General features: G+C 38.8%; 1 protein-coding gene across 1 annotated transcript; it reads left to right on the plus strand.

Annotated features, from left to right (window-relative positions):
- Positions 1-17792: 17792 nt before the first annotated feature.
- On the plus strand, positions 17793-19469 carry LOC110699800. The gene is made up of 2 exons (XM_021877316.1): positions 17793-19148; positions 19242-19469. Exons 1-2 carry the CDS (start codon positions 17793-17795, stop codon positions 19467-19469), a joined length of 1584 nt encoding a protein of 527 aa, XP_021733008.1.
- Positions 19470-69769: the final 50300 nt, after the last annotated feature.

Raw genomic sequence — 69769 nt, forward strand, 5'->3', positions numbered from 1 at the left:
GACTACGCATCGAACGGGTTTCCTCCTACTAACCTCCCCCAAATAAATTGCGGTTAACTGACACGGGAGCTAACCGTGCCAGCGACAAAACCACTCAAAGGTGGCGGAATTCCTGCACACAATAATAAAAAAAAAGGAATGTACAGCGTCCTGTACTCCATTAGAAGTTATGGTTAAATATAAAACCCCATAACTCCCCCCGTTGTTCATACTCAAGGTATATATGTTCCAAGAGTTTTGGTGTGTAATCTCTTTCACTTTACGTTATTTACCTTTTATTGGACTTGGTGATGACTCTCAAAGCATCAGAAAACAATCAACAATAATTATTCAATCAACCAAACATACCAAATTAATTCTTGAACACTTAGTGACCACATATTATTTAATGTTGAACCCTTTTTAATTCTACCTCAGTGTCAAAGACACCTTAAACGCATAATCCGCCAAAAATCCTATCCCTCGGTGTTATAAACACCTTAAGTGCACAAAGGCACCAACATACAATTTATTCCTTGTGTACATAGACACTTATATAGCTCCTTCCTCATGCTTAAAGCATCAATAAAAATTATTTGACCATATTAAAATTCCTTTTCAATATTCCAAACATAATTAAACATGTAGTTTAATTAATCATGCCTTCTAACATGCCATTAATAAAAATGTGGTTCAAACGTAACATGCCCAAAATATAATTTTCCAATCCATAACCATCACAAATAATTCATGCTTCACAATTCAATCACAAACACCATAAATTCACAATTCCATACATACACCTTAGCATGATACTACTTGTAATTGATTGAAATCAAACCTAGCATGATTCTACATCATCAAAATATGCTAAGTACGCGTACATACCTTGAGTACGATTTTAAAATTGCCACGACTAGTAGAAATTGCTTACTTCAAAGTCTCCTACACATTAAACTCATAATAGAGTATTAATATCCACTCTAAACAAATTTCCAGCAATATATGCTATTTTAAAACCCCTCATAATTGAATTAAAGTAAGCTGAAATTATATTTAAAACACCATAATTAAATCCCAATTAATGGGTAATTAAAATTTCTTCAAGAAACATAATATTAAGTGTTCTACATAAAATTCCAGCACTTTATTATAATTAAAACTTGTTGTAATTAAGCTTTAAAACACTTAAAACAAAGGCCTACCCTATTATACATCAAATTACTTCAATAAATCATGAATCAAGAACCTAGGGTTTAAAAAATTGGGGCTTTTTAATTAAAAACCAAATCTGAAAATTAATTAACATAATTACAATAACCAAACATCAAAATTAAATCTCCAAACTCATAATTTACAGTTAGATTAAAGCCTAGATTAGATTTGGGTAATAAAGATTTGATTTTTTTAAAAACCTTTTTTTTTCGAAATATGCGGTTGCCGACAGCAGGCCGGCGCCTTTACCGGTGGTCGCCGCTGCTGCCGGATGGTGCTGGTGGTCGGCGGCCCACCGATGGTGGTGGCTGCTGATGGTGGTGGTGCGCAACAAGAAGGGGAAGGGAAGGAGAGAGAAAAAGAAAAAAAAGGAAGAAGAAAATAAAGAGAAAAGGGAGAGAAGTTTACCTTGAGTTTTCTCCACTCTGGGCAAAGTTGAATTGCCTCCTAAGAGGAATATTTATACCCCTTCTCTATCACCCCTTTTACCCTAAACTTTCATCCTTTAGTTTTTCTTAATCCCTTACCTACTAAAACTTGTTGAAAATCATAACTTCTTAAAATAAAACCCCGACTTCTATTAAATAATTAATTAAACAAACTTTCCTTTAGTTAAATATTCCTAACTTACATGGGATAAATAATTAAAACATCATAATTAAAATTCTAAAATTATTTAAATACCATTATAAAATATATATTTTAAATAAAATATGTATAAAAATACGGGGTATTACACCAAAGTCCGGAAAATTATTGCACGAATAAAGGGTTTTGGAATCACTTAAAATTCAATCGAGATCATTTAATCATTAAATAAAGTGTTTTAAAGTTACCTAATGAATGTGTTTATGGTACTTTAATTTTAATTAAACATAATTACTAAACTTTACCTTATTTTGACAAAGATGAGTAGCCGTAACAATGATGACAGTAATTCTTTACCTCCAACAATGAAAGCAAGGCTTAACTTTCTCATCTTCAACGACTGGGAAAGCAAACTAAGAAGTGTTCTAAGGAATGAAAATCTCGAATTTTGTTTAGACTTACCAATCGAGGGCAGATTTAGTCCGGGCATGACTCTTAAGAAGCATTTGAGAAATGTTTCAGATTGTGAGAGAGTCGCGCATGTGATGTTGTCTTCTATTCCAGAGGATTAGGCTAGAAGATTCATGGACTATGAACCTTATCTCTTATTCAAGTGCTTACGTGATGTTTGCTATGGAATTCTGAATGCCCATGTTGATGGAGAAATGGATGGAAACGTCATGGAAATCATTAATATGGTTCCCAAGAATGACGACTCCTGGACTAGAAGTATTAGCTTTAAAATCTACAAGCTCAACGGCGAGATAATTTCGAGAAAACTCTTGTCAGGCCAGTTAGTACAGATTCATGTGGATACGATGGTTGAACTATTTAACCGCATGAGTATGTTAAGGAGACCATATTAAGATCATCAGGTTCATGATATAATTCTGCATTCTCTACATGATGGTTTTGACCTTGAGAAACTTTGTCAAGATGATGAGGATTCTACAGTCAAACTTATTGATTTACTCAAGAATCATGCAGAGGATTACCAGAAAAGAGAATAAGCACGGGAAATAATTTCCCGCAAGAGGAGTCAGCAGCTCTCTGAGTCAGCCTCTAAAGCGAGCTTTCCAGACAGCTTTAAGAATACATCTGCAGGGAATATTCAATCTCTGCATGAGAGCCATACAGGTGGTAATATCGTCCGCTCTGGCCCTCGGATGATTGGGAGCGCGTCGCTACGGTCCGTACTCCCCTCACTTTATGCAACCGACCCTCTTTTTACTAGCAGCTCCGACTGCTCAAGCTTGGTGAACAAACCTCAGCGTTTACCAAGGAAATAATCGAAGCCGCACAGCCGGCCAAGGTTAAAAATATAATGGTAGGTGCATATGATGGCACCACCAACCCCGAGGATCATCTCATCGCCTACTCAAACCTCATGCACATGCAAGGGTTGGAGGATGCTATGTGGTGTCGGTGCTTCCCGGCTACATTGAAGGGCATTGCCCAACAATGGTGGCAACTTGCCACCCGGCTGCATTGACAGTTTCAGGAATCTGGCTTTCCTTTTTGCTTCCAACTTCTCCATGAAAATCCCTGCCAAGAAAATCAGTCTTGATCTGAGCACCATCCGGTAGGGAGACAAGGAGGGGCTTTGCTTCCATGTCAGGCGATTCAACCTGGTAAGAATTCAAATCCAGGGGTTGTCTAATGAAGTAGCATATACAGACTTCTTTAAGGGTCTGAAGGATGGATCGACCTTTAAGTTCGACCTTGTCCGAAATAGGGTTTTTACCCTTCAAGAGGCGTTGATAAAGGTGGAAAGCTTCATTCAAGCTGCTGACCTTTGCTCGTCAAACCATCAGTCGGACTCTAAGAAGTTCGACAAACAAAAAGAGAGTCGGTCTGCTCAGCTGGCTCAGAAAGCTAAAGAGAGCAAAAAGAGAAAAGATTGGATGGTTGAGGAAGCTGATCATCCGTCCAAAAAGAAAAATAAAGAGTACAAACCGTATGTTTCGTGGTATGAATTCAATAAAGACTGTTACACCATCAATTCAGAGGTGAAGGATCGGCTAACCATCGAGAAGCCGAATCCTATGAAAAGTTTTGTCCAGTCGCGGAATAAAAATAAATTTTGTCACTTCTATCAGGAGGTGGGCCATGACACCAACGACTGTTATAGTCTTAAGCGAACATTGGACCGTCTGGCGGATCAGGGCTTGTTGAAACCCTATGTCCTAAACTCCAAAGTGACTTCTAAGATGAATCTCGGACAGTCGTCCAAAACTGTCCAATCTACTAGTAGCTCGGATACCGACAAGGATCCAGTCTACACCATAGCAGGTGGTTTCGCAAGTGGTGGCCCAACCATTGGTGGTGCCAAGGATCACCTTAAAAGGATGATCCATTCGGTTGATGATGGACATGCGTCCTCCACTGGAACATTCCCAGATGTCCTCATCACTGAAAAGGATCGGGGCAAAGTTCGCCGACCGCATGATGACCTAGTCTTCATCGCATGCAAGATCGCCACCCTGCTGGTTAACTGTATCCTCATTGACACAGGTAGATCCTCTGATATTATAAGCTACAAGTGTCTATTTCGGCTTAATTATGAGCGGGATAGTTTGCGGGACGTCTCCCATCCGTGAATTGGCTTTGGAGGGGGAGTTATGCACCTAGTCGGACAGATTGATATACCCATCCGGCTGGGAGAAAAGGGACAAGGGCAACATATGGTCGTCCGTTTTTTGGTGGTTAAAAATGTAACCGCCTACAACATCATTTTTGGCCGACCCACTCTTAATGAGTGCAAGGCCGTCATCATCCCTGCCCTCATGCTTCTGAAGTACGAGAAGGATGATGACAATGTTGGCTCCCTCAATGGGGACCAAAAGACAACCAGGGAGTGCTATCTCTCTGATGTCAAGCCAACTGCTTCATCAGCCGGTCAGCTAAAGGAGTCAATAGACCTTGACGACGTCGAGGATCCAGATTAACCCCCTCCGCAAGCTGAAAAGAAAAGAAAATAGAAAAGCTGGTTTTGGTGAAGACGGAGAAGAAATATCAATCACTGACCGGGGAACGGTTAGATGATCTACGTCCCTAGCCAACTGGAGAGCACATTGATATTCCTGTGGATGACAGTCGTCCAGAGCGAACTGTTAAGGTGGGGATGGTTGCTCTTGAAAGGTTAGGTGCAAGCTTGCACCACCTGCTGAAAGAATTCAAAGACATTTTTTCCTATGAAGTGGAAGAGATGCCAGGCATCAGCCCGGATCTCGCTGTCCACAAACTCGCCGAGGATCCAAAAAAGAAGCCTGTCTGGCAAAAGAAGAGAAATCACGGTGGGGAAAGAAGTCAGGCGGCAGCTGCCGAAGTTAAAAAGCTGCTGAACGCTAGGTTCATTCGGCCATGTTACTACCCTGAATGGGTGGCGAATGTCATGCTTGTAAAGAAATCGAATGGGACCTGGTGTATGTGTGTTGATTACACAGATCTCAACAAGGCGTGCCCGAAAGACAGTTATCCGCTTCCAAAGATCGACAGCCTTGTCGACTCTACATCCGGTCATGCCATGATGAGTTTTATGGATGCCTATTCTAGCTTCCATCAGATACCCCTCTATAAAAAAGATCAAGAGAAGACGGCCTTCGTCACTGATCAGGGGTTATTTTGCTATACTGTGATGCCGCTTGGGTTGAAAAATGCGTCTGCTAATTTCCAACGAATGATCAATACAGTTTTTATTAATCAGATTGTAAGGAATGTAGAGGTGTACATTGATGATATGATAGTCAAATCCAAACTCCAGACGGATCACCTTATTGATCTCCGAGAAACGTTCACCACACTCAAGCGGCACAAAGTGATGTTAAATCCCAAAAAATGTCTTGTTGGTGTTGAGTCTGGGAAGTTTCTGGAATTCCTGATTGATCAAAGGGGGATAGAGGCTAACCCCGAAAAAATACAGGCGGTCATTGACATGAAGTCACCCCGCACTATCAAGGAAGTTCATAAGCTCACTGGTTGCCTGGTGGCATTGGGAAGATTTCTCAGTCGGTCAGGTGATAAATGCTTATACTTCTTCCCAGTAATCAGGAAAAAGACTTGGTTTGAATAGGGAAGTGATGCTGAGGCGGCCTTTCAGAAATTGAAAGAACATTTACACTCCTTGGCTAGGCTTATTAGTCCTTTACCTAAGGAGACACTCTTCATGTATTTAGCTGTCTTAGATCATGCCCTCAGTGCCGTCCTCCTTGCTGAAAGGGATAGAATCAAGCTCCCGATCTATTTCATAAGCTATGTGTTGCGAAATGCTGAGCTCCGATACCCCATGGTTGAAAATTTTGGCCTTGCCCTTTACATGGCAGTCAAGAAGTTGAAACCATACTTCTTGGCTCATCCGGTGGTGGTCTATACTGACCAACCCCTTAAGCGGCCAATGACAACCCTGGACTCATCCGGTAGAATGCTTAAATGGGCTATTGAAATACAAAGCCTTGAAATCTCCTATAAACCAAGAAGGGCGGTGAAGGGTCAGGCATTCGCCGACTTTGGTTATCGAAATGACAAGGTCGGCTGCTCCGGATAACCTTGATCAGGTTTGGAGACTTCATGTAGACGAGAGCTCTACTATAAATAGTTGTGGTGCAGACATAATCTGTGAATCCCCGGAAGGGGACAAATATGATTATGCACTACAGTTCAAGTTTCAGGACTCAAACAATGAGGCGGAATATGAAGCCCTGCTCGCTGGTATCCGCATGTGTAAGGCGGAAGGGGCAACCAAAATTGATGCCAACACAGACTCTCAGTTGGTCATTTGCCAATACCATGGTGAGTTTGAAGCCACCCATCCAGCTATGATCAAGTATTTGGAGGATGTCAAGGATGAAGCAGGGACACTTGAGGAGTTCCATTTAACTCAAGTGCCCCGGTCCAAAAATAAACAGGCAGATGCTCTGTCAAAGTTGGCAGCTACTGCCTCTTGTGAAGCACCTCGGTCCGTCTTCTGGGAAATTATAGAAAATTGAAGCATAACGGATGATGAGCCCATTGGTGTTCTAGACCGTAGCTCTACTTGGAAGGATCCCATCCGGGCTTACTTAACGGACGGCTCACTCCTTGATTCACCTCAGGAAGTGGCCGTGCTGAAAAAGCGTGCGGCAAACGTCGAGATCAGAGAAGGAGAACTCTTCAAGGCGGGATTTTTGAAGCCCTTATTGAAGTGTATTACCCCGGAAAAAGGGAAAAAGGTTCTCAAAGATCTGCATGCGGGATACTGTGCTTCTCATTCAGGAGGTAGATCCCTAGCTGTCAGGGAAAGGCGGCATTATTTCTGGCCTACCTTGGAGTCGGACGCAATGGAAATGGTCAAAAAATATGACAAGTATCAGAGATTTGGCAAGCTAATCCATCGTCCGGCCACTGACCTGACGACAATCCACAGCCCAGTCCCGTTTTCTAAGTGGGGCATGGACATTCTAGGTCTGTATACGCCTACACCATGTGGAAAGCGCTATATCTTGGTGGTTGTGGATTATTTCACCAAGTGGGTGGAAGTAGAGGTGGTCAAAGGTATCAAAACAAAAGATGTCATCTCCTTCATCTGGAAGAACATTATCACCCGGTTTGGGGTACATATGTCTATGGTATTTGATAATGGACCTCAATTTGAGACACCTCAACTCAAGACTTTGTTGGGAGATCAAGGGATCTCAAGTTATTTTTCCTTATTCGGCCGACCCCAAGAAAACGGCCAGGTGGAAGCCTTCAACAAACTCATCTCAGATGGCATTAAAAAGAAAACTGAAAGAGCCGAAGGATTATGGGCTAAAGAGTTTATTCATGTCCTATGGGCCATCCGGACCACTGCCAAGGGGGCAACAGGCAAAACCCCATTTCTCATGGTATATGGTGTTGAAGTCGTCTTGCCCATCGAGCATTATGAGCCGACTCTCCGAGTCATGCTTTATGATGAAGAGGCCAACTAGGAGGCCATGCGCCTAGAATTGGACTCACTCCCAGAACGCAGGGGCAATGCTGCCCTACGTCATGAGGTTTACCGTCTGAGAATGACTCGTGCCTACAACAAGAAAGTGTACAAGCGCCCTTTGAAAGTTTGGGACTTTGTGTTACGCAAAATGGAGGCATCCGGTAGGGCGAATGAGCTGGGAAAGATGACCCCTAATTGGGAAGGCCCTTACCGGGTCTATGAAGAAATAAGAAATGGCACCTATCATCTGGAGACGGCAGGCGGCTACCCAGAACTTGGAATGTAGATAATCTTAAAAAGTACTACTTCTAAGTGTTGTAAATATTTGTAAACGGAAAGCCTATCAATGAAAAGCTGCTTCTTGTTTTCAAATTATTTAGTTTGTTCCTATGCACACATACGTCTTACTTTGTGAGCCGTATGTTTTTATAGATTGACCCCTTTTTATTTAACTAAAAATTTTCAGAATTATCGAATGTGAGGCCAATGGCCGGATAATAAGCTAAACATTTAAAGATTTAGTGGCTATACAACCGTCTTCCAAAATATTAAACACGAGGCCAATTGCCGGATGGTTACCCATTTTATAAATTCGCCTGCTCCAATGTAAAATATGGCGTCCGGCGACGCCCCTCCGGGTGTTATCGCCGCAGAGGGCATTCTATCGTCTGCTCTACAACATACAGGTGGCGACAATTGAACGACCTATTTAGTCAACTCATAGCTACCTGACCATGGTAATCTGAAGAATGAACAAGAATGCGGTGGACGGATGTTAGTCACATCAGTCGGCTGCCGACTGGAAATCTAGTTTAGATTACCTCGCGAAATTATACAAGTCCCCCCATCAGGGACGTACGGACATTGAGTATAATTAGATTATGGCCACCTACATAATCGGCTAATTGTAAAATTAACCTAAGTAGGGTGAAACTCACCCGAGGTTAGGTGATTACACAAGGCTCATGGAGCCGCCTGCTTATGTGATAAAAGAATAGCAGGCGGAAAACCACTTCCACCTTAACATTTAACTCATGCAGAAAGGTCTAGTGACCACCTGTAATGAAGTCCGGATGCTTGAGTTGCCGACTGCACGCTTGGCTTGGGGAAATCACCTTAGTGATTGATTGACTTGAAAATCAGTCATACCCCCATCCGACATCACACATTTTCAAGCCAATCAACCAAACTTAGACCCAAGCGCACAGCCGTCTAGGGGCAAAACCATTCGGTATACCAATTTAAATCTGTATACCATTTGGATCCTATTCAAATTCAAACATACAAAAACTAAAACACAAGTGCTAGAAACCAAACACAATCATTAAAAACTGACCTATTGGCCGGATGATTCATCATAAAAGCTGACCCCTCGGCCGGAAAAATTAAAAAAATTTGTTGTTAACCGGCTATACAGCCGGTGAAAAGAGAGAAATTGTTGGTTAACCTGACTCCTCAGTCGGTAAAGAAACAAGAGATACACGGCACGCAGGCCGAAAATGTATTTGAAATGGTCATCCTGCCGCAGAAACAACGTTTAAATTAAACAGCCTTAGGAGAGGACTCGGCTTCATTTTCATCCGCCACTTCTTCATTGGTCGGATAATCTCTTCTAGACTCCTTAACCTCGTCCTCATGCTGGACCCCCTATCCTCCATCATCACCCGGCTCCGCCTCAGCATCCAGTTCATCTGTAGCTTGCTCATAACGATAATCCCAAATGGAGTAGTCGTCATCGGGAAACATAGCCTTCCACGCCATCTTCATTTGAGTGACGCAGTCGGCCTCATTCTCCTCAATGAGCTGCTTTTTCTCTTCTTCTACCCTGGCGGACCATTTGGAGGCAAGCTGCTTTTCTTGGTTGGCGAGCTTGTTGCGAAGTTTTTCATTCTGGTGTTTGAGACTATCCGTCTCTTTGCCAACATCTTGAATCCCTTCAACCTTCTCTTTAGCCTTTTTCAGCTCCGCCTTAAGCTCAGTCACCCTCTTATGGGCCGCCTCCAAATCTTTCTTCACTTGCAAATTGGCAGTCGCCTGTGAGTATAGGATATCTTGAGTCAACAACTCAGTCTTATTTACATCAAACATGGCTTTGTCCATATTGGAAGCGGCCCTTAAGTTGGCGGCTCTTACCTCTTTCTATTTGTCAGCGAATGGCTTTTTAAGACCATTGACTCGCAGCATGGCCTGCATCCGGCAGAAAGCGAATGGTTAGCATACAGTCGGAAAAGGCAAAAGTCAGAAATTACTTGAAAAGCTACCTCAGCCAAATTTGTAAGGATAGCATCATAGTTGAGAGAGTCGACTCCTTTAATAGAGTCGCGCTGTTAAGAAGAGACGGCGGCAAGCATGTCCTTGGCATACCGTTTCACATCCGGCGTCTGGGGAGCATCTGCACAATCAATACTTGGTGAAAGGCAGGCATAAATCCGGCCAAAGGACCGACTAGTCTCAGACTTAGTTGACGAATGACTGTAAGACTTAACCCTACAAGGGTAGGGTAGGGGATTAAAGGCAGAGGTACCTGGGATGACGACCAGATCTTGAGCATTCTTGTCCCTCCACCTGCTTACATGACCGCCTGGAGAGTCAGTCGCCCCAGTTGGAGTTTTGGCCCTTGCCTTGGACTCTTCAGCCCTCTTTCAGAGCAGCCATCACAACAGGCGACTTGCCGTCGGGGTGGGACTCAAATTGGCTGGCTGTCGGCTTGTGAGTAATCGTCTTTCTCCTTTTAGTAGGAGTCGGGCCCTCATCCGGAGTCTACTTTGGGGGCCTAGTCCCAAGTGTTGGAAGCACAGGCGGCTTCACCGATCCTTCCTGAAAAAATTGACTTCGAAATAAGAAGTTTGGAAAAAGACCAACGACTAGAGGACGGATGTAGAAAAGCTTACATTCTCAATCTGTTCTGTCTAGAAAACTTGGTTTTTGTGCTTCATTATTTGGCGGTAAGTAGAGGCGCCGCCTCCTGGTTTCTTGCTTAGATCAAGCTGAGACATGGCTTCTTCTGTAAAAGGCCGAATGAAATATTAATATATATATATATATATATTTGATGAAAACGAAACGTTTGTCATGCAAAGATTCAGGTGGCTGCCCACCTCTTCCTTTTTCAGTGCTTAGGCCACAGGCGGCCAAAAAGAAGGGATCAGCTAGCCAACTGAATTCTAGAATATAGCTTTTAGGGATAATCGCTTTCTCGGTTCCCTCCTTGATTGTTTTGACATCAACTTTAAAAAGACCAGGCGTCAAAATTTGGTCCTAGCCTTCATCAAACACAGGCGGGAAAATAGCTTTTTGACCAAGGAGGTAGGGATTTTGGTTCCATGAATTATCCTTCCGGTTTCGGATGGTATCAGGGGAGGAGATGATGTAAAACTTATTTCTCCAATCCTTCCATTTGTTTTCCTTCCCCAAAGTCATCATGTATCCCTTGTTACATGACAAAGTGAACCATCCGGGGCCGGCTGATGCAGGAGCTTTGCTATGGTAATGCATATGGGCAAAGGCCTCAAAGCTAGGCTCAACATTTTGCATCATACAGGCGGCTACGAATCCTAAGATGTTAACCCAAGAATTAGGTGCTAACTGCCATATTCCCAGGCGGTACCCATCAAGGATTTGTTCAATAGCCGGATCCAGCGGAAACCTAAGGCCCGCTTGTATGGTGGCCGCATAGCACCCAAAGCATCTATCCCATAGCTTTGGTCAAGCGGCCAGACGACTAAATTGTCAAGAGCCGGAACTTTAATCTTATAACAAGCACCCATGACATAGGTGTCGCGAAAGTCATCCAAATTTTTTGCATGAGTCTCTAGGTAGACGCGGATATATGGGTAAAGTAAGGAGTAAATTTTTCTTGAAGAGAGGAGGAGGTTTCTTCCTGGCCTTGCTCTACAGAGTCGTCCTCTTCCCCAAAGCTTTTTCAGCATTCACAGGCATCTCTCCCTCACTTTTGAGGCCGCCTGAGTTAGCATCCGATTGGGACAAATCCTCTACAGAGCCGGATGCCTCTTCGCTGGAGGCATTCTCTTAATTACTCAGAATTGAGTCAGTCGGCGTCATTGGGGCGCCGGATGGGTAATAGATAACCTCGCTTCTAGGCACCCTGATAAGGCCCTCGTCCTCTTCATCACTAGGCGCCCGGGCTGTCCTTTTTGTTCTAGCCATAGTGTCCTGCATAGACACAGACGGATTCATTGGCAAGAGTTGTTTAGGATAGGCGGCACCCCTAGTTCTAGATTCAGCCGAACCAGGTGACCGGCTGACAGTTGGCCTAGGTCGTGCCGTATGTGTTTGTGATACCATTTTCAAAAACGAAAAGAAACAAACACAAACAAACTGAAAGGAAATTTAAAAAGAGTAGGCGGTGACCTGAAAGAGGTAGCGTTGAAGTTGAAGAAGCCGACTGGGTCGGGCAGAAGGCAGCAAGCGGCAGACGGAAAGTTTTTTCTCTGAGAAAAGCCTAAGATTCTCTCAAATTCTCTCAAAGACCTTTTTCGTAAATCAGCGAAAAGGAGAGGGGCAAAGTTTCTATTTATAGGGGGGTAACTTCAGGGGCATCCTGGTAAATCCCCTAAGAGAGTAACAGTAATTTCCGTTCTACTGCTGCTTGAGTGACACATGTCACAGATGCCTCTTGTCTTGCCACGTCACATTTGTGATGGGCAAATGTTTTGGGTAAAAAATTACCCCGCCACATGGTCCAATAGGGATGGGACACGTGTCCACCCATTAATGGCCTACATCGGGCCACTTGCAAAGTGACACGTGGAATCCATTGTCACCAAGAGGAATGACGGCTTTTAAGAGCCCAATTCCCAAAGAGCCGTTAAAAGGACGGGCAGCCCACCAAATCTAGGGCAAATGCCCTAGATTAGGGCACCTTTATCCAGAATGACCCTATAAATAAGGAGATTTCCCCATTTATGGGATAGACAGAATTGATTGCACACATTTACTAACATTCTCTTACATCAGAGAAATATTCTTTCTTGGAATCCTAGAAAGATCTCACCTTTATTTTCCGCATTTTTTACTCACTCCTACACGTTCTAACTTGATCGTCGGAGGCGGAACTCCAACCACCTAGAGTCTCCGTTATTTTGTAGGTACAGGCGCTCACCGACCAGTCTTTGAGTCGTAGCTCTCCCGAGGGACAACAACACCCAAAACAGTATGTGATACCAAGTTGTAGTGCTTAACATTGTGATGTTACGCAGGAACTGCAAACAAGTGAAGCTAGCAAGGAGATAGAGCTTGAAGGTGCACTAGAAGTATTTGAGTGGCCAGAGATAGCTTCATAGTTTTAAATTTTGATTAGTTTATCATGATTTTAGAACAATTTCCAATTTTGATGAGACAATAATTCAGTTTTGTTAGAATACTGATTTGGCTTACTTGGTTTGGACAAGTGTTGACCCATGACCAAGGTAATAAATTGCTTTCAGTTTGTTTTATGGTATTGATATAAGTAGATCACAAAAGTAAAATTTAGATGATTCAAATTACACTTAATCATAACAAGTAAGGTTAGGCCGCATTAACTATGTGCACATCCAAAGTTATGGATGGATTCTTATTCTTATATGATTATGAATCACTTGAGAATTAGAAGTCATGCTTGATAAGGTAGGATGACCAAGTTGTCTTTTAGTAGAAAGGGTAAAAGAAGCTAAAATGACCTTATGGAACTTATACATATGATGTATGTAGACCATTAAGTTTAAAATTAGCAAAGAGATTTAACTACTTCATTGCTTTTACTAACGATTTAAGTAAATATATCGATAATTGCTTAATGAAGTAAAGCTTGGAAACATTGAAATGTAAAAAATTCAAAATGAAATGTAAAATCAGTTTGAGATAAACAATTTAACACCACAATATGTTTGTTGTGATAAATATTTAACTCGAAAGGAATGATCATCTAAAGGAATTGTTGAATTAATTCACAATCCATAAACATTACTATTAAAGTGTATGTGTTAGAGCAAATGGTTGATAATTGAAGTAATTAGCAAGAACAATTAAGAAATTTAATGGTAAAAGAGACAAGAAATTGGAAGGTGGGAAAATCCTTCAAGCAATTACTTAAAGACTATAAAACCCACCCAAGAACAAGAAGAATGATTGTATTTATTATAATTAGTGGTTATAAAAGTAATATCTCAATAATTTCCACTCTAAAGCACAAGGGTTTCAAGAACAAGAACCCTAGCTCTAATTGTGTTTCACTCAATTTGGGGATGATAAACAAAATAACCTTTAATGGGTATTTATACCCCCGACGGATTTGGACAGGGTATCAGGTAGGCACGGACGTGCCAAATATGGCACGGACGTGCAAGCCCATATAACTCATTCCAGTATCTATTGCTCACATGGAGCTGCATCAGCACGGACGTGCCATATTTGGCACGGACGTGCATCCCCTTTTCGCGTCAGCACATACAGCTCGTAGTAAAACAGCTATAACTTCCTTGTTACTTATTAGAATTAATCTTATGACCAATCATTGGAAAGATCTTGAAACAAGATTTCACCTCCAACTTGAATCACCTCAAAACTCTAAGTAGTTTTAGAGATATGCCCATTATAAGTTGACCCATCCAATGATTCCTTGCTTAACAAAAGTAATTCATCCCCTTAGCTTATATGCCAAGCCTCGATTGATTATCGAGTCACATTCAAACAATTCTCCACCTTAACAAGATAATCAATCATGTCAAGTAAGCACAACAACCATCCGAAAAACAACGGATGTAACCAACATCTTCAACAAAGATGAAAACGCCTACAAAAGGTGTAACCACCCTTACAAGGGTGTCAAAAATAACATAGCTAATAACAACCAACCAAGTTTGAGCAATGCTCAAACTTTGCAACCGGCAAAGGCTTAGTTAACATATCTGTCGGATTCTCCGAAGTATGCACCTTCCCTAGTGCTACCTTGCCACTAGCAATAGTGTCTCGAATATAGTGATACTTCACATTGATGTGTTTTGTCCTCCTATGAAAAGAATTTTGATTTCTAGCCAAGAGTATAGCGCTTTAGCTATCAGTATACATCATAGGAACACATCTCTCCGACCTCAACTCTCCAACAAAGCCACCAAACCATTGGGCTTCTTTGAACCCCTCCGTTAAAGCCATGTATTCGGCTTCCGTTGTTGACAAGGCGGTCACTTCTTGCAATGCCGACCTCCAACTAATAGCCGAACCATCGAGGCAAAACACATACCCCGAAGTGGACTTCCGATCTTCAAAGTCACCACCATAATCGGAATCCACATAACTAATCAAGCTATCTTCATTCCGCCCATACTAAATACAAGTGCTAGAAGTACCCCGCAAATACCGAAGGATCCACTTGACGGCTTGCCAATGTGCCTTTCCGGGATTTTCCATGTACCTACTCACCACACTTACGGCTTGAGCAATGTCCGGTTGAGTACAAACTATTGCATACATAATGCTCCTAACCGCATTGGCGTAAGGGATGGATGACATGAACTCCTTGTCCTCCTTGGAATTTGGAGAATCCAAGGATGACAATTTGAAATGAGATACTAAAGGAACGGAAACAGGCTTAGCATCCTTCATATGAAATCTCTCCAAGACCTTTTCAATGTACTTTTCTTGGGATAAGTACAAACTCCGTCTCTCACGGTTTCTTATGATCTCCATGCCGAGAATTTTCTTTGCCGACCCCAAATCCTTCATTTCAAATTCCCCCTTTAACATTTATTTCACCTTTTTGACCTTAGACAGGTCTTTCGCCGCTACAAGCATATCATCAACATATAGAAAAAGATACAAAAAAATTTCATCACTCACCTTCTTCAAGTATACACAACTATCATAGTCACTTCGGGAGAAACCATGCCCCAACATACATTGATCAAACCGTTTGTACCATTGCCGAGGTGATTGTTTCAAACCATACAAGGACTTCTTTAACAAGCATACATGCTCCTCCTTACCCTCAACAACAAAACCATCCGGTTGCTGCATGTAGATTTCCTCCTCAAGCTCTCCAAGCAAGAATGCGGTTTTCACATCTAATTGCTCCAACTCCAAATCATGCATAGCAACAAGAGAAAGTAGTGAACAAATAGAAGTATGCCTTACCACTGGTGAGAAAATTTCATTGTAGTCGATTCCCAGAACTTGGCTAAAACCACGTGCTAGAACTCTTTCTTTGCACCTTGGCTCCTCAATCCCCGGAATTCCCTCTTTGTACTTGTAGACACATTTTCAATCAATAACTTTCTTGCCCCGTGGTTTCTCTACAAGCTTCCATGTTTGATTCTTGTGAAGAGATTCCATCTCTTCTTCCATGGCCAATTGCCATCTTTTGGAGTCAACACACTCCATTGATTTGGTATATGAAGATGGCTCAAGATCGACTACATCACTAGCAACATTCAATGCATAGGCCGCCATCTCCTCAAAACCAAACCGGACCGGAGGCTTTATAGGCCTCTTAGCCCGTCCATGTGCAAGGCTTGTTTTTTGCACTTGGTGGGAAGATTGTTCCTTCCTAGGTGTGGTGGCCTTCCAAGGGGAGGAAGTGAAAGGAACATCTCCTCCTTTTTGTGGTGTCTCTACACCACCATCATCATCAAGAACTTCATCAACCTTCTCATGAGTATCAACACCGTCATCATTCTCCACCTGCTTCTCGGGAAGCTCAAAAGAATAAGTATCACCCTTTTGAAGAAATACGGACTCATTAAAGGTAACATCTCGGCTAGTGATGATTCTTGATGTTCTAGGGTCCCAAAGTCTATAACCCTTGACCCCATCCGTGTATCCTAAGAAGATACACTTCTTCGCTCTAGGCTCAAACTTCCCGTCATTCACATATGCATAAGCCGGACAACCGAAGACTCTCAATCCGGAATAATCTCCTGGCGAACCCGACCACATCTCCTCCGTTGTCTTTAACCCAAGAGCGGTGTGTGGTGATCGCTTTTCCACATGAGCCGTCATTTTCACTGCTTCAGCCCAAAATCCCTTGCTTAGCCCCGCTTGGAACAACATACACCGAGCCTTTTCAAGCAAAGTCTTATTCATCCTTTCCGCCACTCCATTTTGTTGTGGTCTTCCAGTACAAGTGCGATGACAAGCAATGCTAAGTTTCTTGCAAAACTTGGTGAGTTCTTTCTCCACAAACTCAAACCCGTTATCCGTTCACGACCTCTTTATTTGCCTTCCGGTTTGTTTCTCAATCAAGGTTTTCCAATCTTGGAACTCCTCAAAGACTTGATCTTTGTTTTTCAAGAAGAAAACCCACACCTTTCGTGAATAATCATCAATAAAGGTGAGCAAATAGCGGTGACCACCCAAGGATGGCTTTTTAGAAGGATCCCACAAATCCGAGTGAATATAATCAAGTGTACCTAGGGATGGCAATGGATCTGTATCCGACCCGGATCTGTGGATCCATATCCGTTTCCACGGATATGGATATTTAAAATTTGGACCCAATGGATCCGGGTCGGATACGGATCCTACACTTAAAAATGGATCTGGATACAGGTCTTATCGAAATATCTGTATCCAGATCCGTTTACCTGTTTATTTTTTTTACATAAGATAATTTTTAAAGCCCAGCCCACATTTGTAAATGAGAATTTGAGTCTGTCTCTAAAAACCCCCAAACAACAACTCCAAGCACAACACACTCTCTCTCCTCTTTCTTTTTCTACCGCCGACCAAAAACTAGCGGATTCAGCCTATATTGCCGGCGACTGTGAGTCTGAGCCATCATCTCCGGGGAGCACAAGCTCGCAAGTCAGACTCACATTATGAAATCTAGTATACTCGATCACAAATTTATCTCTCCCAGGTGTATAGTTAAGGTGGATTTGAAGAAAGATTATGATTCAGTTGAGTGGGGATTCTTGATCACTGTCATGCAGAAGCTTGGTTTCCCTCAGAGTTTTGTTGATTGGATCTGGAATTATCTTACTTCTGTCTCTTACTCTATTCTTATTAATGGTTTTCCTGCCCCCCCCCCCCCTTTGAAGCTAAGAAAGGGTTAAGACAAGGTGACCCTATGTCTCCCTTTCTCTTTGCTATTGGTATGGAATACCTCTCCAGATGCCTTGATGAGCTTAGGTTATCTCCTGATTTTAACTTTCACCCTAGATGTGAAAAGTTAAACCTAACTCACATGATGTTTGCTGATGACTTATTGATGTTTTCTAGAGCTGATAGTGTTTCTGTTAAGCTTCTCTTCCAAGCCTTCTCAAAATTCTCAGGTGCCTCTGGGCTTTCTGCTAATCTTGATAAAAGTGAAGTCTATTTTGGAGGGGTCTCTATTGATGTACAGAAAGAGTTGAGGGAGCTTTTTGGTGTTTCTCAAGGTACCATTCCTTTTAGGTATCTTGGGGTCCCTCTCTCTTCCAAAAAGCTTACTAATGCTCAATGTAGGCCTTTGGTGGAGAGGGTCACTGCTAGAATACAAGGGTGGATGGCTAAACACTTGTCTTATGCCGGGAGGCTTCAATTGGTGAAGAGTGTGTTGTTTGGTATCCAGACTTATTGGGCTCAAATTTTTATTCTTCCGAAGAAAATTCTGAAAGAGATTGAGGCTAGGTTCAGGTGCTTTCTTTGGACTGGATCCTCTGCCCCTGCTAAGAAGTCTTTGGTTGCTTGGAATAATGTCTGTCTTCCTAAAGTTTGTGGTGGATGGAACTTGCTTTCTCTTCCTAAGTGGAATAAAGCAGCAGTCACTAAGTTACTTTGGGATATTGCTCACAAGGCTGATAATCTTTGGGTTAAGTGGGTCCATATCTACTATTTCAAGCATAAAGATTGTTGGACCACCCCTACCCCTGCTAGATGCTCTTGGTTCTTGAAGAAGATTTTGAGTTATAGAGATGTTGTGAATGATCAAGGGGGATGGGATGGTTTCATACAAGGAAACAAGTTGAAAATCAAGAAGCTTTATGCTGATATTAGGCCTCAAGTGCCTAAAGTTCCTTGGAAGAGAGTTACTTGCCATAACTTAGCAACTCCCAAAAGTATTTTTATCTTGTGGCTAGCTTTGTGGAATAGGCTTGTCACTAAGGATAGGTTGCTTCAATGGCACATCTCTTGTGATCCAAGGTGTTTCTTATGTCTGAATGGCAATGAAAGTGTTCAGCATTTATTTTTTGATTGTGAATTCTCTAGGAAGGTTTGGAGCAAGGTGTTGGGTATTTTACATGTTTCCAAGCATGTTCAACAGTTTAGTGATGAGGTCAATTGGATGAAGAAAATCTGCAAAAGTTCTAGATTGAAGAATAAAGTGATCCAGGTGGCCTTCACTGAAACAGTTTATGGTATTTGGATCCAAAGGAATGCAGTTCTCTTTACTGGTTGCTGGAAATCTGTTGATGCCCTAGTTAGGGATATTGTTTTTCATTCAGTTTGTAGAATCCCGGCGTGAAGCAAATATTTGATTGTTTAGGAGCTTGTCTCTGGCTTCTAGTGTTTCCGTTCTAGTTTCTTTTTCACTCAGATTATCTGTCTTGTTCTGGTTGCTCGTTTGGCTCTTTTTTTTTTGGTGTTGGGTTCTGATGGTGCTTTTATTTACTTGAAGTTGAGATTCCCGTTGCATCTTTATTGTATTGCTGTTCTTTTTCTACTGACTGTATCTCTCTGTTTTCTACTGGTTGCTGCTGTCTTCTTTGTTGTCTCTGCACTGCTGGTGCTGTGTTCTACTGGTTGTGCTGCTGTGCACTGCTGAGCATTGTTGTCTGCTTGATGTTGCTGCTGCTCTGCTGTTTGTGCTACTGCACTGCTGTTTGTTGCTGCTGTTTGTTGCTGCTGTTTGTTGCTGCAGTTTGTTGCTGCTGTCTGTTGCTGTTGTTTGTTGCTGCTGCACTGTTGTCTGTTGCTGCTGCACTGTTGTCTGTTGCTGCTGCACTGTTGTTTTGTTGTTGTTGCACTGCTGGTTGTTGCTGCTGCACTGCTGTTTGTTCTTCTGTGCACTGCTGTTTCTGCTGGCTGTGCACTGCTGGCTGCTGCCCTTTGCTCTGTGCCTTGTTGTCTGATGATGGTGCTAGTTTTGTTGCTTTTGTTGTTGCTTGTTTTTTTGTTTTTGTTGGTTTACTGGTCAGTTTGCAGGCATGTCTGCTTCTGATTGTTGTTTTTTGGTATTTTTTTGGGTGTTTGGCTTTGTTGTTTATTGCTGGTATTGTTGTCTGGTCCTGGTTTCCGGAAACCTTCCTAGAAGGTGGCCGGAAATCTGAGTCCAGTTGTTATAGGCCCTTCCTAGAACCCTTCCTAGAAGGTGGCTAGGTTTGGATCTAGAACTGGTTTTGGGGTTGGCCTGTTGTTTTCAGGTCTTGTGGTGTTCTGGTGGTAGTTATAACTTAGCTTTTGTAAGTTGTAACTTTCTCTCTTTGGTAATAAAATCTTATTTTCCAAAAAAAAAAAAAAAAAAAAAAAAAAAAAAAAAAAAAAAATCTAGTATACTCAAGTCCTTACTTTACGTTTTAGTTTTATTAAATTTTAATGTCATTTAATTATTGTTCAAACTAATTCATACTCATTATCTAGTCTTATTTCTGGTATACTCATAATCTAAATTAGTGGATCTCTTTCATTAATTTTCTGCTCACAAGTTTTCGATTTTACATTTTATTTTTTCGTATGAACCTTTATCTAAGTGTTTGTTATCTGATGGGTGGGATATAATAGTTTGTTTGTTTTTTATGGATGAGTATATATCGTATCTTAATCTTATTGTTTGTTACTTGAAAACTAGATATTTTGTTAAATAATAGGTACAATGTGTAGGATCCGTTTAAGATCCGTTTTGGACCCGGATCCGTAAGATCCAGGGGATATGGATATGGATCCCTCAAATTTGGACCCGACGGATCCGGAGCGGATCTGGATCCAGGGTATAAAAACGGATCTAGATATGGATCCGACCCGTTGCCATCCCTAAGTGTACTCTTGGTTCTATTTGTAACCGCCTTGAAGCTAACCCTTCTTTGTTTCCCGAACACACATGCTCACAAAATTCCATAGAACCCGTAGCTTGATTACCCAATAGACCCCTCTTGGAAAATTCCGATAAACCTCTTTCACTCATGTGCCCAAGCCTCATATGCCACAACTTCGTATTATTGGACTCGGACATTGACGAAGACACCGCTGATGCCGAACCCTCAACCATCGACCCGATTAACTCATAGAGTGAGCCAATCTTCTTGCCTTTCATCACAACTAGAGCCCCCAAAGCAACCTTAAGTTCACCCTTTTCAAGAGTGCACCAGCAACCATTGTTATCCAAAGAGCCCAATGAGATCAAGTTCTTAGTCATATCCGGAACATGACGCACATTTGATAGAGTGCGGACCATTCCATCAAACATCTTGATCCTTAACCATTCCAATCCCCGCAACCTTGAAAGCCGCACTATTGCCCATTAGCACCACTCCACCTTGAACACTATCATAAGTAGAGAACCAATGTCGATTGGGAGTGATATGATAAGAACAACCCGAATCAAGTATCCATTTGTCATTGGACCTTGAATTCGATTCAACCACAAGAAGAATTGAATCATCACTATCACTCTGAGCCACCGCCGCCGAATCGTCATGGTAAGATGTACTAGCTAAATCCTTATCATCTAAAGTAAAATCTATTTTATGCAAGTCCATAACTAAAGAATCAAACTCATCAAGATGAGATTTCAAGGATATACCTTCTTCAAGTTTGAGTTCATGTAGTTTTCTCTTCAACAAAAGTCGATTGGTTACCTATTTTGTCATATAGAGCGACTCAAGATTCAACCATAACCCCGCCGCCGTTGTTTCCTTCGCTACCTCCCTCAACACCTCATTAGAAACGCTCAATTAAATCAAGAAGAGAGCTTTCTTTTCTAACTTTTTGAACTCCTCCTCCAACATATCCGAAGGCTTCTTCTTAGTCCCAAGCATTGCCTCATCCAAGCCATTTTGAACCAAAATGGCATTCATCTTCAACTTCCATAACCCAAAGTTGATTGACCTGTCAAATTTCTCAATATCAAATTTTGAACCTCCGATGGCCAAAATACCTTCAATTTTAAATCAACCAAGAACAAGCCCTAATTTTTACCCAAGGATCTAACCTAGCTCTTGATACCAATTTGTTAGAGCAAATGGTTGATAATTGAAGTAATTAGCAAGAACAATTAAGAAATTTTATGGTAAAAGAGACAAGAAATTGGATGGTGGAAAAATTCTTCAAGCAATTACTTGAAGACTATAAAACCCACCAAAGAACAAGGAGAATTATTGTATTGATTATAATTAGTGTTTACAAGAGTAATCTCTCACTAATTTCCACTCTAAAGCACAAGGGTTTCAAGAACAAGAACCCTAGCTCTAATTATGTTTCACTCAATTTGGGGATGATAAACAAAATAACCCTTAATGGGTATTTATACCCCCGACAGATTTGGAAAGGCTATCAGGTAGGCACAGACATGCCCAGCACGGACGTGCCATATTTGGCACGGACGTGCATCTCCTATTCGCGTCAGCACAGTTAACTCGTAGTAAAACAGCTATAACTTCCTCGGTTCTTATTGGAATTAAGCTTATGACCTATCATTGGAAAGCTCTTGAAAAAATATTTCACCTCCAACTCTAATCACCTCAAAACTCCAAGTAGTTTGAGAGATATTTCCAGTTTAAGTTGACCCATCCAATGCTTCCTTGCTTAACACAAGTAATTCATCCCCTTAGCTTATATGCCAAGCCTCGATTGATTCTCGAGTCACATTCCAACATTATGTTTATGAAGAAGGAAATAAAATTTGCTTGCTATTGTTCGATCAAAGATTTAATGATTCATAGATATCGTTTTGAGGATATACATTACAACGACAATTGCGAATATACAAAACAGGAAACTTAACCAAAGCAGTAGAAAATATATCATAAGAGTTATGATTTGGAAATGTTCCAAAAGTTATCTTTTCTAAACAGGATTAAGGGTTATGAAAAATGTCATAATGCACCCTAAATCAGAAAATACTTCTTCATGGGTTTTCTCATGGAAACTAAGAGGTGTTATTCCTACAATCGTGTAGAAACAAAGTGTTTGTTGCTCGCGATAGGGTCTTTATAGAAAGAAATCTCTTCCTACAAATCCAAGTGGGAGTAAAGTTAGATCTTCGATGAGATTCGAGACGAGCAACAAGTGGATGTGGATAACACTGCATCAGAGACGAATGCACATGAAATCAGCTAATTTGATAAAAACATGTGTCGAAGCAAGCTAAATCAACTAGCGAGACTTCTATCGTCCTACGAGAATGAAAGGCTTCAAAGAGTTGAAGAGAATAATTCTATTATCGCTCATACATATTGTAGGTTACTTGGGATCAAAACAAACAGTTTGTTGAAATTTTAAGAAATGGTGGATTTTAAAATTTTCCTATTGGAATGGTTGGAATCCATGCCCTACAAGTAAGCTTTGGATAAGTGCCAACTCATGAAATGGCCTAAAGCCAAGAAATCCATAATGGACTCCATGTCTGTGAAGATGTGTTAGTACATGATAGTCTTACAAATAGGGTCAAACCTATTAGTTGGGTAAGCCTATCTATTCGGATTCTTCTAGTGATTTTTTATTTCGATTACGAAGTTTAGCATTGGAGATCAAAATCACCTTCATGGAATATTCTTGATGGAGGATATGTATATGATACAACCTAAGAATTTTGAAATCCAGAAATCCAAGAAAGTTTTGCATACTTCAAAAATTCATTTAATGGATTGAAGCAAACATCAGGGAGTTGGAACATTCGTTTCGATTAGGCAATCAAACAGTTTGATTTCCTTAAAGAGCGAAAAGGAATCTTGTAGAGACAAGAATTTTAGTGGGAGCAATTGGTCTTCTTGTTCATGTATGTAGATGACATACAGTTAATATTAAATGACATATCAATGCTAAAGTAAGTCAAGCAATGGTTAGAGGGTTGTTTCTATATAATAGATTTAGGAGATGCTGAGTACATATTGGGAATCAAGATCCATGAAGTGAATCTTGAAAAATGATTGGAATGAATCAAGAGACTTATAATGATAAGGACCTTGATAAGTTCATGAAGCAAGACTCTAATAGAGGATGTTTTCCCATGTTTCATGGTAGTACGCTCTGTAAAACTCAATGCCTTCAAAAGCTAATAGAGTTGAGTTATATTGATAGTGTACCTTATGCTTTTGCAAAAGGGTCCATAATATGTGCAATGATATGTACAAAGAAAAATGTAGCATATGACTTGTGCACGGGTAACAGGTTCCATGTAAATTCAGAACACATATTAAAAGTTGCAAAGTACAGATCCTTGAGTACTTGAGAAGAACTAAAGGAATATTTCTAGCTAATGGTGTTAAAAGTAAACAAGTTGTCAAAATTTATACGGATGCAAGTTTACCAAACAGGCATGATGACTGTAGATGTTGATCAAGATGCATATTCGTGTCTATATGAATAAGGACAGTAAGCTTGATAGGGTTCAAAGCAGAATACTATTGCATACTCATAGTCAAAATATATGCATGTAGCTATAGTAAGAGTAGTTAAGGAGAATGTTTAGATCAAACTGTCTTATGAATAGAGGACATCTTTGCCAAAACAAAGGAGTCAGGGTCATATCATAAATCCAAACAAATAGATATGAGATATCACCTCATTTATGAGATCAATGACAAGCAGGATGCCGTGATCTGCAAAGTTTTATTATGAGTGAGAAACTAATAAACCTCTTCCGTAGACTAAGGTATGAGAGTCATATTAAAGTCTTGGATTGAAGCAATTTAGGTAATTCAAGTTGTATTACATAAGGAATGCATTTATTTGCAGAATTATGTTTAAAACTGAAATTTCATTTCTCTTATTTAATTATGGTTTTGAATATTAAATAAAATGTCCAAAATAATTAGGAATTGATGGGCTTATCAGGTTGATGACCTGATGAATGAAACCCCACAGGCGAACAAAATTCATATATTGTTTAAGTTCCTAGTTCGAGATCATTAAAGTGGACATAAATGATTTCAATAAAAGGACTAGCAAGTAAGATTGATTGGATAGCGCAGTTTCATGGGCTATAGGGGAATAGTGATGCTCGGTCAATCACTTGGATATGCATGAATGATGCATGATCGAACAAATGACCTACTTTAAAGTTCAAGTATAGAGCTTCCGTATATATTAGTGAATTACTTTGACATAAGTGGAACATTGATTTCATTCAATGGATGTCATAACTATGGTACACTCAAACGTCAAGACGTAACTAGAGATTATAAAGGGTGTTTCCTGGTTATTTTAGAAGTTCAGTGGGAGGCTTGTTGCCACAAGATTGGATAGAGTCTACCTATTAAATTAGGAAATGTGTCATGGCTGTTTGAAGAGGGAGAATTCAGAAAATACGTGGCCGCGTTCAAATGCATTACACAAATCATTTAGTTTTGTAATTCTAACTCATATTTCAAGAAACGATTAGTAGATTAATATGATCTCGACATGTGATGCAATTATATTGTCAAATCGACACATATATTGACTTAGGAATTTAAATATTACACCCTTGTCTCAGACAAGTGGGAGATTGAAGGATTTATGTCTTCGTCGTGAGCAATTACTAGATATATAATTGGATCAAATTATGGAGACAATTAAGTTCGTACATTTGTATCGTCGTTTTTCCATAGTTAGAGGTACTAACGATCTTTAGACTAGTAAAATAGCCCAAATCCCAATTGGACGGATCCTATAAGGTCACATTAAGGGGCTAGCTCGAGCATTAGAGGACGAGGCCCATCACGGGCCTCATCACTCTAGGTGGCCGGCCATATGGAGGATTAGAAGGGGTTTTGGGCTGCGTGCCCTAGTCTGATTATAATGAGATTTAAATAGACTAGGTGCCTAGGGTTTGCAAGCAATCAATTGACTGATCATTTTGATCAAACCCTAATTAGAAAACACGCAACCCAACCCCTCTAAAAGTCCTCTCTCTCACACGACTCTCTCCTCCTTCTCGACGCCGGTGGTGTCTCGTGGTGGTGGTCGTTCATGCGGTGGTTGGTTGTTCATAAAGGTGGTGATCGCGGTTTTCCTCAATTACTCGACCAATCCAGTATTGGTGGACGGCTCATTCGAATCTCGTGGACTATGTAGAGGAGCAACGCTTGGGGCTCTATTCTCTCCCTGATTTTCCTGTCGAAGAGCTTCGTGGAATTCACGCATCAAAGGTATGATTATGTGTCTTGTGTGGTATGCATGCGATTCTTGGTTTAAGTGCTTTATGAATATGATTCATGTTATTTCTGCTACGTAGTACCTATAAACTCCTACAAATTGATCATCACTTCACTCTTTGTTTATTGAAATAGTTTATAATAATTGGGCAAAAACTAATAGAACATGTCTCCCTGTGGGATTTGACCCGTATTTGCTAAGTCTCTGCAAAGAACAGACATCGTGCACTTGCAGTATTACTTTTTATTCATTAAAAGCACACTTATCCGGAAGGATAAGTGGGAGATTGATAGGAATGGTTCCCTTCGAACAAGTGTATTATTCAGTGAAGTCAAGTGATCGGAATGCCTAGGTGGAGGCCGCTTCCGATCAGTAATATTAATGAGTAATTAATATTACAGCTTAATATTTACTAAACCCTTCGGGCGACACATAAAGTTGTCAAAAGCTAACCCGACCCTAAATACCGACCCAAACCCGATTATTAACCGACTGATCTGAACTTGAAAAAATGGTAACCCAAACCCGACCTGAAACCAACCCAAGACCCGAGTTGACCTAAGTATATGAAACCCGAACCTGAACATGAACCGACCTGGAGATGACCCCACCCGAATGTAACCCGTAAATTATTGACCTGAACCGAACCCGACTTGAACCGAAATTAACCCAAACCCGCTTTAACCCGTCAAAACCCAAATTTAACCCGACTTATTACTAACCCAACCTGAATTCAACCCGACCAGTTCCTAACACGACCTATTACAAACCCGACTCGAAATCAACCTAACTTATTATTGACCCAACCCAAATTCAACCCGACTTGTTATTGACCCGACCCAAATTTTACCCAACCTATTACTAACCCAACCCAAAAATTCAACCCGATTTACTACGCACCCGACTCGAAATCAACACGACTTGTTATTGAAACGACCTAAATTCAACCAAAATTGTTCCTGACCCGTTTTCAAATCGCCTTAAATTCAATTTAGACCACCTTATTATTTTTTATCAAAGAATTTTGTCTATAGAGACCAAGTCGGTCTAGGCCAGCAAACGAAAAGAGTATCATCCCCCTTCCTTCGTTCTTTATTACTTGACCCGCTTTGACTTTTACACTATTAACCACCCCTCCTTTGACCGTATTTTGTGAATAATATGTAAGAAAATATATATTCACTTATTATCTTTTTGGATTTGTCTCAATAAGTATTGTCATAATATATAACTTATATAATATTTACTTATGGAGAATTTAAGTTATTGATCGTTAATGTTTTGTACTGGCAAGCGTGTTAAAAGAAACAGGTCAAGTAAAAAAGAACAGAGGAAGTATTTGTTATATGGTCAAATAAGATAATTATCTTCCTAAATTATGGACTATAGTTCCCTAGTATGTTGCCATATATATTGTAGTCAAAGGATAATTAGCTTGATAACACTACTATAAAATGCCCAAAGAGACCCGAAATAAGAGACCCGTTAATCAAACAACTGGTCTCCGTGTTTCAAGATACCCAACATTACAAACAACCGGTCTCATTCGTAGTATTCTAAAAAAAAAAGAAAAAAAAACAAAGACCCTTTCTCAAACATAACAGATCTCTATAAATTTTATTATTTTTAAATTAAAAATGGGAGACCTGTGTTTTTACATAACCGGTCTCTCTTTTCATTAAAAAAAATACTAGTATATGTTTTGGAGAGACCTGTGGTGAGCTTAACCGGTCTCCCTAGCTTATTTCCATGAATAAAATATAACTAAACACTAAAATCTTTCCCAATTTTCCTTCTTCAATCCGCCTCCTCTTCCTCTTTCTCTCTTCCTCTTACCTCAAACTCCTTATTCCTTCTTTTCAATTTTAATTCCTCCATTTCTTGTTTCAATTCATCTTTCAATTCGTTTTATGAGTCTTTTTTATGTTTATCATTTTCTTCAACCTCGGTACTATATAAATTTTTTCGCTTTCAATTCGTCTCCATAGACAAACCAATGGAGCTTCAAAAGTACCTTTTAATGGCGTTCAAGCTTCTCCTCTTGATTTTCTGAGTCGTCTTATAAAAAGGATGGACCGTCAAGGAAGATGATCTCCCATTTGGCGACTTCATGAACAACTCGCTTCCAATTTCAATGACATATCATTGTTTACCACTAAGAACAGGTTTTTATTTTCAAAAAATAATGGCTTCATTCTATTACCTCAATTGTTTTTTCATACCCTCAATTTTAATTTATTTTTTATTTTAGATCTCGCTAAAATGAAGTAAAAATTGTAGAACTATGGGTAAAGGGAGTGTTGATTCTCGTTTTGCAATATTATCAGACTACCTCAATGCTTTGATGGGTAAAGGGTTCATGTTATTGCTGTTAATAATTATTTAGTGTTGTGATTGTGAATGGGTTGGTCAATTTGCTCGATTTCTTGGTCTCAAGGCTGGCCTTGTTAAGCATATTGTTTTTGTTTTCATTGTATGTTCTCCAAATATCGTTTTCATAATTTGATTAAGATCTATTCATCTAATTTCTCGTTTGCTTTTGGTTTTCAAGTCTGATAATTTTAAAATAATTATTTAGATCTAATTTTTATTTTCGTTTTTAGAGTTTATAACCTCCGTTTTTTATTTTTCTTCTTCAATTTTTATTTTTGTGTTTTTATTTTGATTTAAAAAAAATAGTTTTCATTTTCATTTTCTATTCTGATGTTGGTTTAGATCTTATCGATTAAATTTTTTTTTTTTTGGTTTATTTTTTACTATTTTATTTCGATTGTAAATTTTTGATATAATTTGTGATTATACAAAATGGGTAATTTTTGAATTTTTATTTTGGTTATTTTTTTCTGTTTTTGCTTTTTAATTTCACTATTTATGTGTACATTGTTAGTATTATGAATTTAATTTTATTTAACTTTGTATAGCTTCTATTTAGTGTAAATCTTTATTTTTTGTTTCTTGTGTTAAGTGAAAATCTAACCTTATTATTATTTGTTCTTATTATAGGTTATCTATGAGCTAATGCTTAACGGTGATATGATATAGATGGCGAGGATGGTTGAAAGGAATGGTGTCCTTCGAACAAGTGTACTATTCCGTTAGTGGGTTCAGAATTATTAGAAAGCTAATATATTCAGTAAGGTCAAGTGATCGAAATTCCTGGGTGGAGGCCGCTTCCGATTAGTAATATTAATGCATAATTAATATTACATCTTAATCTTGACTGAACCAAGCCACTAACGAACTGAAGCGCCGAATTAATTAGGAATTAATTAATAAGTCGACCGAGTAATTAATATTTAGACGTCCAAAATTCGAGCTTGGAGCGTTGAAACCGAGCGTCGAAAGTCGAGTCGAAAATAGTAAAAGACAAGACGTGAATAATAATAAATCAACAATGACCGAAATATCCCTAGCATTGGTAAAACCGAGTGCTAGTAGGAGCGCGACAAAAAGCTAGCAACCTGAACCAAGTGTGCGTGGTAATGCTATCATGTGGAAGCTAACAGCCCGCACACTTGATGCTTGGCTTGCTAAGCCGTGGCAGCTAGCAACCCACGCTTTTCGGTGCAAGTGAGGTGGGCCAAAGCCTCACAACCACCCCATGGAAGCCCACAAGGCAACCATGGGTGCCCAAGTGAGCTGCCATGTGGCGCAACTCAAATGGAGGAGAAGAAAGGGAGGTGGCCGGTTATGGGGGTATGAATGGGGGGCAAGTTTGGTCCCCCCCCCCCCCCTCCAAGTGGTCCTCACCTACTCCTCCTTGTATGCTTGCCACTTGTTGATTTATTACTAGTTTGATTATTAATTTTATTTTAGATTTAAAATAAATGGGAAAATCAAATTCTCCCACATTGATGGGAGAGCTTTTCACACTCATGCATTTCCCTATAAATACTCAAGTTGGGGTATTGGGAAAAGCACTTGAGTAAGAGTTGAAAAAGGCATCACCATTGTGAAAACCTTTGAACTCATTAATTACTCGGGTTTTGGTCAGGCCTTGCTAACCCCAAGGCATTGGACCGTTTTCGGTGGTCGAGTTGTGGGTGGACTATCGTTGGAGGCCGTCGTAATTTTGAGGCTTGCTTTCGAAGTAAGAGACCCTTCCGGTCGGGCGAAGCACGCTCCAAAGGTAATCGTTTTATCTTAATCTTGTGATTAATTTAATTATGTTTATGGTTTTATTTATTGCGAGTGCGGTCTTGTTTTTGGGTTTGTTTCCGCGGTGAGTCGGACTCACCAAACCCCAACAATGGTAACGGATGATGATGAAGATAATCACTCCAATAAAACAAGTGGATGATAGTTCATTTTTAGTGTTAATTTTCTTTTTATATGATTACAGATTAATAGATTATAGGACCTAGATAAATTATCGAATACATACTATAAATTACGAAGTACTCCATATCTAATATGTAAATACTTCGTATGTATTATGTACTATAGATTAATAGATATACCTTAGATTGTATTATTATTTTTCGAGCAAAATATGAAATTGTTTATTTGTTTTCGTAATTTTTTTTAAATATAATGTAGCAGTAGACCGCCTATTTAACATAGCTGGTCTCTCTTGAACTCATAAAAGAGACTGCTTTTGTAAGTTCACGGGTCTCAATTTTTAAACCGAGAGACCGTTTTTCTAACAAAAAGGGTCTTTTATGCTTCTACAATTTTAATATTTCAACCACCCAAAGAGACTGATTTTATAGATAACAGGTGACAAGTTTTGAAACTTTAGACCGCCTCTAAAGAAGCATTCTCTTAGCCAAAGAGACCGCTTAGCTAGAGACCGCCTCTAAGGCAGTCTCTTTGGCTAATTTGGACGGGTCTCTTTGGCCAATTTTGTAGTAGTGTAAAAATGATAATTATCTATTTATAGTTAGTTTAACCCGAATATGACCAGACTTGGAAATGACCTAATTTCATTGTAATCCACAAATTATTGACTTGAACATAACCCGACTTGAACCCAAAAATGACCCAACCTTATTATAACCCGCAAATTATTTACTTGAACCGTACCTGACTCAAACCCGAGAATGACCCGACCTGATTCTAACCCGCAAATTATTGACCTTAACCAAACCGGAATCGAACCCGAGAATTACCCTAACCTGTTTTAACCCATGAAAACCTGAATTAATCCCAACCTATTGTTCACCCGACCCTAATGTAACCCGACCTGTTATTAACCCGACCTAAACCCTACCCAAACCCGATAAGATGTATTACCTGACGTGACCCGACTCAAGCATGACCCAACCCGAACTCGACCCGCATAGGTTACAACATTAACCCGATCCGAATTTACCCGACTCACTCTTACCCGACTCAAACACAACCCGTTTACCCAAATTGACATATTTAGTCACACCCAAGCAACTAACGAACCGACACGACGAATTAATTCGGAAGGAATTAATGAGTAGCTCGAGCATTGTGAACAAAGACGTCAGATTCCGAGCTTAGAGTGTCGGAACCTGTAGACACCCATTTGTGTTTCCCCAAAACCAAACCCGGTGATGAATACCTTTTGCGTTGAATCATAATCGAATGAAGTGAAAGTGTGAAAAGTCTAATGTTTTTGGTTAGTTTTATAAAAAAAAATCTTTCTTTCTATTTTCGAAAATGCTCTATTTTATGAAAATAGCCAATCCAGTTTAAGTTTGGTCCATGAAAAGGGTCCAATAATGGTTTAGTTACATTGGACTCGAAGAGAGCTTTCCAACGATATATTATAAGCCCAATTCCGATGAATAATGAGGAAGTTATGGCAAAAATACTAAACTGGGCCTGTTTGGTTCTTATATGCGGCCCAATGATCTACAGGAGGGCCTATTATTAATTATCATTCCTAAAGCTATTATGATTGATTATATTCTTCTAGAATCTTCTATAAGGTTCTTTTGAATCCTAAAGAGATTAGGATTGAAAATTATGTTTTATGAGTTTTATTTAGAGTAAAAGAAGTGTTTTAAATGAAAATACGATTTTACCCTTCGTACAAACTTTACGACTCGATTTTATTGAAATATAGATTCCGCGTTGAAAACGGGTTAGAAACCTTCTACAACACCAAATGATAGGTTTGTCGCCTGGCGACGAGCCCTATCGCTGGCGACAGAAGAGTGTTTTATTCCTTTTCGAATTCTAATTCGTTTCTATCGATTCCGAACTATTTTCTTATAAATAGGGTCTCTAGAGCTCCATTGTTCAACAACCAGAATTCTATAATTCTCTTTTCTCTCTAAGCTAAAGCTTATTCTCTCACTCCCTCTTTCTAGCATAACCTTTTACAAAAACAGTTCCTCATACATTAGCACTAGACACACCTAGCCAAATTCGAAGTTGGCTTCGCCCTAAACGTGAAAGCTTTGATATTTCTAAGGGTTTGGTCCTAAATCTCTAGTTCAATTATTTAATTTAATTGTTTTGTTTATTATTATCCTTGAAGTTACATACTAACGTGCGTATTTTTTTATTAGAAAGACATACGAGACATCCAAGTAAGTGCTTTAATTGTTTAATTGATATTATGGTATAGAAATAATGCTTAGATTGTTATTTTGCTTCCTAGTATCATGTTATGATGTTTTGATTGATTCCTAGTATCATGTTAGGATGTTTTGATCTTCCTAGTATCATGTATAGGGTAATAACTAAAATTTCTAATATCAATTATGATTTCTATAATACTTTCTATTTTCTTTCCTAATAGCATGTTAGTATCATGTTAGGGCTAAAGCTTTGATTTTTATTGTTTAGTGGCATGCTAGGGTTTGTTATTTATCTTGTTAGTATCATGCCTAGGATCTTGCTATTAATATTATGCTTTAACATGATTATTTTAATTATGATTGTTATGATTATTGTTATAATTATTGTAATGATGATATTATTATGATTTATGATTATTATTAATTATGATTATGCTAATTATTATGTTGCTTGATATATATTTATTGTTATTTCTAGATCACGCATTTTATGCATGTTTAAAGGGATTTAGTACTTGTAATAACGCTTAATAAGATAATTAAGAATCTTGTTTAGGATTAATTTGATTTTAATTTAAGTGATCGCCAATAATAGTTTTGTTTGTGCATTAATATTCAACCAACATAGATTAATCAGGTTTAGGGTAAACCTATTGATTGCATGTTAGTCAGAAAGCACACATGAATACGAGAAGAATAAAGTAGAGGCCTATTTTATAGGGAGAGTTATTTGTCTTTTAGATTGGATTTGTACCTTCATTCTCGAACTTCCAGTCTTGGTTCCAGATCTATTGGAGTTAACGATGTCTTAGATCGTTAAGGGGTGTAAACTTCACCCTGCGAACGGTTTACAAGTTCCTAAAACTTGTTGGCGAATCTTTTGCTCTAGCTTCCTTCTCTTTTAACGCCACCATGCTTAAGTGTATGATGACAATGAGGTTCAAGTTTAGGGTAATGCTTGAAATATTCCCTAAAATTTTTGGCGACTCCACTAGGGAGGATTTCTACTTTAATTCCTAAAATTTATTTTGGCAATGATTTAGAATGAGTGGATGAGAATCGAAAAGTTCTAAGTATTTCATGTGCTTAATTTTGATTAACATTATTATCATAAGCATAAAAAAGGTTCTCATTAGAAAGACCATCCGTGATGAGTCAAAAACATAGGATTTTTACACGTAGAAAATTTGAGAAATATCTTTCACAACTAGAATTGAAATAATACTGCAAAAACTGGAAAATTCTAAGAACACAACAAGCTGCTGAGGCATGTAGAACTAGCGTCTAGAAAATAGAGTGCGTCGCCTGGCGACAATTTTTTCGTCTAGCGACGGAGCTATTTTCTGGCGACAGACTCTGTTGTCTGGTGCCAAGTTCTTCCAATACCGAGCCAGAACTCTACATTCTTGTTTTGACTAGCTCTAACACTGTTGGATTGATTCTACTTCCTTATTGAGTTTTTCTCTCTTTTTTGAAACCCATATGTGTTCAACATATGGACATAACCCTCTGGGAATTCATGCTCCATCTACCCAATCGAACGCTTTTGGAAACGAAGGGTACATCCGAGAATGTTGAATTCACCAAACCATGGAAGCGAGTTTAACTCCCAGGGTCCCATCCACACACGCAAAGTCTTCCAAAGGTAAGGCTTCCACGTGGTGCATCCGGACTCATAACCATGGACCCTCTTTGACTAACCCATATCCTGAACTTTAGAGAACTAGAGCCATGGTTAGGTTGCAAACTCATTGCATCATACTATGCTTACTTGATTACTTGTGCATTATTTGTTGTGCATACTCAATGTGTTTTTCCTAACCGTTTGTTTGACTTGTGATGAAGTATAAATAAACTAATTGATGACTAAAAGGACATTGCCTAATTAATCAATTAATTAATTTGAGTAATTAAAGTCTAATAAATTTATCAAACTGACTTAGTACGAATATAGACCTCTTCCTTTAGAGTAAAAATACTGAAAACAGTCCCACATCGATGTTCAATTAATGGCGTAAAATTTTGGGTTGTGGCGCCAAACGTTGTTGTGCAACGCCGGGCGACAACCCTGTCGTCTGGCGCTGCACTGTAGAGTGCAGCGACAGTATTGTTGCTTTGGCGACAGTTCAATTCTTTGCTCGAGTCACCACGACGAGTCTAATTAAACAGTTTATTAATCAGTTTGATCATTTTGTTAATGGCAGCAGCCTTATTTAGTCCTCAATTGAGTCTAAGCACTTAGTCTCATGGTCATACACAAGAGTCAAAGCATGTCACTTGCACTCACAAATAAAGCACACACTAATATGAATGTACACTTTGACCATGTCTAGAAAGTTTTGTATGCGCGTATTTTCCGTCATTTTTTTTAAGGGGGGTAAGTCGAATATTAATCCTCTAATTAAACCACACTTGTTTGAACCCATATACTTGATTTCCAAAATATGCACCCTACTTTTCCTTTTTTTTTCTCTTTCATAAACTAGTAAAGTCAAAGTCAATTTGAGTCAAGTCATTAAAACAAATTAAATGGTTTAATTTACAGCGTGTGGTCAAGAAAGGAAGGGCGTTTAATCAAGGACAACCTCTTCATTCAAGTTCAACTTTTTGATAAACCAGTCGGTCGAAAAAGAAAAGCTAAGAAGATAATGGTGAGTCAAGAAGAAGCCAATTAGCTTAAGAAGCAAATGTCTAGCGTTACTGAGGTGTTGAAGGCTTTAACCCTCCAAATCAATGACCCTGTGAAACAACAACAAATGGAGCTCATTCAAGAAAGCTTAAGCAAAATATCCAATGACTACAGATTCAGGGACATTAGCTCGCAAGGGGTCTCGGTGGACAAGGAGCTTCTTCCGCAGAAGTTCAATGCCAACGACATCCCTAAGTTCAAGGCAACAGACAACCCTTATTTCCACTTAAGAGCTTTCGAGACAATAATGAATATTAAGGGGATTGATAGGAAAGTCTTTCATTTATCTCTTGAAACCGTTTGTCAACAATGGTTATTTTCCCTTGACAAAGACAATAATCTATTGTAAACGCTTTCATTGATAGGTATAAATGTAATATTCAAATTGAAACTGATCATAGGTAAATTGAAATACTTAAGAAAAAAGAGAATGAAGGTTTCACTTCTTTCTTTAATAAGTGGAGGGAAACTTTTGCTAAGATGATTGAGGTACCTAGTGAAAAGGAATCTGTGAGAATATAAATTAAGAACCTCCAAGAAAAGTACTCCAAACATCTTAAGTATCAAAACAAATTGGATACCTTTAAGGTCGTCTATGACATTGGAATTAACATTGAAGACGACTTTGCTAAACAAAAAGCTGCTAATAATAACTGTAACAGTGGCTGGAAAGGTAAGAAGAACGACAATCCTTCTTCTTCCAAAACCACCCACTCAAACAATGTTAGCACCTTGTAGACACCCATTTGTGTCTCCCCAAAACCAAACCCAGTGATGAGTACCTTTCACGCCGAATCATAATCGAAGGAAACGAAAGTGTGGAAAGGTCTGGTGTTGCGGAAAGTTTTAATTCTTTTCTCTTCTCTCTGTTTTTGAAAACTTTATTTTAAGAAAACAGCCAATCCAGTTTTGTTGGTCCATGATATGGGTTCAATAGTGGTGTAGTAGGATGGGGCTTGCAAAGACCTTTCCAACGATATATTATAACCCCAATTCCGATGAATATTGAGGAATTTATGGCCAATTTACCAAACTGGGCCCGGTTTGAGCTTTAAATACGACCCAATGATCTAGGGGAGGGCCTAATATGATTTATCATTCCTAATGCAATTATGAATGGTTTTGGTCTTCTAGAACATTCTAGAAGGTCTTATCATTCTTAATTCAATTAGGATTCTTCAGAGTTTTAATTAGATCAAATAGCATTTTCGACTGAAATTATATTAGTTTATCTTCCAGTACGGGAAATTTATCAGATTTTTGAAAACGCGTTGAAATCCAATTTGGCGTCCAACCCCAGGCCTTGGCGCCTGGAACCAGGATTGGCGCCAGACGCCAGCCATTGGCGCCTGGCGCTAGCCACTGGTCCCTGCGCCAAGGTGGTTTTGGGATCTTCAGACTCTGTTTTGATAAATTATCTTTTTTGGATGATTTTCTATATAAATATCGTATCAAAAACTCCGTTTCCAGGGATCATCTACATCTATCATTCACCAATTCTCTTTATTCATAAGTTTTCACCAACTATCTTCATCATTCATCAACAAGCATCATCGATCATCAACTTTCTTTCAATAATCCTTTTCATTCATCTCTTTTCATCAAGCTTTCATTAAAATTCGTTCTTCCTTTAATACTTTGCTTTTTAATACAAAATTTCGTATTCACAAGATCTAGAAACACCTAGCCATATTCGAAGTTGTCTTCGCCCTAGACGTGAAAGGTTTTAATTTCTGAGGGTTTGGTCCCAAATCTCTATTTCAATTATTTAATTTAATTGTCTTGATTATTATTTTTCCTTGAAGTTACTAATGTGTGTATTTTGTTATTAGAAAGAGGTACGAGGCATCCAAGTAAGTGCTTTAATTAATTGATAATATGATGTAGATATCATGTTTATATTATTATTATGATATTCCTAGTATCATGTCTAGGGTATTTTTAATATTAAATATGATTGCTATGATGCCTTTTATTTTCTTCCTAATGTTAATTCGTGTTAGTATCATGTTAGGTTTAAAGACTTGATTTTTATTGTTTAGTGACATGCTAGGGTTTGTTATTAATCTTGTTAGTATCATGCCTAGGATCTTGCTATGCTTTAACATGATTATGATTGATATTATTATTATTATTAATGTTGATTATTTGTTATGTTGCTTGATATGCATATTATTTTATTTTATTGCTTGATCACATTTTATTGCATGTTTAAAGGGAATTGGTACTTGCAACCACGCTTAATAAGATAATTAATAATCTTGTTAGGTTAATTGTGATTATAATTCAAGTGATCGCCAATAATAGTTTATATGTGCATTAATATTCAACCAACATAGATAAACAGGTTTAGGGTTAATCCTATTGATTGTATGATAGTCAGAAAGCGCACATGAATACGAGCAGAATAAAGTAGAGGCCTATTATTAGGGCAGGTTCAATCTCTTTTAGGTTGGATTTGTACCATCATCCCCGAACCCTTATTTGGTTCATGACCTTATGGAGTTGACGATCTCTTGGATCGTTAAGGGGTGTAACCTTCACCTCGTGAACGGTTTACAAGTTCCTTAAAAACTTGTTGGCGACTCTTTTGCTCTATCTTCTTCCCTTTTGGACGCCACCGTACTTTAATGTATGATCACAGTGGGGTTCAAGCTAGTAGGATTTTAAAGGCTTGAAATTATTCCCTACAGTTTTTCGCGACTCCACTGGGGAGGATTGTTGTTTTAATTCCTGAATTTGTTTCGGAAATGATTTAGAATGAGTGGATGAGACTCGAAAAGTTCTAAGTATTTCATGTGCGTAATTTTGATTAACATTATTGTCATATGCATAAAAAGGTTCTCATTGGAAAGACCATCCGTAATGGGTCAAAAACATAGGATTTTACACGTAGGAAATTTCAGAAATGTCTTTCACAACTAGGACTGAAATAACACCGCGCGAAACTAGATGATTTTATTGAGCACAGAAAGCTGCTGAGGCATGTGGGAAGTAGCATCAGGGGCTAGAGCTTGGCTCCATACTTTTAGCCGTAGCGCCAGACGCCAGTATTGGCGCCAGGCGCTACAGTTAAAAGTTGGCGCCAGTCTCTGTTTGCTGGCGCCAATTTCCCCCAATACCGAGCCAGAAATATGCGTTCTAATTTCGACCGGTTTTTTGTATTGTTTGCTCGATCCTACTTCCTGATTGAATTTTTTCTCACTTTTCTGAAACCCATATGTGTTCTACATATGGACATAACCCTCTGGGAATTCATGCTCTATCTACCCGATTGAACACTCCTGGCAACAAAGGGTACATCTGAGAGGTTGAATTCACCAAACCATGGAAGTGAGTTTTTTCTAAAAACTCGCGGTGTCCTATCCACACGCGTTAACCCTTCACGGTTAGGCTTCTACGCGGTGCATCTGGACAATTAACCATGGACCCTGTTTGACTAAACCATATCCTGAACTTTAGAGAACTAGAGCCATGGTTAGGTTGCGAACTCATTGCATCATATTGTGCCTACTTGGCTAATTGTGCATTATTGGTTGTGCATATATATTCTATGTTCCTCTTAGCTGTTTGTTGATTTGTGTTGAGACTAAAATTAATAACCTAAAGAACTTTGCCTAATTAATTAATTAATTAATTAATTTGAGTCAATAAAGTTTATTTTCTTTAATCGGAATTGACCTAGTACGACTTTAGGCATACCCTAGTTGACTAATAATACCAAAAACAGTCCCAGACCGAAGCTCCAATATTGGTGCCAAAATCTGAGCTGTAGCGCCACTATATGGTGTGTAGCGCCAGACATTTACTAAAAAGTCTGGCGCCAATCACCATATTGTGACGCCAGTCTTGTCGCTTGGCCGACAGTTCGGATTATTTGTCGAGTCATCACCTAATGTCTAATTAACCAGTTTGCTAATTAATTCGGCTATTTCCGCTGTCAATAACACCTTTTTAGGTCTTTAATCGAGTCTTGGTCACATAGTCTAGCCATATGGTCATGACACGAGTCTTAACATGTCACCTACACTCACTAGTCTTAGCACACACTTTGAGTACACATCACCATGGCCATGTCTTAGGTTCATGCATAAGTCGGTCTTTTCCGTCATTTGAGTTGGGGTAAATTCTACTCCTAATTCTTCATATCCCTCTATCTAAATCTTTCTTCACATTCTTCCATCTTTCTTCACCTCCTCCATCCATTGCATGTTGAATAAAGTTTTAGTCAAATAATTAACAATAAGTATCCCCAAATTCCTTTTCCACAGTACTTAGTCGAGGAGAGAAGGGCGATTAATCAAGGACAACCTCTTTATTCAAGTCTCGCTTTTTGATAAACCGATTCGTCAAAAGAGGAAGGCTAAGAAGATAATGGCAACTCAAGAAGAAGTCAATGAGCTTAGGAACCAATTGGTTACCATGACTGAAACACTGAAGCTACTCACCCTCAAGGTTGATGATCCCGTGAAGCAACAACAGATGGACCTCATGCAAGAGAGCCTAAGCAAGTTGTCTAGCGATTACAAGTTTCAAGAGCTTACATCACAAGGGGTCTCGGTGGACAAAGATCTTCTTCCGCAGAAGTTCAATGCCAACGACATCCCAAAATTCCAGGCAACAGATAACCCTTACTTCCATCTAAGAGCTTTTGAAACTATAATGACCATTAAGGGTATCGATAAGAAGGTTTTCCCCTCTCTGTTCCCACTATCTCTTGAAACCGTTTGCCAACAATGGTTCTTCTCCCTTGACAAGGAGAAAACCTCTACCTGGGAATCGATAGTAAACGCTTTCATTGATAGGTACAAGTGCAATATCCAAGTTGAAACCGATCACAGAAAACTTGAGATGCTAAGACAAAAAGAAAATGAAGGCTTTACTTCTTTCTTTAATAAGTGGAGGGAAACTTCCGCCAAGATGATTGAAGTCCCCACCGAAAAGGAATCTGTGAGGATGTTTATCAAGAATCTCCAAGAAAAGTATTCAAAGCACCTAAAATATCAACACAATTTGAATACTTTCAAGGCCGTTTATGACATCGGAATTGAAATCGAAGATGACCTTGCAAAGAAAAAAGCTACTAACAATAGTAACCACGGTGGCTGGAAAGGAAAGAAGAACGACAATCCTTCTTCTTCCGAAAACGCCCACTCTAGTAACAATGTTAGTACTTTGATCTCAGTGAAGTTTTAGCCATAGATAACCAAGGATCTAAGAAGCAAATAAGGAAAGACTTCACCCCCATTGGGATGAGCTACGATATTGCCTTCGATCGACTCCATGCCAAAGGACTCATTACTCCCATTGGACTTATTCAAGATCCCGCACCTGAAAAGAGATTGCCTAGTTGGAATCCAGACGAACACTGCAAGTACCATCAAGGTAGGGGTCATACTACTGAGAGCTGTTGGAAGCTAAAGGAGGCTATCCAACATTTGATTGATAATAACAAGCTTCCCATGCCTCCAGTTAACAAGAAGAGCGAGTGATGATAAAGGAAACAACACAAGACAAGAGACGAGCTTCAACGACAAGATTTCATGGCCTCTTTTTCTATTTCTTTTTCATCTTTTCTTTCCCCAATAAGTCTAGCATAGGCACCTTTTCCTTTCCCTAGATTAATTTTGTAGATTATTTTCTTTCTTTTCCTTTAATAAAATGAGCACTTATTTCCTTGCATATGATCATCACATTGCATTGCAAAAAAAAAAAAAAGAAGAAAAGAAAAAGAAAAAAAAGAAAAAAAAATCCATGTCGAATTAAGCACAAGGTATACTAATGATTTGAGGCACCCCTTGTAGCCACATCATATCTCCTTTCGCCTTTCAGTTTACACATCCTTTCTTCATAAACCACTTTGAGCCTCGTCTAACGATAGACCTTTCTTTTTTCAACCTATATCTATCTATCCTTGGGATGGGATGATGTGCAACTTATGCAGTTTTCAAAGAACAAAGCTTGAGTGATTTCAGAAAATCAAAATAGCAAAAAATAAGCAAAAGCAAAAAATAAATAAATAAAAGTGTACAAAAGGGCAAGTGTTCCAATGTCTTTGATATGAAAGTATCTTCGATAATAACATGTCTCAGATTGCGTCTCTTATCGAGTGCTCGGTACCGTGCCTGAGAAACATGAATGCCAAGTGAGTGATAGACCGCATGATCGGGATTGCCCACACTTATAAAAATAAAATAAATGCTAAAGCAAAAAGAGCTAAAAAGAGTAGAAACTCAAGCATAAAAATATAAAGATTCAAAAGCAAGGTTGCACACCTTGGGGGCTTATCTAGGGTCTTAAGCCTTTATCCCCTTCTTCTTTAAACCTTTAGCCTAACCACGTTACAACCCTTAAAAAGACCTTTTTGAGGTATACACACTTGTGCGAGGTTTGGCTAGAGATACATTCGGCCTGATTCCTAACGGATACGTAGGCAACTTCACATCGAGGTGCAGCCGTAATAAACATACATTCATATTCACATTCACACACTTGCACCATGATCATATCAAGGGATCTCCAATGCTCATCCCTATTCATTTAGAGCTAGACTTTGGGGCTTGATCCATACATCATTAGCTTACCTAGCTTAAGAGTCACCATTATTTGGCTCTTCTAACAATATATTTTTCCACACACTTAGCTCTTGTGGCCTAGCTTTAGTGTCACTTTCACACACTGCACACATACATGACCAAATATATTTCCCTTAGGAACCCTTTGTCATGAAATCTTAACGCTGAAGCATGCTTCGTCAAAATCACTCATAATTCATCATTGCATCACGAAGCATGAAGTACTTAGCCTCCGTGCCTAAGTTACCCAAATACTTTCATCATGGAGTCAACAGTTGAGATAGCCTAGGATGAATTAATCCTTGCACCTTGAGAGATAGTATCAAACAACATTTGACTAAGCTCATTCAACATGCATCTTCAAAATTTTGATTTTCGTTTTCACGTCTTTCTTTTCCGGGAGAAAGTCGGTACCCTCCACAAAATTGACGGAAAATTTTTGGTTTTTGCATTTTTTTCGAGTCGCACGATCACATTACAATGCACACACGAGTCATGTACACATTGAGTCATGTCGTGCCATATCACTTTGATTTGAGTCTAACACTTGTGTCATTACACTTTGAGTCGAGTCAACCTCGAGTCAGTCAAACATATCGAGTCAAGTTTATACCTTGAGTCGTGTCAAGTCGATGAGTCAAGCAACATTAAGCCTTAGGTCAACCCTAAGATAATTAAAGAAATTGGCAAAGTTCTATAGTAAAAAATAAATACAAGTGCAGCAGAATAGGGAAGACCCTACTCCAATTCCTAGCGCCAGAAATATCTCGGCAACGACAGAGCTTGAAGCCTCTCAGAAAGGTGATTTCGACCTCATGCAACAGTTTCGGGTTCCTTGGTACGCCAGTTAGCCCCTATAAGCAATTTGACATGATTAAGTAGTCGGTTTGATTACAATTGAAATAAGTGATCGACCTGACGAAAGATAGTCTCACTTAGCTTAAACACCTAAAACACTGGCTCATTACAATCGGTTCAAAAGCAAGCACTTAAACGACAATATTTCCAAATATGGATTGTCGCGCATTCTTATTAAACGACAAGGTTTTCCAAAAATTGGATTGTCATCCCCAACTGACAATATTTCCAAAAATGGATTGTCGTGCATCTTCTTCAAACGACAATTTTTCCAAGATTGGATTGTCATCTCTGCCAAAGTTTCCAAGCGTGGATTGTCGTGCTCCTTCTTTTATTGGCAAGTTTTTCCAAGTTCGAATTGTCATACATTCATCGGCTCGTTGGCAAGTTTTCCGAGATTGGATTGTCATACACTCATTTCCCTATAGCAAAATTTCCCAAAGGATTGTGGTAGGTTTCTATTCATCATAAATAATGGAAAAGTTCCTCAACGTGGATTGTCATTCATTTCAGTAAGTGGCAAATTTTCCTGAAGTGGATTGTCGGTCGACTCTTTTTTGCAAATGTTCCAAGACGTGGATTGTCAATAATGGCAATATTTTCCCAAAAGGATTGTCGCATAGCGTTGGCAAATTTCCAAGGTGGATTGCTTTCAAGAGTTATTTTTCAAGATGTGGATTGTCGATCGTAGCAAAGTTCTTATTAAAGATTGTTACGAAGCATTGGCAACTTTTCCAAAAATTGGATTTTGGCAAATTTTCTGAGGTACGGATTGTTACATGGCACTGACAACTTTCCCGAAATCGGATTGTCATACATCATACAAGAGTTGTGTTGGAAACTATTCCCAAAGAAAAGAGGATTGTCATCACAGCAAAAGCACCGACATATTGGTTCACAAGCAGCAAAGCGCCGATGTACTGGCATAGCAACATTAAACGAGCAGTGATCTTTTCGAAGACTATCACAGCGGAAATTAGAGTCATATCAAAAAGAAGCACTTTGTTCAGAGACGAGTGAACATCGAAACAGCAAGGTGGCGTTCCCTAGATTGTGGAGAGTTGTCACAAACAACTGAGGATTGTTTCAAGAGAAGCAATCTTCGATAGTATTCCCTTGGACGTGGAATGTTATCAATACGGATGAGGATTGTTTCGAGAGAAATAATCTTCGATAGTATTCCCTTGGATGTGGAATATTATCATAGCGGAGGAAGGTCGTTTCAGGAGAAGAAATTTTCCAAATTGGAAGCAGTTACGGGCGTAGCGGTTTTCAAGCGGGATGGAATTCTCTAGCTTGTAGGAGGTCATCACAACAACGGTATAGCAGCAAATCAGTTATTTTCAGAGACGTGTGCTCGACGATGCAAGATACGCTTTTCTTAACTCTTCTATCTGTTTAACTCATGCTAGTTTTGCAGGTATCGGCGTTATAAGATTGATTTAGGATCGCAGAAAGTTTTGAATCATTCTCCGTCCCTATCGTTACTTTGACTTTCGTTTTTGAAACTTGCGTTTCTCCAAACTCAGTCAAAGTGGGGGCTTCTGTAGACACCCATTTGTGTCTCCCCAAAACCAAACCCAGTGATGAGTACCTTTCACGTCGAATCATAATCGAATGAAACGAAAGTGTGGAAAGGTCTGGTGTTGCGGAAAGTTTTAATTCTTTTCTCTTCCCTCTGTTTTTGAAAACTTTATTTTAAGAAAAACAGCCAATCCAGTTTGGTTGGTCCATGATACGGGTCCAATAGTGGTGTAGTTGGATGGGGCTTGCAAAGAGCTTTCCAACGATATATTATAACCCCAATTCCGATGAATATTGAGGAATTTATGGCCAATTTACTAAATTGGGCCCGATTTGAGCTTTAAGTACGGCCCAATGATCTAGGGGAGGGCCTAATATGATTTATCATTCCTAATGCAATTAGGAATGGTTTTGGTCTTCTAGAACATTCTAGAAGGTCTTATCATTCTTAATTCAATTAGGATTCTTCAAAGTTTTAATTAGATCAAATAGCATTTTCGACTGAAATTATATTATTTTATCTTCCAGTACGGGAAATTTATCAGATTTTCGAAAACGCGTTGAAATCCAATTTGGCGTCCAACCCCAGGCCTTGGCGCCTGGAACCAGGATTGGCGCCAGACGCCAGCCATTGGCGCCTGGCGCTAGCCACTGGTCCTTGCGCCAATGAGCCAGGGCTGGCGCCAAGGTGGTTTTGGGATCTTCAGACTCAGTTTTGATAAATTATCTTTTTTGGATGATTTTCTCTATAAATATCGTATCAAAAACTCCGTTTTCAGGGATCATCTACATCTATCATTCACCAATTCTCTTTATTCTTAAGTTTTCACCAACTATCTTCATCATTCATCAACAAGCATCATCGATCATCAACTTTCTTTCAATAATTCTTTTCATTCATCTCTTTTCATCAAGCTTTCATTAAAATTTGTTCTTCCTTTAATACTTTGCTTTTTAATTCCGTATCCATTAAAATTCTGTATTCACAAGATCTAGAAACACCTAGCCATATTCGAAGTTGCCTTCGCCCTAGACGTGAAAGGTTTTAATTTCTGAGGGTTTGGTCCCAAATCTCTATTTCAATTATTTAATTTAATTGTCTTGATTATTATTTTTCCTTGATGTTACTAACGTGTGTATTTTGTTATTAGAAAGAAGTACGAGGCATCCAAGTAAGTGCTTTAATTAATTGATATTATGATGTAGATATCATGTTTATATTATTATTATGATATTCCTAGTATCATGTCTAGGGTATTTTTAATATTAAATATGATTGCTATGATGCCTTTTATTTTCTTCCTAATGTTAATTCGTGTTAGTATCATGTTAGGTTTAAAGACTTGATTTTTATTGTTTAGTGACATGCTAGGGTTTGTTATTAATCTTGTTAGTATCATGCCTAGGATCTTGCTATGCTTTAACATGATTATGATTGATATTATTATTATTATTAATGTTGATTATTTGTTATGTTGCTTGATATGCATATTATTTTATTTTATTGCTTGATCACCTTTTATTGCATGTTTAAAGGGAATTGGTACTTGCAACCACGCTTAATAAGATAATTAATAATCTTGTTAGGTTAATTGTGATTATAATTCAAGTGATCGCCAATAATAGTTTATTTGTGCATTAATATTCAACCAACATAGATAAACAGGTTTAGGGTTAATCCTATTGATTGTATGTTAGTCAGAAAGCGCACATGAATACGAGCAGAACAAAGTAGAGGCCTATTATTAGGGCAGGTTCAATCTCTTTTAGGTTGGATTTGTACCATCATCCCCGAACCCTTATTTGGTTCATGACCTTATGGAGTTGACGATCTCTTGGATCGTTAAGGGGTGTAACCTTCACCTCGTAAACGGTTTACAAGTTCCTTATAAACTTGTTGGCGACTCTTTTGCTCTATCTTCTTCCCTTTTGGACGCCACCGTACTTTAATGTATGATCACAGTGGGGTTCAAGCTAGTGGGATTTTAAAGGCTTGAAATTATTCCCTACACACCTTTAATTTGAGTTAAGTCCTTGCCATGAACAATCAAGGACAAAAGAAACCATTTAGGAGGACTTTACTCCTATTGGTATGAGTTATGACACCGCATTTAACTGACTACATGCAAAAGGTCTTATAACTCCCATTGGACCGTTTGGGGATCTACCTGTCGAAAAGAGGACTGCTAACTGGAATCCCACCGCACATTGCAAGTATCATTAAGGTAGAGGCCATCTCACTGAGAATTGTTGGAAGCTTAAGGAGACTAAATTGATAACAATAAACTTCCATTGCCCCCTGCAAGCAAGAAGCCGAGTATCAATAATGCGCCACTTTTTGATTCTTTGGCTATTTCTTATGAGGAAGACCATGGTGACCCCTCATCCCTCATCAAACCAGTGAAGAGATTCATGCTATCGAAGAAGAGGAGGAAACCTTTTTTGATGCCATGAGTGATTTCCCTCCCGAATAAGAACCCGCAACTAGAGAAGAAATATGGATTCTCATACAATCAATGAGGGAAGGAATAGACTTGTTACGTGAAACTTTCAAATTCGCAAAGATGGTCCAAAGCAAACATGTCAACAAAAAATTTCCATCCATGGAGAAGAAGCCATTTTCTCTCCAAGTAATTGACACACCCAAAAAGAGTAATAAGTCTTACACTTCAGTTGGGACTTCCTATGCTAACATGTTCAAAATGCTCTTCGAGAGTGGTAAGGTTAAACCTCTCGAACTGAGATCATTTGAATCATTAAAGAGGACATATAGATTTTATTGTCCATATCATCAATCTGGAGGACATACCGTAGAACATTGCTTTAAATTTAAAGATTTAATTCAAAAGCTGATTGATAACAAGAAACTAGTTTAAATTCCACAAGAACAAGATACTAACATCAATGGATTTTGGGACAGCGATGACGAGGACGTCTATCTCAAGGATATGGAAGAACCTCCACTTTCAGTGATATACTCAGTAAGTGACTTTTGGGATGAAGAAGATTCACCCATAGATGTTCTCATAAGATCTGGGAGAATACAACCTCCCATAACCACACAACGTATTCCCACTACTCAACAAGTTTCCATACAAATTATAGAAGACAACGACCTTGTCAAGCAATTTAAAAAGACCAAGGTCGAGATGAACGTATGGAAACTTCTAGCTACATCCCGAGAACATAGGTTGGCGGTAATGAATGCCTTGGACAAAATAGGGATAGAGTCTGAAATCACTCCTGAGGGGTTGGCTAACTTTCCCACGAGTGACCTTCCTAGTCCCATCAACTTAATCACCTTTTCCGACAAGGATCTACCTCTAGAAGATGACAAACACTACAAGGCTGTAAACCTCACAGTAGTCTGCAAGAGAATGAATGTCCCAATGACTCTTGTAGATAATGGATCGGAAATCAATGTTTGTCCACATAGAACTGCGAGGATGCTAGGAACAAGGGATGAAGATTTAACCCCATCAACGCAAGGAATAAGAGCCTACGACAATACTCGCCGCCAAGCTCTTGGAAAAATTACCATGAATGTAATGGCGAGAGCGATAGAACATGCCACCACTTTCCAAGTAGTGGATATTAAAGCTTCCTTCAACCTATTGATGGGACGCCCTTGGCTTCATGACCTTAAGGTCGTCCCTTCATCCCTTCATCAACAGGTAAAGGCTATAGTTGGATGGATCCCTATTACAATCGATGCTTCATCTATGAGGATTAAAGATGTTGAAAATCCGATTATTAATGTGGAGCATGATGAGAATGATGAAGATTTGTGGAGCTTTAATGAAGAGGTCTCCTTAATCGAGGAAGATGAAAGGACCCCTCTTTTCTATGACCTTCACTCTAATATGAAAATAAATACTATTCTCAAAAAACAGGGACACTTTCCTGGAATGACTCTTAGAAAGAAAAAGGAGATAGAAAAACGAATGGTATTACCTGGCCTCCCTAAATTAAATACTTTTTGACTTGGTTTCGAACCGACTCTAGAAGATCTAAAGCGAGCCCAAGAAAATTCTAAAGCACGTAGGAACGCTCGTACCCAAAAGAAAGCAATCCCAATGGACCATTATCCTCTTACTCTTAATGGAAAATTTATAAGAGAATGAGAGGACTATCCATGCCACGAATTTCCCGAACCCTTTGTTGTAAATGGCATAAGGCAACCTAGGTTAGAAATTTTTTTGGATTGAATACTTTTTAGATGAGATCCTAACTCCTGTTTATAAGGAGAAAGCACCCCCATGCTTTAACTTTAATGTCATGGGACTCCTCTTTGGGCACGAGAAGAATGAGCCAAAATACATAGAGGAAAACTCCTCGCTCATTTAAACAGTTCTACAAAGTGAAAACTTAGATCCTTCGAAGCTCATCACTCCAGCAGAAGGTTTAGTGCAAGGATGGCGCAAAAAAGTCAAGAGAATACTCCAAGTGGAAGACCTAACAACAGGACAAGGACCAATGTTCGAAGAGTCATCTGAGTCAGAGTCCGAGTCAGAGTCTTCTCCCATCGAGTCGTCTAAGTCCTTAGCTGTAGCACCTTCTCCCTCTAATTTTTCTATTTTAGCACCTACTCCTAGGATAGTTAGTAATCAAGTCCTAGAGGACATTTCCTTATTTGATGTAATGATTTTAGAATTCAATAATATGTCTTCTTCCTCTTACTCCTCGTGTTATTCTCTAACCCAAGATGACGAGCATTGCTTAACTAACAATGAAAATGACAAAGAAATCATTAAAGCAATGGAAACACTTAAAATTAAAACACCGGTAATTGAGGATACTGAAACGGTTAATATCTCAAACAATCCAACCATTAAAAGAGAAGTTAAAATGGGACTAACACTTGATGAAGATGAAAGAACCGATTTAATTAATCTACTTAAAGAATTTATCAATGTATTTGCTTAGTCATACAAAGATATGATAGGAATTAACAGAGAAATAGCTCAACACACTATACCACTAATTCCAAGAATGAAACCTGTAAAACAAAAGTTGCGTTGAATGAAACCCGACGTAGCTCTTAAAATAAAACAAGAAGTTTAAAAGCAAATTAATGCAAGTTTTATCAGGGTATCCAAATACCCAAAAAGGGTTGCAAATGTGGTCCCAGTTCCAAAGAAGGATGGAAGGGTAAGAATGTGTGTCGACTATCGAGACCTAAATAAGGTAAGTCCAAAGGACGACTTCCCTTTACCACACATCGACATCTTAGTAGATAATACATCGAATCATGCGCTTCTCTCATTTATGGATGGGTACGCAGGGTACAACCAGATTCTTATGGCGGAGGAAGACATGGAGAAAACAACAGTATAATACCTTGGGGTACTAACTGTTACACGGTAATGCCATTCGGGTTGAAAAACGTGGGTGCCACTTACCAACGAGCAGCAAATGCCCTACTCAATGACATGATGCACAAAGAGGTTGAAGTCTACGTAGATGATATGATTGTAAAATAAAAAGATCTCCCATGACATCAAGTAGCCTTAAGAAAGTTCTTCGAAAGACTAAGGAAATACAACACGAGGTTTAATCCATCCAAGTGTGCTTTTGGAGTCACCTCAAGCAAAGTCTTGGGATATGTCATAAGTTCTAGAGGAATAGAGATAGACCCAACCAAGATCAAAACAATTATGTCAATGCCGCCGCCCAATACCGAGAAACAAATTCGAGGATTTATTGGCCGGTTGCAATACATAAGTAGGTTCATATCAAAGTTGACAACAATATGTGGACCAATATTCAAGAAACTCAAAAAATAATGTGCTAGTAATATGGGACGATGAGTGTCAAAAAGCCTTTGAAAATAACAAAGCCTATCTCTCAAATCCTCCTGTATTAGCACCAGCGCTTCCTGGGATTCCTCTTAGGTTGTACTTGATAGTCACCAAAGAGACAATGGGGGTTATGCTCGCACAATAAGTAGAAGGAAAAGAAAATGCAATCTACTACCTAAGCAAGAAAATGCTTGAGTATAAACTACGCTACACACCACTTGAGAAATTGTGCCTCGAATTAGTGTGGGCCACAACCAAGTTGAGACATTACGTGCTCGTGCATACAGTCTTCATAGTATCTCGAATGGATCCACTCAAGTACTTATTCGAAAAATCTACACTTAATGGGTGCATATCAAGATAGATAGTCAACCTAGCCCAATTTGATGTAAGGTTCATGCCTTAAAAGGATATTAAAGGATCCGTGGACTCGGACTTCTTAGCAGATTTTTCAATACAAGATTCGACGTTAACACATGACAACGAATTTCCAGATGAAGACTTGATGGTCACAGAAGATGATCCTTGAACTTTATACTTTGACAGAGCCTCAAACCAAAAGGGATGTGGCATTGGAGTACTATTAGTATCACCTAAAGAAGAACATGTTCCAATCTCCATAAAGTTAGATTTTGACGTTACCAACAACACTGCTAAATACGAAGCATGCCTGGTAGGCCTCGAAATAGCTTCGGCATTGGGAGTAAAAAAACGTAGAATATTCAGAGACTCTTATGTTATCATCAACCAAATCTCTAAAAGATAGAAAGTAAGGAGTGAAAGTTTAGCCCCTTACCAAACTTATCTAGAATCTCTCACCAACCAGTATGAAAAGGTAGAATACACATATTTACCTAGAGAGGAAAAACAATTTGCTGATGCTTTGGCAAGACTAACCTCAATGGTTAGGATTCCTACGGAAATCGAGAAAATGCCTTTAACCATATAGAAAAGGCATAAACCGGCTTACATTCAAGCCATAGAAGACGATGAAGTGGTCCAAGATGAAGAAGAAGAAGAAGAAGAAGAAGAAGAAGAAGAAGAAGAAGAAGAAGAAGAAGAAGAAGAAGAAGAAGAACCGTGTTGTACAGACATACTCAACTATGTTGCCAAAGGAGAATATCCTCCTCATGTTAACAAAAGAGAAAAACAAGCATTAAGACTCTTGGCTTCCCAATATGTACTCATAGACAACGAGTTACACAAAAGGGTACCTAAGGGTCGAGCTCTCTTATGTGTAGGGAAAAACGAAGCCCGAAGAGCCATGAGGATAGTCCACTAAGGCATTTGTGGAACTCATGTTAATGGCAAAATGCTAGTCCAAAAGATAATGCGAGAAGGGTATTATTGGACTACCATGAATATGGACTGTCATCAATACGTAAAAAGATGCCCTAAATGCCAAATATACGATAACTTGCAACATGTTCCTCTATCTCTACTCTACACTCACACCTCACCATGGCCATTTTCAACATGGGGAATTGATATCATTGATAAAATTACCCCTCTTGGGACAGGAAGTCACGAATACATTCTAGTAGCAATTGATTACTTCACAACGTTGGTTGAAGCACAGTCATATGCTAAACTCACTGCAAAACATGTAGCACTCTTTATCGAAAGGAACAAACACACACACACACACACACATAGAGGTGGCCAGTGGGCCGGGTTGGACCCAGCCCACCCTAACTCGCACGGCTGGTGGGTCACGTGGGTCCGACCCGGTTTCAATCCGGCACAGCCCGGCACAGCTCGGATTTTATCTGGGTTGTGTCGTGGGTCCAAAATTTTCGACACAACCCATTTCAACCCAGCTCAGTTTAACCCGTTTGATTCGACCCAAATCGCACAACCCGTTTTGACTCATTTAATTCGACACACCTAGCCCGTGAACCCACCTAACCCGACCCACCTGGCACAACCCAGCCCGCACGGCCCACCCGCACGAATGACCCACCCAACCCGCACGAGCCAACCCACCTAACCCGCACGCATGACCCACCCAACCCGCACGCATGACCCACCCAACCCGCACGGCCAGCACAACCCGCACGGCCCGCACAACCCGCACGGCCCGCACAGCCCGCACGGCCTAACATCCATTTTAAAAAAAAAAACGGTTAGTTTTTTGTATCTAACGGCTAGTTTTTTTGTATCTAACGGCTAGTTTTTTTAAGTGTATGATCATCCATTCTATTTTTCCTATAAATACCAATTCCATTTCACTCAAATTTCCACACAAATTCAAGCTTTCTTTCTCTCTTACTTAAAAATTCTTATTGTTCTCAAATTCTCAAGTGTTATATAGAGTTATATTTTTGTTAAAAAAAATCTCCTTAATATTATTATTAGTATTCTTAAGATTCTAAAAAAAAAGTTCTTCTCCATATTATAATTAGTAATCATACAAAAAAAAAATGAGCTCAAGAGGAGGAATGGGAAGGAGTCAAAGTGGTGGTCGAAGTGGTAGCCAAAGGAGTGGTGGTGCAAATTTTTCGTATGAAATTAATACGGAAAATTTAAACCAATTTGTCAATGAATATGGAGATTATGGTTTAGGAGATGGGCAAAATATTCAAACGTCTCCACCACAACATTTCTCCCACCAATCATCAAGTTCAACTATGCCACCTCCATCGCAACCAACATCTCAACCTTCATCTCAAGGTAATTTCTAATTAAATTTTTATTGTTATGAATATTTAAAAAAACTATTATTAATGATTATAAAGTTAGTTTAGTTTCCAATTTTCTATGATTTACAATTAGTTAATTACCATGAAAAATGCGTTTAAATAAGTATAATTAAAATATTTAAAATTTAAAAGCTTATTTTCATGAATAGCATTTAAAAATTAATTTTAATAATTTGATTTATGAAAGGTGGTGGCGGTGAAAGTAGAGGTCGAGCACATTTTTCTTGGGTGTGGAAACATTTTGAACGAGTTGAGGTCACACCCCCGGGATGGCAACCTGGTCAACCAAAGAGGTTCACGTGTACATGCCTAGTTTGCAAGGCGCTAGGTGCAAATGTCAAGTCATATAATTGGAAAACGGGAGATGGAACCGGAACCTTGAGTCGGCATTTGCAAAATAAACACGACTTGTTCGAAAATGGCCCCCGTCCTTCGGGGGGTGGCGTCCAAACACAATTGGGTGGATACATGAACCAACCCGGCGGAGGTACACCTTTCATTTATAATAAAGATAGAATGATTGATGAAATGAGTACTTTAGTTATTGCTAATGAATACCCTTTTAGTTACGGTGAAAATGCAAACGTTGAGCATTTTAATAAAGTTGCATTACAACCTGCATTTACTCGTGTCCCCCGAAATACCCTAAGACGTTATACACAAACTTCTTATTATAAGTATAGGAGTGGTTTGATTGAATTATTTCGTACTTTTGATGGTCGTGTTAGTTTTACAAGTGATACATGGACTTCTAGTTTTGGCGAACCTTTTCTTTGCATTACTGCTCATTGGGTGGATGATGATTGGTTTATTCAAAAACGTATACTATGTTTTCAAGCTATGGAAGAAAGGCATACCGGTTTTAACATCAAAGTTCGTATTTTGGATTGTTTAAAAGAATTTCACTTGAATAATAAAGTTTTTTCTTTGTCTCTTGATAATGCAACTGCAAACACAAAGTGTATTGACTATTTGAAAAATGACTCCGAGTTGAATTTGTTGTTGGGTGGTAGTCTCTTGCATGTTAGATGTTGTGCTCATATTTTGAATTTGTCTGTTCAAGAGGGTCTCGCTGAGTTGCAACCATTGCTAAACCCAATTAGAACAGTTATAAAATGGATTAGGATTACTCAGTCAGTTAGAAGAAAGTACATAGCTATGTGTAAAGAGAGAGGTCTTAAGAAAAGACAATGGTCTATTGATACCCCTACCCGTTGGAATTCTACTTTCAAGTTGTTGAGTGATGCTATAAAGTATCGTGATATTTTGACCCAACTTTACAATGAGACTCGTGTTGATCCTACTGAGTTAATAACCGAAAGTCATTGGACTAATGCTTCTTTTGTTCGTGATGTTTTAAATGCTTTTGATAGTGCAACTCATATTTTCTCTTATATTTATGAGCCTAACGTTCATTTAGTCATAATTGAGTGTGTTAAAGTTGTTCACACCATCGAAGAGCATATGAAGATTGATGGACTTCGTCCCGTTCTTGATAGCATGAAACGTAAGTGGCATACTTATTTTAGTGAATTTCCAATCATTTATGGAATTGCTGCTATTCTTGACCCCGGTGTCAAAGCTGAAGGTTTGGAAAATCTTTTAGAATTTTATTATACAAGTTTAAGTATCGATTATGATGTTAGTGAATATATTAACAAATGCAAATCTGTTTTGGGAGACCTTTATGATCATTATGCATCTATTTATGGTTTTGATTTGGCAACACCAACTACTACTAGCACTTCCGATTCTAGATTTGGTTTTCTTGATAAAGTTATGAAAAAAAAACACAAAGCATCTACATCATTCTCATCATCATCTTCTTCAACACTTGCTATTAATGATTATTTGTCATATCAACATGAGACCAACAACAACTTTCAAATTATAAAATGGTGGCAAGAACATAAAAAAAGTTTTCCTATATTGGCGAGAATTGCAAAAGATATACTTGCAGTTCCCGCTTCATCTGTTGCTTCCGAGTCTGCTTTTAGTGCAGGTAGAAGAGTGTTAGATGAAAAAAGATCTCGCTTAACTCCGGAAAGCATTCAAATTTGTGTTTGTAAGAAAGATTGGGATCAAGCTGAAAGAAGAACTCAAGGTTTAAAGGAAGACGAAGACGATGAAGATGATCCTGTGATGATATTGGAGTCGTCAACGGATGATGCAGCTTCCGGGGATGATGATGCAACAAACATGGGTGGCTAGAAAAGTCTAAATCAGGTACGCTAAGAACTACGTGGGCTTTGATTCTTTCGGGATACGTAGGCAACTTATTTTTCGAAAATTACAATTTAATTGCAAAATTAAATTTTAGTTTTCTAAAGATAGGTCCAAGCCCCCCCCCCCCAAATTTCAAAAGAAGTACAATATAAGAACTACGCTGGCTTTGATTCCTTATTTTATAATATAAGGATACGTAGGCATCTTAATTAAGAGCAAGCCATCAAATTGTTAATTTTGTAAAAATTAAAACACCACACAACCCACCCGACCCTAACCCACGAACCTACCCGACCCTAACCCACAAACCCACCCGACCCTAACCCACCTAACCCACAAACCCACCCGACCCTAACCCACTAACCCACCCGACCCTAACCCACCTAACCCACAAACCCACCCGACCCTAACCCACTAACCCACCCTAACTCACTAACCCACCTTGACCCGTCTAACCCACGAACCTAGCTCGACCCACCCATGACCCGTCTAACCCACAAACCCAGCTCGACCCACCCACGATCCGTCTAACCCACAAACCCAGCTCGACCCACCCACGACTCGTCTAACCCACGAACCTAACCCTGGTGTGTCCAACTTCTCCGACCCAACCCACGACCCGGCCCACCCTACCCTACGTGTGTCGTGCCGTGTGTCATGAAACCCCAACCCGCGACCCACCTAACCCTAACCCAGCTCGCACGACTCGCACGGTGGACACCTCTACACACACACAAACCAAATTGAAATTACCAATAATGGTGCAAAATACTACGAAGAGCAAAAGAAATTGAAAAAATGAAGAGAGTGAAATACTGAAACTGCTCCAACTAAACAAAATGACCTAGAAAATTAAAACGTCAGATCAATAAAAAAACAATCATTCCCACATAAAATTAAACCCAAACTAAATCCAAAAAACCCACCAAAAAAAAATAAAAAACAAAAATAAAAAGCCAAAAAATTCAACCCGGGGGAAGGTAGAACTCTGAGCCCAAACACTTCCATCAATACCCAGAATTGCAGCAGCAATAAGATAGTGGTCATTCAGAATAAATTGTAAATATGAGCATAAATACAGCTGATTTCCCTCTTTTACAAAATCCACAATCATGCAGATACTAAACAAAATCCATTAATTAGAGATATTTTTTACACCTCCAAGTTAGCAAACCATGTTAATAGTGTGCATAATAATTTCCTCTATTCTTTTTTGGTTGCGTTACCCTAAACTCCTGGATTCCTTATACCCAATCTCTCTCCTCAAGGATTATAAATTTCTACCAGTTTCTCTACCACATCACTCAAGGCCATGAAGGCATGATCCAATCCTTAGTACTACCATAATCACCATCCTAACCCACCTGCACCATCAAAGACTAAGAAAATAATCCTCATCACTACCATAATCACCATCCTAACCCACTTGCAAAATCAAGAACTGGGAAAAAAAACAAATATTTCAAAGGATTAATCTCAACTCTTATGAATCATACTAAGGCCTACCTCTAATCAATCATTAAACATAGCAAATTAAAGGATAATTAACTGTCATCAAACACTAACATCAACCACAGTCAACAACAAAAGTATGGTATTCAACACCATCACTCTTCTTCTTATAGACCTCAAGCAAATGGAGCAGTTGAGGCGGCTATCAAAAATTTAAAGACAATTATCGAGAAAATGACGGAAAATTACAAGGATTGGCCTGACAAACTCCATTTCGCACTTTGCGGTTATTGCACATCAATTTGTATATCAACAGGAAACACGCCATTCTCCTTAGTTTATGTAATGGATGTCGTACAACCTGTAAAGCTAGAGATACCTTTTCTACACATTGCATTGGAAAGTAAATTCGATGAAGTCGAATGGACAAGGGCAAGATATTAAGAGCTAATTCTACTCGATGATAAGCGACTAGAAGCTCTACATTATACTCAATGCTATCAAATTCTATGGCTAGACACTTTAATAAGAAGGTCAAGACAAAAAACATCACAGTAGGAGACTTGGTGTTAAAAGAGCTAAGGAAAAATGTTTTGGATCCAAGAGGCAAATTTAGGCCTAATTTGTCCGGACCATATATCGTCAAAACCATCCTGTCAGGAGGTGCAGGAAAACAAACTGATATGGATGGTAATGAGTTCTCAAACATGACGAACCTTGACCAACATAAAATGTACTCCCATAATTACTGGAGTAGGACACTCAATAAAGCTACGTTTGGCCTGATTCCTTAGGAAAGGATACGTAGGCAACCTTTTACAGGGTGCGGCCACTTTAATTTTTTCAAATCTCGCATCCCAGCATCAATAAAAATTCGACGCAGCATCAGCGCAAAATAAAAAGTATGTCGGAAGACGACAGACTACAGCGCAAGGCGACAAAGCATGTCGCCTGGCGACGAAAGCAGCGTCTGGCGACAGACTTAAAATTGCGACGCCAGTTTTCTCCGAATATCTGGGCAAATTTTGATGTATTTCGGAAAATTTTTGACTTCTGTACTCAAGAAATTTTCTAGAAAATAATTGAAGTTGTTTTCATTGCTTTAATAAATTAAATGTAAAAGTTTATTTAATTAAAAAGCTGAAATTACATTAATAAAATGTAAATAGGGAATTCATAGGGACGACGGAGATCCCCGGGAGGAATTGCTTAAAGCAGACCGTACTGCCTTTTTACCCTTCAAGGATAATAAAAAGTCAACTTGGTTAAGATTAAAAGACGGCAGAAGGGTTGGTTGTTGACACCAACCATCTTCTCAATTTTCCACCATGGGATGACCCTTTTGATAGCAAAATTACAAGAGGAAAATATTTTGCTCCACTCACGGCGACCCATCTTTATAGAGAAACGCTTCTTTCGCCTTAGAAAGCAGTTTGGAGTGTATTTTTCAATATTATTAGGAGGATTAATTAATTCTAGCCTCTCCATTAGCCACATCTGCAAAATTTCAATGCAAATAATTAGTAATACTATACAAAAATATAAGTTTTTGATTTCTATAATTAAAAATATTATTTTTTCTACCTGTAAAAAAAATTGGAGAGCCTCGAAAAGGTGCTTTTGGATTTTTCTTTGATACTAAACGCACCTATCCAAGTTCGAAGTTGCCTTCGCCCTAGACGTGAAAGGTTTGATATTTCTGAGGGTTTTGTCCCAAATCTCTATTTCAATTATTTAATTTAATTGTTTTGTTTATTATTTTCCTTGAAGTTACTAACGTGTGTATTTTGTTATTAGAAAAAAATACGAGGCGTCCAAGTAAGTTCTTTAATTGTTTAATTGATATTATGGTATAGAAATCATGCTTAGATTGTAATTTTGCTTCCTAGTATCATGTTAGGATGTTTTGATTTCTTCCTAGTATCATGTTAGGATGTTTTGATCTTCCTAGTATCATATTTAGGGTAATAACTAAAATTTCTAATATCAATTATGATTTCTATGATGCTTCTATTTTCTTTCTTAATAGCTTGTTAGTATCATGTTGATTTTTATTGTTTAGTGACATACTAAGGTTTGTTATTAATCTTATTAGTATCATGCCTAGGATCTTGATATTAATACTATGCTTTAACATGATTATTATAATTATGATTGTTATAATTATTGTTATAATTATTGTTATGATGATATTATTATGATTTATGATTATTATTAATTATGATTATGCTTATTATTATGTTGCTTGATATATATTTATTTTTATTGCTTTATCACGCCTTTTATGCATGTTTAAAGGGAATTTTTACTTGTAATCACGCTTAATAAGATAATTAATAATCTTGTTTAGGATTAATTTGATTTTAATTCAAGTGATCGCCAATAATAGTTTTATTTGTGCATTAATATTAACCCAACATAGATTAAACAGGTTTAGGGTAAACTTATGGATTGCATGTTGTAGGGAATATCTCAAGCATTATCCCTAGCTTGAACCCCACTGTGATCATACACTAAAGTACGGTGGCGTCCAAAGGGAAAGAAGATAGATCAAAAGAGTCGCCAACAAGTTTTAGGAACTTGTAAACCGTTCACGAGGTGAAGGTTACACCCCTTAACTATCAAGGAGATCGTCAACTCAAATAGGTCTGGAACCATGACTGGTAGTTCGAGGATGAAGGTACAAATCCAACCTAAAAGAGATTGAACCTACCCTAATAATAGGCCTCTACTTTATTCTGATCGTATTCATGTGCGCTTTCTGACTAACATGCAATCAATAGGATTAACCTTAAACCTGTTTATCTATGTTGGTTGAATATTATTGCACAGATAAACCTATTATTGGAGATCACTTAAATTATAATCATATTAACCCTAAACAAGATTATTAATTATCTTATTAAGCGTGATTACAAGTACAAATTCCCTTTAAACATGCATAAAAGGTGTGATCAAGAAATAATAATAAATATAATCAAGCTACATAATCATAATAAATAACAAATATATAATAAACAATTATAATCACATAAATAAACATGTTCATGTTAAAGCATAATAATAGCAAGATCCTAGGCATGATACTAACAAGATTAATAACAAACCCTAACATGTCACTAAACAATAAAAATCAAAACTTTAGCCCTAACATGATATTAACATGATATTAGGAAAGAAAATAAGAAGCGTCATAGGAAACACAATTTTCATATTTGAAAATAGAAATTACCCTAAACATGATACTAGGAAGATCAAAACATCCTAACATGACGCTAAGAATCATAATAACAACCTAGACATGATTTTTATATTATAATAACAATGCAAACAATTAAAGCACTTACTTGGATGCCTCGTATCTCTTTCTCATATACGCGTTAGTAACTTCAAGGAAAATATAAACAAAACAATTAAATTAAATAATAATTGAAAGAGAGATTTGGGACCAAACCCTCATAAATTAAAACCTTTCACGTCTAGGGCGAAGACAACTTCGAATTTGGCTAGGTGTTTCTTGGTCGTGTGAATGCGGAATTTTGTAGAGAAAGACTAGAGAGAGAAGAATTATTAAAAAGCTACAGAGAATAAGAAAACTAGAGAATTGATGCTAATTCTTGAGAATTGATGATTGAAAACGGAGGTTTAAGGAGGCTATTTATAGAGAAAATCAGCCAAACGGATTGAAAAACAAATCAGAGTTTCGACGAGAATAAAACAGGTTAGCGCCAGACGCTGAACATTAGCGCCAGGCGCTAATCCCTGTCGTCAGGCGCTAACAATTAATTTCACGCGTTTTCTTAATTCTGATAAAATTTAGTCGTACAGAAGGGAAAAATTGCATTTTCCTTAAAAAAAACTCTTTTATTCTGATTAAAACTCCAAAAAGTCAACCAAAGTCAATTTATCAATGCTAATTGAATTAGGAATGAAAAGAACCTTCTAGAAGACTAAAATCAATTCTAATTGCATTAGGAATGATAAATCAATATTAGGCCCTCCTCTAGATCATTGAGCCGCATATAAAGATCAAACCGGGCCCGGTTTAATATTTTGGCCATAACTTCCTCATTATTCATCGGAATTAGGCTTATAATATATCGTTGGAAAGCTCTTTTCAATCCCCATACACCATTATTGGGCCCTTGCTATGGACCAAACCAAATTGGATTGGCTGTTTTCTTAAAATAGGTTTTCAAAAATAAAGAGATGAGAAAAGAATAAAAAACTATCCGCAACACTAGACTTCCCACACTTTCACTTCATTCGATTATGATTCAACACGAAAGGTACTCATCACTGGGTTTGGTTTTGGGGAGACACAAATGGGTGTCTACACATGTTAGTCAGAAACCGCACGTGAATACGAGAATAATAAAGTAGAGGCCTATTTTACAGGGCGAGTTATTTCTCTTTTAGATTGAATTTGTACCTTCATCCTCGAATTTCTAGTCTTGGTTCCAGACCTATTGGATTTAACGATCTCCTGGATCGTTAAGGGGTGTAACCTTCACCCTGTGAACGGTTTACAAGTTCCTAAAACTTGTTGGCGACTCTTTTGCTCTAGCTTCCTTCCCTTTAGACGCCACTATGCTGAAGTATATGATCATAGTGGGCTTAAAGTTTGGGGTATTGTTTGAAATATTCCCTACAAAACCGAATCTTAAAAGTCAAGCCAAAATTTAGGAATTGTCGAGACGGGAAAATGCTTCAAGTAGTAAGTAAAAACCCTAGCCGCGCGAAAGGCTAGGGAAGCGCGCCAAATAGAAGTGCGCCACATGGCAGCACCATGTGGCATTTAACATGGCATCCACCATGGTGGCGCGCCAAGGTGGTGGTGTGCCACGTGGTAGCATGCCACGTTGGCAGCCACAATGCGCCATGTGGTAGCGTGCCACGTTGGCAATTCCATGTGGCAACGGGTCGCGAACCTGGGCCAAAAGGTGACGGCCCAACCAAAACCCAACATGGGGCTCAAGTTGAGTGCCACGTGGTTAGATCACAATGCATGTGATTTGCCTTGGGGAGCAAGTGAGGAAGTGGTCCTCACCCAACCATGTGACACTTGTTACTTTGTTATTCCTTGGTTTATTTAACTAAGGATTGAATTCAACATTCTTTCTATGTGGGATCTTTTTGTGAAAAAGTCCCATATTTAAAGATGAGTAGAATTCACAAGGAAGCACTCCTTATAAATAGCCAAGGCATATATTTGGATTGTTCACTTGAGTAAGGTGTTAGAAAAGGCATCTGAAAGGAATGGTGTCCTTAGAACAAGTGTATTATTTCGATAGAGGGTTCAGAATTAATAAAAAGCTAATTATTCAGTGAGGTCAAGTGATCGGAATGCTTGGGTAAAGGTCGCTTCCCATCAGTTATATGAATGTATAATTAATATTACAGCTTAATCTTGACTGAACCCTACGGGTCACACCCAAGAAACTTACAAACCGAAGCGACGAATTAATTCGAAAGAAATTAATGAGTCGGCCGAGTAATTAATAATTAGACGTTTAAAATTCAAGCTTGGAGCGTCGAAACCAAGCGTCGGACGTTGAGTCGAAGATAATAAAAGACGAGACGAGAAAATTACTAATAGATCAACAAAATGACTAAAATACCCCTAACATCAGAATTCCTGAGTGCTAGGGGCATATGGCCTGGCAAGGTGGCTAGCAATGTGTGCTAGCGTACCTTGGCTAGCATTGCAAGCTAGTAGTCCGCACCTAGTGCAAGGCATGCTAGCTGCTGGCCGAGGCTGACAGCTCGTACTTGGTGTGTGGCATGCCAGCACGCCGAAGCTAGCAGCCCGCACCAAGTGCAAGGCTTGCTAACAAGCTGTGGCTAGTAGCCCGAACCTAGTGCGTGGCATGCTAGCATGATGCAGCTAGCACCCTGCACATGGTGCGTGGCATGCTAGAAGCATCCTTCAGCCACAACAGCCCGCACACATGGTGTGTAGCATGTTGGGACGAAAGGGGTAGTAGCGGCAAGGCAACCCACCTTGGGTGCCTTAGTGCCCAAGTGTGGGGCTGCCACGTGGCTCAAAGCAATTGGGTTTAGGGTTTTGTGTTGGCCTAATATAAAAAAAGTGTTGCCTTGTAGCTAAGGCAACACATATGAGGCGTAATTTATGCCCCCGTTGTCTATTCATAAGGCAACACATTTTTATTCAAAGGCAACAATTTTGAAAGCCAAGGTAAAATGATACATAAGGCAACACTTTTACAAAGACAACAAATGAAAATTGTTTCCATCTAAGGAGATAATTAAAAAATGTTTCTAAATGTTGTCACTCCCAAAAATTTAGTAGTTGGTAGGGCTCGAACTTGTGACGTCAAAGTAACAAGTTGAGTTTCCCACCAGCTCTACCAAACTTGCTACATATATATATATATATATACACACACACACACACACACACACACACACACACACATATATATATATATATATATATATATATATATATATATATAAATGTTTCTATAGATGGCAACATAGATATTAATGTTACATTTTCAAACAATAGTTTTGTTATTGTTATCTTTTCATGCATAAATTATTATATTTGTTGTCTTAGACAAGAAAAAGGTAACACTTTAAGCAACTTTTGCCTTATATAGTCTAGATTAACACTTTTTTTTTCCGTTACTTTAGTTCAAGGTAACAAATAAATATTGTTGCATTAGATTATTAAGAGTAACATTTCTGTAAGTGTTGCAATCTTAAGTGTTGTCTATCTCATTTTTTTTGTAGTGGGGAGAGGGAATGGGGAGCAAGTTTGGTCCCCCTTCTCCAAATGGTCCTCACCTAACCTCTCTTATGAGCATGCCACTTGTTGATTTATTAGTAGCTTGATTTTTATTTTATTTTAATTTAAAATAAAGTGGAAAAATTAAATCTCCCACATTGATGGGTGAGCTTTTCTGACTCTTGCATTTCCCTATAAATACCCAACTTGGGATATTGAGAAAGGCACTTGAGTAAGTGTTGAAAAAGGCATCACCATTGTGAAAACCTTTGAACACAATTAATAACTCGGGTTTAAGTCGGGCTTAGCTAACTCCTAAGCAATAGACCATTTTCGATGCTCGGGTTGCGGGTGGACTTCGTTGGAGGTTCTCGTGTAAGCGGGTCTAAGAGCTTTCGGAGTAAGAGATTAATTAAGTGAGCGAAGCACGCAACAAAGTTATTAATCTCTTTTTTAACCTTGTATATAAGTTAATTATGCTTTATGGTTATAATTATTGTGAGTGTGGTCTTGGCTCGGGTTTCATTCCGCGGTGGGTCGGACTCACTGAAACCCAACAGTGGTAATAGAGCCAAGTTCATTTATTTTTATAATCATTTTTTCAAGGTGTTTTTATGGCTAAATTTTTTTGGTTTTAAGTTGCTAATTAGATTAGTAGCTCGGTTTTATTATTTTTAAACGCATATTATATTTGATTTCAGCCCCGAACCAAGATTTTCATCCAAAAATAGTGAACTTTGGGTGAAAAGAGCGTTCTGAAAATAGTTTTATCTCTTAGGACTGGTTTTTTGCCAAAAAAAAAACGACCACAAATGCCTTTTTCGAGGGTTTTTTCGTTATGACAAAAAATTTAAGTCTTTCTAACCTTGAAACTTTATGGCATATTTATAGTGGTTATGTATTTGGTTCTTTCCTTAATTTATATGCAATTTTAAACCTCTTTAAGCATGGTTACTTGGTAGTAATTGGTGCTTGGAAGTTTGGTTTTATTTTTCACATAATTGCAAATTCATTGCATTAAGTGTAAAAAAATTTGTTCTTTGTTGCTTCCAAGTACTAAAGCTTCAATCTTTAATTGTCTTAAGTGATTGAAACTTTGAGTTACTAAATTCCATGAATCTTTAGGTTGAACTTTTGATTTAATCATGTATTAAGTTAATTAGAATCATAAATTTTGAATCTTGTGATTGAAATTTCATTTATTTTCATATTCAAAGATATAACTTTCAAGGATTCACAAGTGTTAAAGTTGGAATTTTTATATTGAACTTTGTGTTCATATTTCCAACTCCCTTTTATTTTTTCAAAATCTCGTGATTATTTTAAATTAATTATATTAAATTAATAGTGATTTATTGGCATTAATTTTTTATTGCACCAAGTTAAACTAATTTTATTAAAGAATGGTTCTTGGAAATAATTTTGGTCGTATGCACCTTAATGAATTTTTAATTAAATTTGGACTTGGATAATTATTCATTTTTGCTTATTAAATTAGATCTAAAATTAATTTAGAATTAATTATATGTCACGCAAAAATCAGGTTGGAAACCCGAAGCTATGGCACGCAAGCCGAGGCAAGAGCCTCACTTGACTAGCTGGCCTGCATAGCAACCCATATGTGGCTGCCAAGTGGGCTGTCCGAAGCTTGGTACGACTGTATTGTGTGGTTTCTGCTTGTGCCGGCGCCATGGCAGCAGAATGGTGCGGCAATAGCTAGTTGTTGTGCGCGCGCAACATGCGTGCAGCCTTGTGGCTAGCCATAGGCGAGTGCATGCATTGAGCTTGGTGTATGGTTATGTGATTCTTGGTGTGGCTTGAGTGTGTGTGTGTGTGGGAGTGCTACATGCTTCTGGCACGATGCGCACAACAGCAAGCTTGCGTGGCCTTCGTGGCTTGTGTCGCGAGCACGCTCCGTAGAAGAGTCGACACGTATGCGGTATTCTAGGCTATGTATGTGACGCTTAACATGAGTCACGATTGTGTACATAACCCCTCACTTAATGCTTACGCCTCGTTTCAAGGCTATGTTAATTTTTCCGTTTCAATTATTTTATTAATTTAATTTGGTTTTAATTATTTTAATAAATGTTGGAGGTTAGGCATCAATTTTTGAGCGGCATTTGCAAAATTTATTTTTTGCAAATATTTGGGTTTACCGGCTTAATTAATTTGATTAATTAAGATGGATGCGGAATTTAGTGGGAGCTTTAATTATTAATTGCGCTAAATTACATAATCAATTAAACAACTTTGACTAGTAATAATTAAGCATGCTAATTGGATTAACGACCTAAATTAGTTACTAGTTTACCGTTTTATGCATTGTTACTTGTTTTATCGTTGTAAAATGCATGGGCCATTCACAAATAGTGAATGGATGAATGAAATGTATATTCTCTCACAGGTATTATGAAATGGCAACTAGTGGAGTCCGATTAGGATAAAAAAATACGTACTGTGATCCGTGATGTATTTTTGTAAATCTAAATACGGTCTGCGAACCGTTGAGTATTTTTGTACCTTAATATTTAGATTAGTCCTAATAGTAGATACTAGTACTTGCATAATAATGGTCATGTCTTGAAGACAAAGGTTCTTGGAAGACGAATCCATGAAGTTGCAAAAGCCGTCTCTTGAAGACTTGAAGACTCAAGGGGTCATGCTAGTTGCCAAATGTATCTTTACTAATGTTTTTGATATATATTTATGAGTATTTATATATGAATTATATGTTAGATGCATGTTTAGGATTTCGAATGTTGTGATGATTAATTAAGTTCACTTAAATCAACCAACATAGAAACCCTAGGTCCCTATAATATTGAGGGGCCGTTTGGTTTGCACGGGGGATTCGGAATGGAATGAACAAAGAGAAAGACAAGGAATGGAATGAAAATCCCCCAATTTTGGGGTGGTGTTTGTTTTAAATAATAGATAAATGGAATGAATGGAAGGCCACCAGTCCAACCACCACACCACAACCACATTGCTTCACTTACCACCATTTTCAGCCGTCACACAGCCACTCCACCACTCGCCGCACCTCCTCCACAACTCCCCGCCCTTCGCCGCGCCTTCCCCGCTCCTTGCCGCCGCTAGGGTTGCCTGTCTCGACCTCCCCTCCCCCGATTCCCTCTCCCCTAAAACCGTCACCTAGCCCTCCCACAACCCTCGAAACCCTAGCTCCTAGGGTTTCGAGGGTGGTGGGAAGGATGGGCGGCCGTTTTATGGGGATAAGGAGGGTTTTCTAGGGTTTTCGATGGCTGTGGGATGTTTTGTGGGGGAGGGGAGGGCAGCGAGGGTCAGGGGAGGGGCGACGGTGGTCGAGGGAGGGGTAGCGGTGGTCTGGTATGGAGATGGGCTGGTTTTCCGGTGGTGTTGGTAGGTGTAAAGGTGGTGATGTGGTGGTGTGAAGGTGGGTAGGGAATGGGAATGGAAATACCTAGGGAGGGTGGGGAATGAATTTAGAGGGATTTGGGGGAACGAAGAAGGTAAAGGGAATGGGAAAAATGGTCTAACAAACAACAAGAAAGGGAATGAGGGCAGTTGATTCCCATTCCCTTTGATGATTAACCCCAACCAAACAGTCCCTGAGTGAAATTGCCATTCCAAAACAACACTTATTGACCTATTGAGAGTAGTGATAGGCTACGCCAAAGCGAGGCATCACTATTACTCCCTAGGATACATAAGGCATACCGGGTATGCAAGTTGGTTTTGGTTATACTCAACGATATGAGTGATGGAGTCCTAACATGTCGTGGCAAAGTGGATAAGTTGTTGAGAGAGCATTAGATGCGACGATTTATCCAACCAAGAGTGGCTTGGAGCCATTAGCAAAGTTTTGCTTACCTTACGAGATTGAGTGTTAAGACAATCCAAAGCATGCTTAACTACTCTTTGTTTCTTTGGATCCTGGAACCAACTTATTCTCACCTAAATGGGACAATTTTACGTGCGAATAAGACGTTTAAATAAGGTTTAATTAAAATGCATGATTTCAATCTTATTTAAGTATTATTAATTGTTTTTCATTTCAAATTCTTTCAAATTGTAGAATCATGTCTCCAACTATCGACAACAATCTAATGTGCCTGGAACTTCCCGAGAAGTTACCATTTAGCTTAAATTTGGTAAACTTCACGGAATGGGAGGAAGAACTCCGTATGACCCTCCGTAATTGCTACCTAGAGCATATCTTGGATACACCCACCCTGAGTTTTTACTCAAAAGGGGTTATAAGAGATTAAGCTCATGAGGAGTGGAGTTATGATTGCAAGAGAGTCTCGAGACTCATGGAAAACTCCATTATGGAACAATGGAAGAAGAAAATCTCCAACTGCCTTCCGGATGTACTCCTGAAGGCTCTAGAAGATGTGGTCAATCTGAGGGTCACAAAGAGTGTCAGGGGCAACTATGAAGACCTTGTGGAGAAGGTAACTAGGTCACTCTCTAACATGAGGATCAAGCCACCACAAGATGGGTGTCTCACCAAAGAGACAAAAGAAGTATAGGCTAGAGTCTATAGTACAAGACTTGGGTCCGGGATGCCACTTCAAGCTCATGTGCTCAAGATGACAAGGTTATTCAGCCACTTAGAGCTGATTGATTGGTATACCGGTGGAGGATGAGCAAGCGACTCATATGCTTTTAAGCTCACACCACTCGGGGTATGTTGCAATTAAGATGCGACTTACCAACAATCGGAACAAACTGTCCTTCAAGGAATTTGTCCAAGAGCTCCAGAAAACCTATTCTTGCAAAGCAGCTAAGTTTGCTCTAAGCCCTAAGAGGAAAAAGTTCAAGAGTAAGGCTAAGATGCACTGCTTCTATTGTATTCCCTACGTCCCTTAATACAATGCTTCTTTCTCTTTATTATATGAGTAATAAATGCTCGAAAGAGGCATTGTATTAAGGGACGGAGGGAGTAGTAAGCAAGGACTCTACAAGAGAGAATGTAGCGAGTATCTGGAAGATGAGGCAAGAGGAAAAGGAGCCTCAATCTCAGGTATCATCTTTACAATTGAATACAAGCAATTTACAAGGTATTAGATAGTGGAAAATTGATTCACTATGTGCTCCTATTTCAGGAACAAAGTGAGCGGCGCTTTTCAAGTGGATATGAGAACGCAAGTGGAAGATGAAGATAATTTATCCAAAGAAAGCTTGTAATCTCATGTTTTTGTCTAGTTTTAAAACTTGTTTAGTTTTATCAACCATACTTTGATCTTTTGGCGTTGGACGTCATTTTGACTTTGATCACAAGACTTTTGTTTTATGTCTTGCTAATATTTATGGAATGACACGTTTGTGTATAGACAAAAATTGTTCATAATGATACCAAAAGGCTAAGACCATGGAGTCAAATTAGACATACTTTTGGCATTGTCATCTTGACCATATTAACATTAAATGCATCAAGAAACTTCTACAAAAGGTGTTCTTGACTATTTCGATTTAGAATCTTTGAGAATTGCGAAGGATGTTTATTAGGCAAGATGATTAAATAGCCATTATCCAAGTTGGGAGAAAGGGCAGAAGACTTATTAGGTCTAATACACACCGATGTATATGGACCAATGAGCTCCGCCACAAGAAACGGACATCGATATTTTATCACCTTCACAGACGACTATAGTAGATATGGTTATGTCTACCTAATGTCACATAAATCTGAATCATTTGAAAAGTTCAAAGAATTTTAGAGTGAAGTTGAAAATCAGCTTGGCAAGAAAGTCAAAGCCCTTCGATCGGATCGAGGTGGTGAATACTTGAGCCAAGAATTTGATAACCATCTAAAAGAAAAAGGTATACGTTTAGAATTGACACCTCCGGGAACTCTTCAATGGAACGGAGTATCCGAGAGGAGAAATCGAACCTTGTTGGACATGGTACGATCAACAATGGGTCTTAGTGATCTTCCTATCTCATTCTAAGGACACACACATCTAACTGCGGCACTAACACTGAACCGTGCACCATCAAAAGCTGTAGAAAAGACTCCATATGAATTATGGACAAAGAAACCTCCTAGGTTATCTTTTCAAAAGATATGGGGATGCGAAGCATATGTCAAGAAGTTGATTTCTGACAAACTTCATCCCAAATCTGACAAGGTTTACTTTGTGGGCTACCCAAAAGAAACCAAAGGGTATTACTTCTACAATAAATCGAAGAACAAAGTTTTGTTGCTCGCTATGGTGTCTTTTTGGAGAAGGAGCACCTTTCAAAAATGACGAAAAATCAAACTTGACGAAGTTCGAGGGGATGAGCAACAAAATCAGAATGACAGTCAAAGTGCTCAAACAACATCTGTTGACGTAGGTCAAAATGATCAAAATGTGCAAAGTCAATCCGACAATGAGAATGCTTAGTCCGTTACCCTATGTAGGTCTCAAAGGCCGAGATCTCAACCTGATAGATAACTTGGTATAGTATTAATCGAGAATCAGGACATTCTGATCATGGATGGAGATGAACCGACAACCTACAAGAAAGCGATGGCAAGCACCGACTCTGCTAAATGGCAAGAGGCCATGAGATCTGAAATGGATTCCATGTTTAAAAATCAAGTCTAGGATTTGGTTGACATACATGAAGGTTACATACCTATCGGATGTAAGTGGATTTTCAAGTTGAAAACCGACAAAGATGGAAATGTATTCATTTACAAAGCTAGATTGGTAGCA

Source organism: Chenopodium quinoa, unplaced genomic scaffold (assembly GCF_001683475.1).
Source record: "Chenopodium quinoa cultivar QQ74 unplaced genomic scaffold, ASM168347v1, whole genome shotgun sequence".
Classification (NCBI taxonomy): Eukaryota; Viridiplantae; Streptophyta; class Magnoliopsida; order Caryophyllales; family Amaranthaceae; genus Chenopodium; species Chenopodium quinoa.

What these genes read in the sequence shown, in the direction of transcription:
- LOC110699800 (XM_021877316.1), top strand. Translation starts at nt 17,793, where the DNA reads ATGTCTCCCTTTCTCTTTGCTATTGGTATGGAATACCTCTCCAGATGC. An exon ending in GGGATATTGTTTTTCATTCA is followed by an intron (nt 19,149 to 19,241) that starts GTTTGTAGAATC and finishes TTTTTCACTCAG; the next exon opens with ATTATCTGTCTTGTTCTGGT.